Here is a 72,089-nt window from a genome sequence, read left to right on the forward strand (position 1 = left end):
GGTACGGCGATGACAGCACTACTGATCTTAAATACCAAATTAGTTTTGGACCAGGAATAGTATTGCATCATAAGCCAATGTTACACAGTACAGCAAAATGATAATCCCGACCCACCTCCCAGAAGGGATAAACAGCACCACAGGGAATGCGTGCTGCAAGTGAGGATTTCTGTACTACAGCCGCGCACGAGATCAAATAAAACCATTGTGACCAGCAACGATAAATCTAATAAAATGAATTCTTACAACTACCTCATCTTAACAGACTCTGGTCAGGTCTGCTGTTATCTCAACCCTTTGTGCCTCACGCCGGGCACCAGAAAGGACTGTTGTGGTTTAACGCCAGATGGCAACGAAGCACCACGGAGCCGCTCGCTCAGTCCCCCGCAGTGGGAGGGGGAGACAATTGGGAAGGTAAAACCGAGAAGACTTGTGGGGTGAGATAAGAACAGTTTAATAATTGAAATAAAATTGAAGTAATAACAATAACAATAACGACGATGATGAAAAGGAAAACAACAGAAGAGAGAGCGAGAGGAACAAAACGCAGGAGAAACAAGTGATGCAACTGCCCACCACCTGTCGACAGATGCCCAGCCAGTCCCTGAGCGGCGACCGCTGCCCCTGGCCCCCTCCCCCAGCTTATATATATACTGAGCATGACATCATATGGTATGGAATATCCTTTGGCCAGCTGGGGTCAGCTGTCCTGGCTGTGCCCCCTCCCAGCTTCTTGTGCAGCTCCTGGCTGGCAGAGTACGGGAAGCTGAAAAGTCCATGACACAGTGTAAACACCGCTTAGCAACAACTAAACCATCAGCGTGTTATCGCATTATTCCCATGCCAGAGCTAGAACACAGCGCTATACCAGCTACTAGGAAGGAAATCTACTTTATCCCAGCTGAAACCAGGCCACAAGCAGAGGGCGTAAGGGAAAATAAAGTAATAAAAAAAAAATGCTTTCTTCTTAACCCGTTTTCTTGAAAAAGGAGCAAAACACAGAAAGGAGGGAGGAGGAAAAGTGCGGCGAGCGAGAAAGCAAGCGGCCAACTCAATGTGAGTGATAGAGCAAGCTTCAGCTTTATTTTTAAGGTCACAGCGCTTTTATATGCTCTTGTAAACAAGCTTCAACAATTACCTAATACAGGTTGCGACACCTTCTTAACAAACAGTCTATTTCTGTACTTCGTGCCTAATTCCTTGTTCTTGTTTATCGTTTGCTCTCAAGGCCGAGAGATATCCCTGCCTTTCTTCTTTGCTCTCAAGGCCGGGATATCTCTCGCCTTTCTCCCTCCTCCTGGTGACTTGCAGATTCTCTGTAGTTTTCCATCAGTGGGTCTGATCTCTGTAATTTTCCATCAGCGGGTCTGACGCCGGGTCTGTAGTCAAGCTAATTCCATCGCATACCTATAACTCTCCAGCCTGCTTTCTATCTCAAACAACTTATCATGAGACCCACATGCTGATTCAAACCTATAGTTTCCCACATATCCCCCTTTTTCTTTTGTTCCTTGAGAAAGGAACACGGCACTCATACTTCTTTCCATCATTCGTTGCATACATTGCGATATACAAGGGACACAGAGTAATATAATGATAAACAGTATAAATATTATTAATCACATCTGCAAAATACTCTTGATCCAATTGCCAATGCCCCATCCATGAAACAAGCTGTTAAACCAATGCCATGGATCATCCTCCCTAAGTTCTGAGACCCTTCTTCTTAAGCTCTCAATACTTGCATGTATAGATTCCGAGTGATCTGATAGATTCATGCAACACATCCCTTCAAATTCAGCACACCCATGTCCTTGGGCTAAAAGCAAAAAATCTATGGCTGCGCGGTTTTACAGCGTAGCGTGTCTTACAGAGTCTACATCTAGTAATAAGTCAGATAATGCCTTTGATGTGGCATTTGTTTGCTTAGCTAGCTAACATCCTAGCTTGTTTAATGTCGTGAGGCTTTGAGCAACACCAACTCCAGGAGCCAAGAAGGAAACAGCTATGATCTTTGTAGGATTCCAAAATTCAGCTGTAGAGTCACAGTTATCCTCAAACTTATGAGTGCTCCTTTTGCTTCTCATCTTTCTATGATGTTGATAAATCATTGAAGTGTTAGGGGTAAGAAACGTTAGGCGACCTATAGAGCAAGGCCCTCCCTTTATATGTGACGGGATGCCAGGCCAAGCCCGATCTCCACAAATTAAAAACAAACCTGCAGGTAGCGCAATAGGCATATTGTTAGAGCGTGATATATTTACAGAGGTATAGTTACACCAAGCAGTAGCATTTTTATATATACTTAGGGTAGCATTCACAGACCAAGAAGGAAACTGGTTCTTTCCCGTGTAATTAAAATATAAACAAGCATCCATTGACAAAGAACCCAATAGCTCAAGCTCTTGTGGCTCAAGATTAGTTTGAGGGTGATGGACTGCCCAACTGTCCCAATTATTCACACAATTCTGGGGAGTATCACAAAGGCTTCCTAAGTGTGGTGTATTTTGTGGTATCACTAGCGTCCAATTATCAACTGGCACTCCAACCAAACAGGTGGAGAAGGGATTTCCTGGTGATGACAATGATAGGCAGATGGAATCTTGGCCTGTTAGATTTGCCAGGGTAACCCATACATTCTGTTTGGGCTGGGGCGGTATGTATATGCCCTCGGTGATTCTTATCACGATACTTATGATGACTAATGGGAGTACTCTCGTGTACATTTTTTCTTTGTCTTTTCCCAGTGCCTTGGTGTTACTTCCCATATTTCAGGTGTATCATCTAGAACCCTCTACCTTGTGGCCTGTGATGATTAAAACCTTATGTGTCTGTAAGTGGTGATAGTAGCAACTGTCACACCACCTCCTAGCTCGATGGGTTTTTACCCACCTGCGCTATTGACAGTTATGACACTCTCTTAGTACCCAGGGTCGGCACTTATCGCATTGGGGACACTATCCGTATCCTGTCTACCTCTACCGGTGTAGTCATACGTCTTCACCGTCTACTTCGCAGATTTCGTTCTTCTGTTCACTAGGCATAGCCTTTACCCACCTACTGGGTATCCACCTTGGACCTGTGGGGGTAAGCACACACATGTAACCTCGACCAAAATACTTGACTTCTACGGGCCCTTGCCATAGACCAGTGGAAGGGTCTCGATACTTCACCATTACTGCCTGTCTTGACTCTTTCCTATCGTCATTTCCATGCACCCACGCAGGAGGGTTATCGTGTTCTGCAAATATGCATAGGTGATTTAATACAAACAAAACTTTTGCACAAACAAAACTTTTGCCATTCCAACACCCTTATCTTCTCCCCCTTTTTCTTTTTGCACTGAGTAAGTGCACCCAAAATGTGAGTAGAACCATGGAGTATGGTGAGATCGATGGGGAGATCGGGGTCCAGGCGGTCTACTGCTCTCTGGACGATCTCGGAGCTAAGACGTTGTATCATAGTGTGTTGTTCAGCAGTCGGTCGGACCGGCGCGGCAGGGTCAGTGCCCTTTAACATTGGGCGAAGAATTGAGAGTCACTGATGCGCCACCCAAGGTATTTCCATACCGGTGAACGTTGAACCTTCTCTGCTGCTATTACTAGGTCGTGTAGCTGGAGCTGTTGCTGTAAATATAATTCTTGCTGTGCTGAGAAAGGTTGTACTTGCGCAAACAAGATGTCATCCATGTAATGGTAAATTATAGTGTCCGGCCATTGCTGCCTCACTTCTTTCAATGCAGCATCTACGAAGAGTTGACACAGAGTAGGGCTATTCTTCATGCCTTGTGGCAATACTGTCCATTCAAAGCGTAAGTCAGGACCCTCTCTGTTGATTGCCGGTAATGTAAATGCAAACCGCTGGGTATCCTGAGGATGCAGCTTTGTAGTAAAAAAGCAGTCCTTTAAGTCGATAATTAGTAAATGCCAGCCAGTTGGTAGCATGGCTGGATTTGGAAGGCCAGGCTGTAAAGCCCCCATCGCTTGCATTTGCTGATTTACTGCCCGTAGATCATGTAACAGCCTGTATTTCCCTGACTTTTTCTTGATAACAAAAATAGGGGTGTTCCAGGGGCTTGTTGAAGGTCGGAGATGTCCTTGATCTAATTGTTCTTTTATTAATATATGGGCTTGTTGTAGACTTTCCCGTTTGAGCAGCCACTGCCCAACCCATACTGGCTCTTCTGTGAGCCATGTCAGTGGGATTGGGAAAGTCCATGCGGCAGTGACCGCGCCCGAAAAGGGGCGCCAGCTGATGCAGGGGAATCAGTGGTAAGTATCACGCCTAATTGATCCAGCACGTCTCGCCCAATCAAAGCATGGACTCCTGCTGGCAACGGCATGACTGTGATGTATAAAGAGGCGACTCGGCCGTCGAGAGTTACTTTAACTCGTTGCTGGCTGCGTTGAACTGGTGCCGTGCCTCCCACCCCTGCTACTCCGTCGACTGCACTCCTGAGTGGCCATTGAGGAGGCCACTGGTTTCGTGCAACAATGGTGATGTCAGCCCCTGTGTCCAGCAGGGCAGAAAGCCTTTGGCTCTCATTACGATGGGTGATCACTACACTGACGAGGGGTCTTTCATTCAGAGACGGAGTCAATAAGGCAAGCCCCCCAGTGGAGCCAAAGCCTCCTGTTCCTCTGGCGCTGGTATCACCTGAAACTAACGGTCGTGCCAGCTGTTGTATCGGTACAAGTTGTGCAAGTTTGCTGCCTTTTGGTATACATATAGGGGGAAAGGCAGTCTGCGCCACGATACAAATCTCTCCTTCATAATCACAGTCGATAACTCCAGGCAGAACAAACAGTCCTTGCAAGCCGCTCGATGACCGTCCAAATAATAATGCTCCGCACGCTTGCCCATCGATTATCAATGGGCCCTTTATTCCCGTCCTGATCTTCCGTGGACGAGTGTCTATCAAAGTGACATCTATAGCTGTTGCCAAGTCCAAGCCGAGGCTTCCTCGGGTGGCGGGTCACAAATTGGAAGCTGGCTGGAGTTGCTCGGCAGGACTGGTGGCGCGGTGCCGGAGCGCGGATGAGTCACTGGAGCCGCTATTGGTGTCTGCGCGCTGCGACCCCGGGCGCTCAGCTTCCCGTTTCCCGAACGCCGGCAGGCAACTGTATTGTGGGTTTGAGCGTGACAGTGTTTGCACCATAAGTTAGCTTCGGTGCACTGTCTCTTCATGTGTCCTGCTTTTCCGCAGCGGAAGCATCTAAAAGTAGCTGACCCTCTTTGGTTAGTGTTAGGGTTTTTGGCTGGACCCAATGGGGCGAGAGCGGCACAAACTTGCTGCTGAACTTGTACCATTCCCTGCCCAACTTCCCTCAACGCTTCAACTAACATAGCTTGGGGGCCGGTAGGTACTCGACTCATGCGTTCAAGCATCACCTCAATGCCTGCGTCTAGGGGAAGTGTATTTAAAATGCTTTTAGTAGCATGGTTGGAGTTTTCCATAACACATTGACGCAGCAATGGGCCCTTCATAAAATCAGGTAAGTCGGCACGATCTAACGCGTCTGTAACTCGGTCGACAAATGTGGCAAAAGGCTCTTCCTGCCCTTGTTTAATCGACATGTAAGAAGGGGTAACTGGCCCTGTTTTGACACGCTGTAAGGCGTCCCTTGCTAGCTTCATCGATTCTCTCAATACATCAGGACCCGTCTGCATTTGCATGTCTAGGGACGAGAAGGCTCCCATTCCCATAAGTTGTTCTACTATTACTCCCGCTAGCGGATCGTTTTGCTGGCGCTGGGTGTTTGCCGATCTATCACATAGGGCGTGCCAGTGAGCCTGCCATAAAAGCTGCTGCGACTGCGTCAATATGAACTTCATAATGTTCTTAATATCCTCGGGACAAAGCAGGTTGCTTCCCCAAATGTAATTTAGCATCTGCCTGGTCGGTTCACTGTGTATACCCGACTCGCTGACAGTAGTTCTTAACTGGCTCAAGATCTTCCAATCAAGAGGACTATGGTGTGCGAATAAATTTTGATTGTTAGCAGGGTCCGGTTGATAGATGACAGGGAAAGCCTGAGCTAACAAATCGGCGGTCTCTAGGTCCCCGTTCTGTAATGCCTCTAACCCGATTTTCCGCCAGTCAACCTGGCTGGCAGCAGCCACAGAACGGTGACTAGACGGCGTGCTCGGCTTATTTTCCTCCACCGGAGAGACTACATCACATAAATTTTCAATATCTTCACCTCCCTTTCCCAAGCTTATTCCTCCTCCGCTAGGTTCTACAGACGTAGATTTATCAGGGGCGGGAGGGGGGGGAATAAGGGGTTTTCGAGGTACGACAACTGGGATCCCCGAGAAGGGAGGTGAGAGATTGTCTAAGCCAATTCCAATCCTCCCAGCATTGGGGTCACAGTTGTCTAGCCGATCAGAGGCGGCTGTTGCTAATCTTTTTTCAGTTTTATATTTTTTCATACAGTTAATCACTTCCCGCCAAGGTTTCATTAACTTTTTCGCTGTCTTATCGTCATCTATCACCAAATCCCACAAACAATCACCATAGGCTCTCCACTCCTCTACTTCAAAAATCGACTCCGGTTCTTTAAAAAACCCTTTCGCTTTACCCACTGCAACTAATCCTGACAAGTCTTTTAACTGACTTACTCCCCGCTTTTCTAAAAAGCGCTTTAATAATTCGAAAGCTACCTCGACCTCCATCGCCCGATGTGAGGAAAATCAGCGTCTTTGTACGGCTCTCGCTCCCGGGTTAGCTTCAACTGCGGAAAGCGGATCCCCTCTTGAATCCCGAGGTTGGATCCAGGCCGGAGGGTCAGGACGTATCAGAAATGATGCATAAATCGACTCCTTTTTGCCCCCTGGCCGCCGTCTGCCAGTGCGTCTCCGTCTCTCGCTGCCGTATCCGAAATAATCCTTTTCAGGTCCCTGTTCGGGCGCCGGTTGCGGCGAGCGAGGAAAGCAAGCGGCCAACTCAATGTGAGTGATAGAGCAAGCTTCAGCTTTATTTTTAAGTCACAGCGCTTTTATATGCTCTTGTAAACAAGCTTCAACAATTACCTAATACAGGTTGCGACACCTTCTTAACAAACAGTCTATTTCTGTACTTCGTGCCTAATTCCTTGTTCTTGTTTATCGTTTGCTCTCAAGGCCGAGAGATATCCCTGCCTTTCTTCTTTGCTCTCAAGGCCGGGATATCTCTCGCCTTTCTCCCTCCTCCTGGTGACTTGCAGATTCTCTGTAGTTTTCCATCAGTGGGTCTGATCTCTGTAATTTTCCATCAGCGGGTCTGACGCCGGGTCTGTAGTCAAGCTAATTCCATCGCAAACCTATAACTCTCCAGCCTGCTTTCTATCTCAAACAACTTATCATGAGACCCACATGCTGATTCAAACCTATAGTTTCCCACAGAAAAGTACCATGGGATGAAACAGCTTGGCCAGTGCTATGGCAGAGCAGCGGGGGGGCTGAAGCAGCAAAAAGTTGCCATCATGGCCAGACAGCACCCACACACTCCAGCCAGCGTGCCCAGAAGGGTCATGTTAAGAGAGCACAAAGGGTGATTTTCATATTTAAATAAGCAAAAAAAGGAATAAACTTACATAGAAGAAACTAAGAGTTGTTAATACTGAAACAAAGCGAGCTCATTACCTGTTTGGTAGAAATTTCCAGTGTACTGAATATCATCTGTGACGACAAGAAGTAAGCGGGAGGTAAAAAGCGTTTGAAGACACCTCACACACATAACGGAGTGTCATGGCCTTGTAAAAACAAGGCAGGTTGCATGGATCAAACTTCCCTTCATCCCAAACTCTTACATAAGCTTCATTCACGCAGTTATTCATCAGAGCTGTACTGTTTCGTCACAACTCTAAGCATCAGCAACCGAAGCCAGGTCACACATGACAGGGGGGCCCGCGTGCCTGCGGTGTCAGCGAGCGGGGCGGCGAGGGTCTCAGTGCCGGCAGCTGGACTGGGGACCACAGCCATAGGCTCCAGGTGTCCAGGGTGCCACCAAGGGGAGGGAGCAGGGTGGCTGTGTTTTCCCCTAGCCATCTATGTGCACGTGTCAATCGCTAGCACGCCTCAGGGAGGGCCAGCCAGCGAGTAGGAGGAAAGCCCCTCTCTGGAAAGACTTGCTGTGTCAGCCAGAGGTGAGGCGGGGGGCCCAGGGTCCGGGCGCAGGCGATAGCTGAGCTTGAGGCTGTGCTGACCTCCTGGGGCTCTGCAACGTGGGTGCGCGTGGGCACCTCCAGAGTGACAGCGCACCTCTGGTGTCACTCCTCAGCTTAAACCGCAACAAGCGCGAGAGGAGGCTTTCGGAGAGTTGCACTAGCGCTCGATGCGGGGTGTTGAAGGCACGGCCCCGTCTCCGGCAGCCTGCGCAGCCAGCCACGCTGCTCTCCTGCACGCGCGTGGTGCACGCTCAGCCTCGCTCCTGGCCAGACCTGCACAGGGGAAAGCGGCAGGCACAGCTGCCGTTCTGGGTCGCGGACACCCCCAGGGCTGGGGTGCGCCGGGCCGGGCTCTGCGGCCAGGAAGGAGGAAGCTCTGCGTTAGCAGCGTTCCAACGCCCCTTCACGACTCGGCAGGCGCTGGCATCAAACGCCGAGCTTCGCAATAATAAAGCCACTAACTTCAAAAAGAAATCTCTTCCGTAACAGTACGGCTACAGTTACGAAGGAAAAGTAAAACTAGAGAGCCACGACATGACTTTCGCCTCTGGACAAGCAACAGGAACTGCCCACAATAGGAGTAACTCGGCTTCAAACAGGGTTTTTGCATTCCCACCTTGCTATTGCAGGCAGGATGGGAAGGAAGGAGTTTCCACCGTTGTGATTATCACAGGGGCGCACAGCGGCTGATCTCAAAGGCAAACAGAACCTGGTCACAAATGGCGCCCCTGCGTCAGCCGCGGAGTAAGCGACCTGAACCAACGGACACAGCGGCAACCGTCACTTGCCTTTTTCCCTCTACCTCCCGTATCGGCCATCCACAGAGCCCAGTGCTTTGGAAAATGCTTTTTATTTTAGGAACGGCTCTAATTCAAGAGGAACCACAGTACATGTATCTCCAAGCATATCAAAGAGACTCATCATCTTGGCAACCTTGGTGAAAAAAGCATTCCTGGGATCGAAACCTGGGAGCTTTGCACAGAAGACAAAAGTACCGACACGTAAGGAACAAACGCTATCCTATTACTTGAAATTCTGTCCTTTCCCAGTATTTTTAGACTGGCTTAGACGAAGAGGTTACAAGCATTGCCTAACAACTGACGAGAAACTATGGATTGCCTTCAGCCTATAGCTTGCTTCTACCCACCAGAAATCAACAACTAGGCTATTTATGGCTGGTTACATGGGAAGTGATGAAATTGCAGCAAATAAATTTATTGCGCTGACAACCCTGAGCATAATCTTCCATGAGAGGAAGCGCTGATGGAGGGTGCAACCGCTTTGTTATCTGCGGCCTTATTTGCGCACTGGGCACGTACACATATTAAGGCAAAGAAACGAAGTCAATGTGAATTATTTAACGCCTGAAGCATCAAGCGGCTATCAAAAGTAAAATGGATTTGCTTTAATTCTCCTTCATGTTATAACCCGGAATGAATACTTTCAGCAACCATAGCTTCTAAACATCTGAAGAAAGAGAGTCTTACAAATATTTTTAACTCTCTGACTCAGGGAGCCACTTCTACGAAAACATTTCTTTTCTTGACAAATTCCCTTCTAACAACAGCCCTTAAGCTTATTGATATTCATTCTTCCTTCATCAGTATCTCCTACTAGGGGTTTCCTGGAAATAAAATCTGCCATGACACCTATTTTTATTCTTTCTGAAAGGGGAGAGTCTACTACCCCAAGAGAGTCAGCCTTCCAATGGGATTTTCTCAGGGGTTACAGCCCCAAAGGTGTACCTTTGCGCAATTTAGCTCCAGCTTTTAGCCATCTGCCATTAGGTCAAAGCAAATGCATCAAAACACTCTTGAGAAACCCCAGCTCTTCTTTAAGGGGAGAAAAACAACCAACCAACCCTCCAACAATTCAATGTCCTATAGAAAAGCTTCAGAATTGCTGTGCTTGGTGATGAACGGGACTGAGTAGCTCCTGGGAAGTTCTCACGTTGCTCGCAAGAGCATTTCTGCTCTACGCCCCTAGAGCTTTCTGCATGCAGCCACGACCATGACGCATCACCCCTTTTCCTTACACAGGCCCCTCACGCCCTCCTTTGGCACCAGGAATATTATCTTCCCCTCAGATGCAGGTGCAAACACCTGCAGGTAGGTCTCTGTTAAGACTCCTAGCCTGCTCAGCCACTCGCCCCCAAGCCATTGTAATCTTCTAAAAGGCCGTCGTCTCCTTCCCAATTCATCCTCACCGTTCAGAAGCGCTGCTCATGCGCTGGATCTCTCTTACCCTTGATGACATGATCTTGTCCACTCTATCCTTTACATACTTGCAGCAAGCCTACACAGAAACCTCAAGTAAAACCTCTTTTCTCCACTTCATCGTAAACCCACCTTTGAGCTGCCATCGTGACGCAGTTCGCTAGCTTCTTTTCCTTTTCTCAGGCTCTAAATAAATATTCTCGGTGCCTCTTTTGGCTTCTCTCTCCTTCTCTGTCCCTTAACTTTCTGAAATCCCATTCCTTGTTAGGCGTTATGCTTACACTCCTCTATTCTTTTTAAACTGCTCCTTGGGGAAACTGGTCAGCACCCGAGAAACACGCACTGAATCTAAGTAGCTGAAGAAAAAAATGGAGGAAAACATTTTAACCTATAACTGGATTAAAATGCATTTAGTGTAAAAAACTGCTAGACTATCACAAACCTTTAAGTTATTAAATCTCAAGCCAATTTTCGTGTAATTACTATTGCTTTCTTTTTTTCCTCCAAAGCACTGCCCAATGAGGATACTTCAGCTAAGCTGGTTATAAAATAAAGGGGCTAAAAATTACTACGGATTATCAATAAGGTTAGCTAGTATCATGTTTTCATCTGTTCTCATTTATTTTAATACAAAAAATATACTGTCAGTATAAATGACAGAAACACGTTAAAATCCTATTAAGCAATCTTCACTGGCATTTCATAGGTCAATTCTACTTGATCAGGAATTGGAGCATTTCGTAAATACTCTTGTGTGTGGGAGAGCCTAGCCCGGGAATGGCTAGCAGAAAGAGGGCATTGAAGTAGAAAAGCAGGCTCAGAGTTAGAGCAACCTTGGGCCCAGCTGTTGGTCAACAGAAGAATGTGAGGCCAGCTGGTGTTTTACAAGGGAGTGTGAGCCCAGCTGCTGTTGACCGGTAAAGGAGTGTGAGAAACAAGTAACTGCTAATTGCAAGGCTGAACACAAGAGATAAGCATGGGAGGAGTTGGCATCTACCTCCCAGCCAAGGATGAGCTATGCTTTTGCAAATAGCTATGAGCTAATTTACGAACGGTATAAAAGATATTTGCTAATTGCCAATAAACGAGACTTGATGATCATCATCGGATGGTGCCTGTCTCCCGCTGGTTTTCCGTCACTTGTGCACTACACAACACCTCTATTCAGATTTGACATCCATTTTCTTTTCCGGTTTTGAAACTTTGATCGTTTGTCCCATTTTCTAAGCTCTTCACTGCATTTTTTTGTTCAATGCCAATTAAGAAAACCAATATTGCTAGAACTTCCCCCCCCCGCCGCCCCTTTCCTCTTTGACCCAATTTGTATTGTAGTTCAAGTGCAAAATATTGAGAGTAATAATTCCTAACCTGACTGAAAGGTCTCACTCAAAGGGCCACTTTGACACTGTCAACATTTGGCGCTTTTTAAGCTTTCATTCAGTCACCAGCACTCCCAAGGAGAAAACTACCCAAGTGCATGCAACTGCTTCTCTAGAATGACCTGTTCTGAGACAGAAGAACCATGGCCCCAGAAGAAACTTCTTCTACAAGCTTAATCCGTAACTTATACATTCATCCATTAAGTACAGGATATTAGTTAAGCAATAAATTATTTCTTAGAGTAACTCTAGTAGTTTTTACTAATTGAAAAGTTTAATGTCAGGTTCCACCATTCTGTAGTCTGCAAAGTTGCATCCATATATAAATTAACATACATAAAAATAATCCATTGTCTAAAAGACTGCCCATCAAAATAGTACTTCCGTGTCTGCTTTTAAAAGAATAGGGTTTTTAAAATTTATTTTTACAAATGGAAGCTTTATAGGGACATTTACTCCAGAACCCAAGATTATTCATGAAACAATTATCCAAAAATATGGTTTGTGACTAAGAATTCTGTACATTTTGTACCTTTTCCAGACTGTTGTGTTAGCTTTACCTCAGGTTTTCAGCGCTGTGACATGCAGCCTTCAAATATTGCAAGATATGTTGACAGAAAATAACAATTTCCGTTACAGTAGCATTCCTATGAACCTTATGAAAAGAATTGTGGCTCAAATGTCAAAGCATGTGGGCAGTATCCCTTTAAATTTGATATGCTATTGTAACCATCACGCCCTCTGCACAGTTAATTTTTTGCTGACAACAAATGGTAAAAAGCAGTGAAACATCTGAGGTGTGACGTAGTTTTACGAACTAAAGAGCAGCTTTGCCAAAGTTTCAGACAGACAGGTACAAAAAAAATATTGCACAACTTAAAATACAACTGTTTACATTCTGACTTCGATACAGTACAACGTAACCGTGAATGTAAGGAGTTACCAGTTTGTAGTGTGAGGCCGATTATTTGAGCCAGACGGTCAAACACCATTTATAGAATTCCAACTAGTACGTTTCAAGTGTTGTTACAGGAGTTCTAAGCAAACTTTTAAAAAGCTTGAGAAGCTTTTGGCCTCACTTCTCAGGGTCAGCAACTCTTGCAAACCAACAGTAACATTTCTGAGCGATACAGGCCATTCAAGCCACTATTGCCTCAAAAAGCTATCAGACAGTGAGCGTATTGTGAAGTATACATTTTTATTCAACATTCCTAAAATAAGCTGTATTTACAGATCATATAAATGTATGAAGTCTTAATATAAAATAGAAAACTGCATTGGCTGAAGGAATCCCACTCCGTATGGAGTTACTTATTGAAGACCATTTGTTTATGAAATTTTACACTAATTTATATAAATTATCTCTTCCAAATTAGATGAGTTTTTCTTTTTACTAATGGACACAATTCTGATGACTTTACAAAGAGTGGTGTACGTTAGAAAGCTAAAAAACTGTTACAGCATCTTCCGGCGCACAACTGGCTTTGGGAAATTTGACAGTCTTTTTTTGGTCTTTCGTACAGTCCTCTCCGCCGCCTCTGCGGTTTCTTTCTGTTTGCTTTTTGTTCCATCCACTGGACTTCCTAAAGGAGAGATGACTTTTATTTCCACTGGTGGAGGTGACCAAGAACCTTCCAGTCGTGGGGTTCTGAAAAGAAACAGAAGTATCAAACTGATTTTTTTATTACTGGCGGTATTTAGTAGAGGGGGGAATAAACCCGTGGAACTATAAAGTCAATGCCAAAGAATCATCTGTCGGTTTCTTTGCAAACAGGACCAAGGCAGAAAAGGTACCTAAGTAAGCTTCCTTTCGCATTCATTCCTCACCAGACCTTCCCAAGCATTCTCAGTCACATTCATATGAGCTTTTAGAGCCCCGCCACCTCAGCTTTTGAGAGGCAAATGCCTCAAACAGTTTCCCAGAAGGAACCAGAAAACATGTCCGGAAACAAAAGGTTCTCTTTACTCATTTTCTGACCCCCTCCTACCTTGTGTGGGGAACTAAAGACCACAAGAGCGCGGTTTCACGTGACAGAATAAGACAATATAAGAGCCCGCCGTCGCTGCAAAAAGTAGTATCCACTTGCCCTTTCCCACCCGCTCCCTCTTCTGCTTCCGTTAGAAAACTAAACCATTAAGCGGGGGAAAAGGTGCCTTAGGCCAGCGAGCTGGAAAGGCTTGTAAAGTCAGAGCGGAATTGCACAGCCGAGTGAGGAAGAGGAAGTCAGGTGGCTAACAGCTGAATCAGCACCGCAATAAAGGAACGCGAGGAAGCGTTCAAATAGAATTTCATACTTGCTGGCTTTCTTCATTTTTGATTTTGCAGTTCTACCTCTCTTCAATTTTTGCTTTCCCACAGGCTCTATGGATTTCGTATCCTCTTCCTCTTTAGTTGGAAGCTCCTGGGTTAAGGAAACAAAAACGTTGCTCATGCACAAGTTCTTACACTTCTACAGAATACAAATGAACGTTTCTTTTATGAAGTCCTGACAAAGTTACTTCCAAAAGCATTACAAGTTCTCTCCGCAAAAACAAACCTTCCGTCTCAAATTATTGCACCATCCTAAAAGTTCAGGTTCGGAAATTAGCAGATAACACACCAAGTAAGTTTAAAGCAAGCCACTGTGCCTTCTGTAAAAGGCAAAGCAATGCTTAGTCATTCTTGACTTAGATTCAGAACTGATTTTTGCAGCTAGTTTTCAGGAAGGAAAGGACAAATTGTTGACTTGATGAATTTAAAGCTCTTGAGATCTAAAGCTTTTTAGATACGCTTTCAAAGAAAACGGCAAGGCATTGCAAAGTATGACTTGAAGAAGCAGCACAGAGCAAAAAATCAAGGACATGAGACAACTAGAGCTTTTACTTACAGCTTCTTTCACACTTTGGGAAGTGCCAGACACATTTTTTCTCCTTGACCTCAAAAGAGGGGGTGAAAAGACAAATTCAGAAGACAAGTCCGGGTCTAAATCCTTCAACTGCACAGGATGGTCTGCTTTTCCAGCTAAAATGACAATGTGTTGTTAACATGCACATACGTTACACAGAAAGGACAGTGACATTAAATTATAGCTGATAATCAAGAGCACAATATCTTCCTGAAAGAAAAGGTCCAGTCAGGTTTATAAAAACACTCCATGTGGAGATACTTTTCCCCTAATAACTGCCTCTTGGAATCCCTTCTTCTACAGGAGGTTGTGCAACAAAAATGAGCCAGTGCAGTGATTTCACCTGCACTTACATAATCAAAGATATTATGCTCAAGAGGCATCAACTGTCCTTACACATCTCAAAAACAATCACAGCCTAATAAAAGTAAAGCTATGTGCAGAAACTTCACTAAGTATATGCTCACAAAAGAACAATCACATAATTAAAGAGCTGTAGCGTTTGTTGTGAGATGCAGCTCCTTTTAAGTTAAAAACTGAACAGAATTTGGAAGCAGGTCTCCTTTACTTCTCCTGTAGTGGGGGAAAGGGATGGCTATCAGGTATTAACAGATACCCTCCAGTTTTTGAAACTGACAGAAATTAATCTCATATGCAAAGAATTCAGATTAAATTTCATTTCACTCTACTTAGACCAGCCTCCTCCTCTGTTTCCACCACAACTAGTCAGCCAGTCACGTAGAGTTCAGAGAAAAGATGAATTTCCTCTTTCCAAATTTTTAAATTTTGCATGCTTACATTCTTCACAATACTTAAAGCCATCCTTGCAGTCTGTTTTATGTAGTTTACAAGAAAGCCATATGCCCTATTTTGTGCACGACCACAAGGCACCTACCTTTAAATTTCTGCGTCAGCTTTGTCAGGGGAGGAGAGAAAACAAAGGACTCCTGTTCCTCAAGAGAGGGCTTCTGATGCGTGGCAGTTTTGCGGGATGTGGTTCTTGTAACACGGTCTGTCCAAGTTCTTGATCTTTCATCGTGTCCTGATGGGTTTATGTCTTCAAGCAGCAGAGGCGTGCCATCAGGTCCTGGGCGAAAGGCCTCCTCCCCTGTGCTCTGCTCCAGTATCAATTGTCTCTTCCTGCCCCGACGCCCCGTCCTCGCTGTACTCCTGGGTGTGGCTGATCCCTCGTTGGGCTGTGCAGGCGTTTGCTCATGAGTATCCATTTTTCCTGGTTTAGCCTGTGGAACTCTTCTTGTTCTTCTCTTAGGAGTATCAAGGACTTCCCCTTTCCCACCCGCGTGTACGTCTTCCTGAGCAGAGGTAGATTCTGTGTTTGCCAAGAGACTTTGTGTCCCCCTCCTAGCACTTCTTCTAGGAGTGAGAGGAAGTTTGAATTCTGTTTGAGGAAGCAATGATTTAGACAGATCAAGGTCAGAAGTTTCAGAAACTTCTGACAAACTTCTCTTTCTTCTTCTGCCTCTTGTAGTTGGCACGGGTAAAAGGAGTTGGTCATGAGGCTGCACCTCCTGATCCTTGACAGTATTCTCAGTAAGTTGTAAATTCACGCTTTTCAGTTTTCTTGCACTTCTGCTGGGGCTGACTGCTGTTTTTATCCTATGATGAGTGTCAGCCTGGCCAGTTTCTTCATCTCCTGCTGAGCTTTTTCCTCCTCTAGACCTTCTGGAAGTAGCAGAACCAGTAACGCTACCTTCAGCAGGAGAAGTTCCCTCAGTAGCCTCTTCCAAGAGTTCAGATGCAGCTTCCTTTGCTCTCCTTAATCCTCTTCTTGGAGGAACGGCTATGGACTGCGCGCTGACGGGCAATCTTTGCCCATCGGATTGGCTACTTTCTACTTTTACTAAATTAGCCACTTTAGGCTTCCTCCCTCTCCTGGGAGTAGCAGGGGTCACAGGCAGTTGCCCCTCTTGAGCATTTCCTTCTCTCTGAAGACTAGAAGTCTCAGGCGCTTCCTTTGTTCGCCTGGTACTTCTCCGAGGAGACAGTCCAAACAAAACTGGTTTGTCTGTCTTCCGTAGCTGCTGATCGCCCGCCAATGGAATACTTAGACTTCGACTCAGTTGACCCCTTGTGCGCGTTCGAGGAGTGGTGACATACTCTACTTGATGTATGCCGGGTTCCTCTTCCACTCCTTCTGGCACAGTTGTTAAGGGGGCTTTTGCCTTCTGGAATCTGGAATCTGGAATCTGGAATCTGGAATCTGGAACTACCTTTTTACCTATGGTTTCATGAATTGATTGTTCTACAAGCTCAGATGTAAACTCTTTACTTCTTGTGTCTTTGATTACATCCAGTAAGTTCTCAGCAATAGCTACCTTAATGGGTTCAGGCACATACGGGAGCGACTCGGCGATGTTTTGAGACTCCTGGTCACTAGTTACAGTGGACACTGAGTTGGTAGCGTGTTCTTCCTTTCCTAAATCGTCCACAGGTTTTTCCTCTGCTGTCGTGCCAGCCGGCTTAGAGGCATCTACTAAGGAAGGGTCTCCTATCTCCGCTTCACCTTCTTCTCCTTCCAAGACTAAAGTAAAGTTACTCTGAGATATGAAAAGCTCTCCATCTCCCTCAGCTGCATCACACTCGCTCTCTCTACTGTCAGGCAAATCACACGCAAAACGTTGCTCTATAGTATCGTAGCTGTATCGAAGAATGCCTGATGGATGTAGTTCACTAAAGGGTGATGTTTCAGGTGCTTCCTCGGAGCTTTGTGCCTTAACCGCACCATCTTGAATAACCTAAAGTTAAAAAATGTCTGTTAATGCACTATTAATTACCAAGCAGACTAACCTGAAACTGAGCTCCATGGTGAAATGTTGCTCCTCCTTTCAGATCACCGCTGAATGTCAACTTAGAAACATACAGCATACTCCCTTCTACAGATAAAAGCTTATGCGCGTAAGGGACAGAGAACAGAGCATTCCGTGTATGCAATCGCATGCTCCGTCTGTGAGGTTTCTGATCATGGCTAACGACTGGCCACCACCCGCGAACACACTGAGCGTTTCACAATACAAGCTGTATACACACCTGGCTGTAATCGTCTCCCTGCAGTGCTGACTACAAACCCACACAGGGTGCCTGACTCGGCATCTAAGAGCATCTAACAGGGCAAAACACAGTTATGCCCCCAAAGCTTAAAGTTTCAGCCATGACAGTTGTGACCGCAACACTTGGTCGCGCTGGCCAGGCGTCACATCCGACAACTCAACGCTGCGCCTTAAGCAATCGCTTGGATTGCAGCAGACAACACGTGCATTCTAAATACCTCCATCCCAGGTTTTGTAGTTCCCTGTACTGAGCAATTCTTCTGCCCTGCTAGATCCACGTGACAGTCTCAGGCTTTTTTGTTGAGAACAAAAGTAGTATCTGTTACTCATTTCAAGTGACCCAGGTGGCCAAGACAATTTATTCCGTGTGTAAAGACCTGCGCCCAACCCTCTAAGTTGTAGCGCTAGCCAACGACGGCAGAAGGAAGAAGCCACTCAACAGGAGCCTCCATACAATCGGCTTATTTGCTTGCCTGCTGCCTTGCCAGAAGTTGCTAACGCATCCCATCGTAGCAACGGGCCGTGCTTCAAAACTAAATTCAAGAGATACTAGTCTGCATAAACTCTCCTTTTGTGCTTACAAATCTGCAAACAAGAAAGCAGTGGTACTTTGTCCTAAACTCAGTGAAGGCAGGCGAGCCAAACACACACGTTCACATGTAAATCAGTAAGGACCAGGTGTATCAGAAGCAGAAACACTGAGACATTTCTGTGTGCCTTCTGACTGTCGGTACGGCAGGACCGTCCTCAATTTGCAACGTGTCTCCTATTTTGTAGAAAATGGGAAAATAGTTTACTTACATTAAAGTCATCAGTTTTAGGAAGATTGTTGGAAACAGTTCTTTCTTCCTGTGGAAAAGCAACATTTTCTTCAGCTTCAGCTGCTTCTAGGTTATGTTCTTTAGGTAAATCCACACACTTGCCCTCCAGGTGATTTTCTGAAGGAGTACTGACCACATCCTCACTCTCAAGGATGCTTATCACACCTGCAAGAGATTTAGATCGTTTTAACCTAACTGCTATGAAGAGGACACAGGTAGTAAGAGAGGGAGCAGGGGCCAACAATACAGCTCTCCATCCTGCCACGCCTATTGGGCTTTCTCCAAAACTAGAAGCCAGAACTACCACCTATCTGGTAGTGGAGGCAGCCCCACAATAAATTTACAACAGGAAGGGGAAAATCAGCTGGCAAGTCCATGGAGAGAAACAACAGCAGAGCAAAGGGCGGCTGGAAGGGCACACTGATAGCTAGTTATTCTTCACAGCCTGAATACCAAGCACGCATCCCCTTTTAAGGTAGTAACTCAAGCAGCAGATCCCATAGCTCACAGATTACTAGTGGTGCACAACACTAAAACAAACACTGATGTCTCCTTCTAATATTGGAAAATCTACCAGTTTTCTCAATAGCTTTATCAAGAGGAGGAACATTCACTATGCATTCCTCTACAGGGACTTTCTTTGAGTTTAATTACAGTTAGCAGAAACACGCTAGTACTACTTCCATCGGAGAGACCTGTAGCGGTACGGCAAACTACACATTGTACTTCAGGACTTTAATTACTCGGCTGCCTCAGCTCACGTAACATCTCCAACATACTGTACATACATTGGCTGTCTGCCTCCGGGGACTCAGAACGCTGCGGATTTGTTACAGCTGGTGTGGCTGCTTCTTCTGGTGCAGAGGACATTTTCCACTCCTGGCCGTTTGTTTCACTTCATGGATAGAAAGAGAGAAATTCGTCATCATTGAAGAGCTTCACAGATCACTTTCTCACTGTAAAGTCTTCAAGTTCCAAAACAGAAACAATGAAGAAAAGTCAGGAATTCCTCTACCAACCTAGCTACAGTCATTTTTATGCAATGAATTCAGTACTTGCCATTCTTCCCAGCTGTCTAACACTAGATAATAACCTAACAACAGAGTCGTATTAAAGAATGCTGTGTCATTTGGCTTCTGTAGGAAGAGTGCAACTGCTATATTGGAGGTTTAGGACAAACCAAACAGAAGTTTGTACCAGTTTGTATCAGCTACCCCTGGAAATTAAGGGTTATGTTCTCTCTTTAGCACTCAGCATTTGCAGCTTCTAAAGTATCTGGTGAGAAAACTGCTTCTCTTCCCAGAAACAAAGAGAAGCTAGTCGAGCACACACAGCACATAGAAAGTAAGTGGACAAAATGCTGCCAGGAAGTATCCAAACCCCCAGATGAACCCGCTAACGTTAGGGGAATCTCAGGTGTGACGTTTAGCTACACCATTTTCAGACAAAAGCAGGGCCTATGTTCACAGTATCTGCCCTGAGGAATAACCCTCAAACTGTAAAAAGGTTTGTATAGCCTGTTCAATGAAGAAATCTTTATCACCATGCTTTATCACCATGCTCTGGGGTCTGCAATGGTTTGAGGAAAAAACAGGCTCAAACTGGCAGCGGGTCCGTCCGACTTATAGTCAAGCCAAATTAGTTCTGTTCGCAGACAGAAATGAAGAGAAAAGCTGTTCTATGGAAGAACACAGGAAAGAACCAAGACCAGGTCAAAATCAGAGTTTTCAAACACAGGAAAGCCAGCACTTGCATGTCGCGTGAGCCCAGAGATGTACCTGTGCTATAAGCTTACCTTTCACTCGCAGTCCCAAAAGTAGCAGCCTCAGCAGCTTCGAATGCCAAGTGACCATCCTCAGGAAGGGGGAGGCAGTCGGCATTTGAGTCTTCCACAAAGCCTACAAAAACAGACAGAGGGAACACTTCCCTGTTGCACTTGGCTTCATTTCTTTTAAAATGCTCACATGACTTTGAAGCGAGCCTTTACGCATTTCATCTAGGACAGTCACCTAACTAAAGAACGAACGCTACCAAGGCTGCAAACGCACCGGAGGTCTGAAGTCTTCTTCCCAACAAAACAAGAAGTGTGATGTGTCATTTCAGTCAAGAAGACAGTGACCACTGATACTCCGTCCACAAACTAAACTTGATATGTTACTCTCCCAATACTTCAGAAAACACCCCTCCTTCCTACAACTGGGAAGTAGGTTTTCTTATTTCTCTTTGGACATTCATCTCATTCCAGCAACACTTCCTTCCTTTCTTGGCTCCATTTCCCCTTTTGTACAAGAATGCATCTAAGGTCTTGTCTTGTTCTTTTCTCTAGTGACTGACCGGTGCTGTTGAAACCCAACTACTTGCTAACCTGTTTTTATCTCAACAGGTTCAAGTTTAGAAACATCCTCCTTTTCTTCTTTGTTTCTACTGCCTACCTTCCTCCAGAGCCAGCGACTACCTTTGCACACAGTGTGCGGGGCTGGGATAATACCGCGAGCTGAGGCCAAACAAGAGCTATACAGACCGCCCTCTAATCCTTCCAGAGTACTGAAATTGTACACAGCTCTCTGTGCCACCAATGACAAAGTTTCTTCAAAAAGTTATTCTTTAATGATTAGTCCCTTATGATTATTTTTCATGAAAAGCACCTTTGATTTCTTGTCCAAATACAGGATGTCTGAAACAGGGCAGGCAGATGTTCTGGCCCGTCTTACTGGAAACGCTCAGAACTGGAGAATCCCTTTACCATTGTACATGGAGTCTGTATCTGGGCACTTCTGTTACTTAAAAAGAAAAGGAGCTGCGGAACTCCAGCAGCAACAATCATTCTCTCCAGGGTCCTCCAGAATCACCTCAGACTTAGGCCTAAATCAGGCTGCGTATGATGCACTCATACTGCAGTTTACACTCAATGCTACAAACTGCCTCTTCTGATCTGCCAGTAACCTGCTCATATGAGCACACCCTCAGCAGCCGGACTGGCTTGAGTGAGCTGAACTGAGCTGAATTCCCAAAGACCAACTGAAATGGGTTTGGAAAAGGCTGCATTTGAGGTAGGAGATGAGCAAGCATAGGTGTCATGAGAAGCAGATACACAAGCAGACCCACTTCCAGAAGAGAACATGCGGCCTACAGCAGTACGCCTAAAACATAACCAGAAGCCTAAGGTTTCAGCTCGTCTCCCTCCCAAAAATTCCCACTAATCACTGCTGCCTCTCAGCTGCAGTTACACACCAGAAACTCCAGCCAAAAGCAGGATATGTTCATAATGTCCATGATACCTAAAAAAGGACTCAAACACACCGTGGCAATTTTAAAAGCCTAGGACAAGGACATGGCCGGGACACTTGTGAACGCTCATCATTAACTGTTGCCCTCATCAGTAATTTAAGCTTTTGAAGACACTTGAAAAATTCAGAAACTCAGGGTATCATAGGACGAAACACACCAGCTTCTTCTCTCAGGTCTGGTGAATCTGGTTGCTCCATCTGGAAAGGTTTCTCTTCAACCATTTCACTGTCTTCTTCCTTCCCCAGCTCTTGAAAATCGGCAGTTTCTTCAGTGGAAGAGTTAGCTGGTTTGGCAGCTATGAAGATGACATCGTCTTCAAAACCGCCAGGTGACTTTGCATCGTGATACTCCAAGGTTGTTTGGTCTGACCTGGCAGAGACGTTACTATTTTCTTCGCTGGCATCCATTATCTCCAAACCATCTCCAGGTATGCTTTCTGAAGACTCTTCCATTTCAGCACCATCATCCTCAGGATTGCTCAGAGTAAACAGAGTTGCTTGAGCTCTACTTTCAGACCAAGCATCCTCCGTCACTCCACGATGATGCTCGCATGAAGCTCCAGGTAGTGCTTTGTCATCTTCTGTTGCCTTTTCCTTTTTAAGAAGAAAAAATATCATGATCAGTAACATGCATTTGCTTTCTGTGGAAGCAAGGAAAAAAGAAAAAGCAAACATATACCGATATCTGTCAATGTTACAAGTATCAGCTCAAGCAAGGCGCTACAGAATTAACTCTCATTCTAGCACCCTCTTCGCTTTTAAAGACAAGTGTAAAAATTAATCACGCTTTTGACCGCTTGTTGAGGTTCCACGACCTTGGAGAATTGAGATGAAGTGGGTCTTGTAAGGGCTTGCTTATCCTGTCACCTCAAGGCTGTTCACTTACAGGGTTCGCTACTGTGTTTTCAACAAGAGGGAGCTTTGCATACCTAAAATGATAACTCAAGGCTTCTCGTCTTTTATGCTTGCCTCTTCAACTTGTGTGCACTACACTACTAAAACATTTTAGTGTTCACTATGCCTGTAGCACGGAACAAGTACATTACTCCGGCCACACTGCGCGATTCGCAACAACTTCAAAGAGGAGGGAGCGCCGTTTGTTACGGTTGAGCCGCTCTTTGTAACAGGCAATAAATGTGTAATAAAAACAGAGTCTGAGAATTTGCTAGAACGTGTACGGCAAGCCCATACACGTAGATAGTAGCACGTGCCCCCGTTCTGCCCCTGATTTTGGTACGTCACTTGGGCAACTGCATGAGGAGCTGAATGAGGGAATCCAACTGACAGAGCAAGAGGAGGAGTAGAAGGGGGCAACTTTCAGATGGACCAACTTCATTTGACAGCTCTACGAGTGCGAGCCCTGGTGCAAGGCAAGAAAGAAAACGGAGAACTTTAGGGATGGAGAACAGACAACAGTACAGTTCTCTTCAGCAGGAGTCTATTCTTGCCACAATTTAAGCAAACACGGCCTTGTGAGAAGAGAGACTGAAATAAATGCAGCTCAGGGCTTCTGTTGCTTTCAGAGGTGTTTCATTCACAAAGCTTAGCAAACCCAGACAAGTGGCTCAGTCTATATTCCTTACCTTCCTGCCATAGCACCACCTGAAAGGTGCAGTGGGAAGATGACCTAGCAATCTGGAACAATCCCAGCTCCTAACAACGCCTGAGTGAAAACCGCCAAGGGCACCGGCGTTTATTATGAGGATGTTCCTGCAGGCACGTGATGCTACAGAAGGTCTAACAGAACCTTTTTTGGACCAAATTCAGGTCTGCCGTCCTGATCTGCAGTTCCAGTTCTCAACAGAACAGAAGGAGTTTTGGCAAATGTGAAAAAAATCTAAGTCAAATCACAGCCTATAAAGCCTTTCACTCCCAAAATCACTAACTAAGCCCAGCTTACCCCAACAGTCCATTTTGCAGTCAGGTTCTCTTCCCTGAAAGATACTCTTCGTTTCCTTGCTCGTAGCGGAGGAGTAACTGATCGCCCTGGAGATGCAGAGGGAGTTGCTAGGGGTGTGGTGCGAAGGCTGGATTTGGAGAATGGACTGAGGAGTAAACCCAGCAAACCCAGAAGCAGATGTGGCCAAAAGTTTAGCTCTCTATCAAAAGAAACGAAGATATTTAATGTAAAGCCAGCTAAATCCTCAAGAAGAAGAATTCACTTGTTAAAAGTATTAGTTTAAATTACAAACTGAGTTTGTAGCAGCAGGGAGGACAAAGTTTAGCCTCCGCGCTGCTCTTTTTCCAAAGGTACGAAAATCTTCATGATGAAAACCCACGGTTTTTAGGTTTCTTTTGGCTTTGGTTTAGGTTGGGTTTTTTGTTTTGGGTTTTTTGGGTGGCTTTTTTTAAAAAATGCCAACATAAAATGTCATTTTTCAGACTAATTTCCTGAGAAAACAAGGATACGGCATCTTGTCGCCTGCAACCTTATCTCCCGGCCCAGTACCTTTTGCAATTTCTACACTGTTCTTCTACAAGGCATACAACCTCAAAGGTTACCCCGGATAGGGTCACTGGAAACACTGCCATGCAAAATGGCCTGCAGCAAACCAATAGCGGACAGCTTATTTTATCACTAATCATTCAAGCCGCGCACTAGACTAGATTAAGTGGCGCTGCCGTAAAAATACCTACACATCTTCATCTAGGAGCATTCATGGTCTTCTTACCTCAGCTCAACAAAGATTTTTCCACAACTGAAAGGGTTTAAAAGGAGCATAAGGAAACTACCTGAATGACATGGACAATATTTAATGAGAAGCAAAAGGTTACGGTTCAGAGAGGTCACGGCTATGTCGCTCACAGGTAGGCAAAGGCACAAAGATCAGCACCACAAAGATAGGCTGGGTGTTATTTCCTTGCCGGGTGCAGAGTTTGATGCAGTGAATGGAAACACAGTTTAACACAAACCATTAATAACTAAAATCACTGCAAAAAGCCATCACTGAATTGGACAGAGGCTGACATCACTCCCTTGTCATTCACCTCACGGCATTAAGAAACTGAAGCATGGGCATTCTTCCTGGTAGGTATCCAAGTCAAACTACACAGAGCTACCCAGCGCTTGCTTGAGTAACGAGATGGTTCAGCTACAGATTGCACCTTCAGGTATCCAAGTATATTGGAAAGTCCAATTTTAACTCGCTTTCTTACACGCAATAAAAACAAGCGTATTTCACAAAGCTACGGGACAACGTGCATACTGCAATTACGTTAGAACTCAGATTTCCCTCTACAAGACAGTTCCCAACGTGCTGCTTCCAAAAGGACCGTATACACAATAACCACATGCTTACTGAAAATACTCCACCGCTTGAACCCAACAGCGTTTGTGTTAAATACTTTGGCGGTTTCGTTTAAGCAAAGTTCACAGGCTTTTGGTTTGGTTGCTTGTTACTGGGTTTTTTAAATACAGACCTTGACCACAAGAGGAGTCCTTAGTAAATTCAGCTCTGATGCCGCTGAACAGTTCTTTTGTGAGATGGAACCGTGCGTATTTGAATTCAATGGGCTGGATGCCATGAATGAAGCAGGAGCTGTGCATGGTGACTGCCAGAGACCGCCCTGTGCTGCAGAACAGGAAGGAACAGGACGAACCACCAAATCCAGCAATCTGTTAAGATACACAATTTAGGATATGAATAAAGAAAACAAAAAAACCATGCTGACTTCAAGAAAGCTGGGGTGATACAAAACAAAAACATTCAGTGAACAGGAAACACAGGGGAACCCTCGCTGTTGGCGTGAGGTACCAGGCCCGTGAACGAGTTACAGGCATTTTCTTTCTTTTTAATTGTTTCTTTACATTTTGTACTTTGCTTCCTAAATCACTGCTTCTGAGGCAAGAGCAATCCAAGTTTAAGTTGCACAAGTGATGTAGTGCTCATGTCAGAAGAAAATGCGTCTACATTCCAATGCTGGCACCACTTGAGAGTCTCCACTGAGCTGTATCCCTAAGTCGACCTTTTCTTTAACAGAGACAAGCCTACGTGCAAACAGAACACTTTGCAGCAAACACAGAAAATACACACACACAGACACATACGCTTATGTATACGTGAGGAGCAACACCTTGCTGAAATATTCGTTCTGTACATCTACTATACCTGGAACATTTCTGCGAGAATTTTGTGACTGGTGTCCCAACAAACGCATCGCGCAACTCTGCCTCAGGGAGAGGATGTGTTATGGCTGGTGGTTCTGTAACTCTAGGACTAGAAGTAAAAGGAAAATGTAACTGACCTTCATTCCCCTGGAGACCAAATATACCAGAATTCACAAGAACTCACCTTTATTTGACCACACCACCTGTCGGAAAACCATCTGACAACTAACAGCCTCTTTCCTGCTCCTGCTAATTCTGCCTGGTTTTAAGTAAAAGAGGCAGAAACGAAGCAGAAACTGGGCAGGAAGTGGGAAAAGATTACGATTTGGTCACACGCCCAAGCCTATCAAGATCTGTCCACCAGCGCCTTGATGGTAATCATAGTTTTAGCTGCAGCTGTCTTACATTGTGTAAACACATTTACCGTGATGTAGAGAGATGTATTTGCAACACAAAGACTGTCATGGCAGAAAAACTCTCTCTCCAAATGTTACGCTAAGACGCATTGATTCCTGAATGGTGCGTTTTGTTTGGCTTTTTTGCACTTCCACCGCTTTAGTCAGGTGCACCTCCCCTCCAAAACACTAACAGAATTCTAAGGGATTTTTCTCTCTCTCTTTCTCTCCAAGCACGTAGCTCAAGACTAAACCTCGTTCAAAGGCTGCTTACCTATCGTACTGTGAGCAACTGGGTTTCTGCTCATTTCCTACCCACACGTCGCCAATTTTCGACAATATGTTACTGATGAAAGTTGCTCTTGTCTGCACATTTCCTGCACGAGCTTGTTTCGTTACTGTCGATAATGGCTTTGGTCTTGCGACTGTAAAGCAAGAGGGGACAAAATTAGCAGCCTGTGTAATCCAAGCAATGGTTAGTTGTCCATTCTATTTCCCCCCCAAAAAAATTACCTGCTCTTAAGACCGATGAAGGCAAATGGTAAGGCTTGGCTCTCTCTACAGCCAGCTTCCTCTGAATTCTAGGAAGGATCTTCCCATATTGGCCTAATATGGAATTTCTGGCAAGCGCTCTCTCTCTCAAGCGAGGATCATGATCATTCTGATGAATGAAAAACCCAAAGCAAAAAGTTCACTGATTACAAGGGATTCATCGCACAGAACTCTCGCTGCTATTGCTAATTAGCGAATACGTTTCCTCTACAGATGTAGTAAGACACATCCACTGCACAGAACAGCAGCAAGCTCAACCCGTCAGCACACACCAGTTTCACCCAGTATTTTTAGCAGAGCGGAAGGAAGACTAGAATAATAACAGGACCTACGACTTTAAGTAAAACAGTTCTGGCACCCAGCACAGCCGTATTCTGATACACTTGATAGCACCTGCAATTGTTAAATGGCTGACAACATAGCAGGCTTTCCCTTGTTTTTCCTGAAACGCCGCTGACCGAGACAACTGAATACAGAGGGCAGCGGCCCATTACGTTGGACAAAAGGAAGCCGGTATTGGAACGACGAAGAGAAAGCTACCTACACGCACCTTCCGGCTGGATCAAAGTTTTCAAGTGCACAAACTAAAACTTCCAAAACCACCCCATAGCTTTGCTTCGCTGGAAAACTATGCTTCCGGAAAAGAGCAAATATGTCACGGATCCACAACGGAAGTTCACCTAACACAAAATTTGATCTGGCTATTTTGAGATACAGAAGTTGGATACGAATTTCTGTCCTAAAAGTGGTAAAATGAACGTTGTGGAATTGCAGAGCTCACGCTATGACTTGGGGAAATAAACAAGAAACACCCCAAACAACCCACAACGCCAATTTTACCCATGGATTGGCATCCAGGCTGCTCTCAGCTAGAGAAATCTAGTTGCATGCAAGACACAGGAGATGACGTACAACGTACTCGTCATTCCGCAGCAAGGAGCGACACAAACTACTTTCAGTGATCTAAACCATACATGGCATACGTCTCCGAATAACTGAATGGTAAGATTGGCTGACAGGAAAGATAGAGATAGAGATATAGATATATATTTATTCCTCAGATGCAAACAAACTCTTTTAGTGGAGTCAGCAAGGGTCTGTATCATTTGATTTACAACGTCACAGAGTACCTCTGGAGTAGTGAAAGATCTTGGTCAACTTTTACATTCAGCTGTAACGTAAGGTGTAGAAACCCATTCCTAGTATTTCAAAAAACGGTGCGAAAAACAAAGCAGGATTTTTACTGAGTACTACCAAAACCGGTTAGTAACACCTAACAGGAACTCGCACGCTTGACAGCACTTTTACCCTTACCATAAGATTAGCCTTCATTGACTGGTTCAACTGTAGTGCTGCGATATAGTTGGCACGCTGCAGATGGTGGACTAAAAGAATTTCTTGATTCTGAACACCAGCATTGGTCTGCAAAAACTTCTCCAAACACTTCTGTGAGAAACAGCACATTTCAAAAAATGTATTACGATTCTGCCTCTTCTCTTTCCAAAGAGACGATGAAGATTTGCTTCTGTCCACACTTACTTGTTCAGTGTCTGTGAAAGGCAGCTTCAGTAATTCTTCCATGAGTCCCATCTCCTGACAGACTTCATACATGTGCTTTAATAGCTCCTCTACGTTCACCTTAGTGGTGTGCTGCTGCAACAGAGCCCAAGCCTCCACCATGCACCTGTGATTATTTTTTTTATTGAGACGTAAAGCAACATGAGTAGTATAACCAGAAAGATGCCCCACAATTAGTCTATTGCAAGTTTAAAGGAAATTTAAGGGATCGTGATTTCTATCACTTGTTCTCCACCTTTCACAATATCTGAATGCAAAAGGGTGGGAGAGCTATTTCTTTACCTATTGGACAACAGCACAGTGAGGAAAAGCCGCACTTCACTATTGCTTGAGATTGATGGCTTCATCATCTGCATGTATCTGAGGGCTTGCCTCTGCTCTCCTTGGCACATGAGGGACTGAATAATTCTCACATGTTGCCACGACACAGTTTTGATTGTGGCTGGATGAAAGAGCAGGGCCAGGGAATTCTGTAGAAGTTAGAGACCAGGTTTATTAAGATACATACATACACACACGCACCCAACAACAGTATTCAAAAGTTTCTTAAGTCAGGGTGGAGGTCTGTTAAACAAACCTGGATGATGACTAAACAACGAAATCCTTGCTACAGGACAGGTAGATAGAAATTCTTAAGTATTTGCGGAAGAAAATTCAGTTAACCGTACAGAACAAAGTCAGTCCTTTAAAGGGAGTAATGCACCCTTTTCTAGGTTAACCAAATCTCTGTATGCAACCATCGCTCCTTATAAACACAAGTTATTCTCCCAGGCAAACATGTTTGATTAACGTCGTGACAGGCAAAGAACAACCCTCAGCATCAGAAAGGACATGGTTTAGGCTGAAAAGTCACTTTTGCAGTCTTCTGTCTCAGATCGCAAAGCTAGGATCATAGTTTTAATCCTTCAAGTACCCAAACCACTCTTTTTGAGAAAGCGCTCAACTGCTCTGGTGAAAACAACCTAAACGGGCAGCTTCGACAAGTCACATATCGAGCATCAGTAAAGCTGATTTCTTCATTGTCTTAATCAATTTCCTGTCAAAGTAATTACAACTAAATTTCAAATCGTCGTTTTTTTGCTGAAGATGCCACAGCAGTATCACAGAAAGCGCTTCTAACGTTTTATCACCTGTTGTTAGCTAGGCACCCATTTTTGAAAATCACTGTATAAATCACAGCTTTGCACTGCAATGGATGCCTACCCAACCTGTAACGTACTTACTTCATAATCGTTGTGATCCAGAAGCCAAAAGCCTTGAATAAGCTTCACAAGACCCCAGGGGATAGCAAAGGCAGTTGGGAAGGAGTCAATTGAAGTTTCCCTTTTATTCGGAAGGGAATGCATGATATCCAGCAGCAAGTAAATTGTCTGATACCAAGCATCTAATTAAGGCTAATAAATTTGCCAGACCAACAATTTATCACATTACCTTTAGAAAGACAAGGAAATGAGACTATAGAAGCCATGGCAAGCAGAAAATACTCATGAATTAGCCTTGCCGGTTTATGCCAGCATTACCTGAAGAGAGTCAGGTCCTAACAAGAAAATTGCACTCTCAATAAATAACCAGAAAGGAAGACTCTCTGATTTCTGCAAGGCATTCAAAAAGGTTACCTTTAGATATCTAAATGCTTCCGTTCAAAACTCAGGCTCCCTCCTTGAGCATGGGAACGCCCAACGCTTAATTATTAAAGCAAACAAATTCTACACTTGTTTTTTTCCCTCGTTTCCAGCGTATATAAACCAATGCAAATTAGGGCGTCCTTACAACACAACTTTGCTCGGAATGATCAAAACGGGATTTAAAGCAGTATGTGGATCGCTCCGTGGTAGTGCCATTTCCTCTTTCTGACACCCGTTTTTAGGGACTGTTCTAATAAGACAGCTCCGGGGCACAGCAGTTTTTAAACCCCTTGCTCTCTAGTCTTCCCTCTCGGGTCAGGCAACGAACAACAAAAGCCATTCTGTACATTTCAGCAGCTTAAAAATTAAGGTTCTGCCCAATGACTTGTCTCTCCCTCTCTGTTGGTTATCCTGCGTGCCTGCACTCTTCACAGAACAAAAGCAAGCCCTGTTAGCTGGGCTGGAAAATGGATGATTTTGGCAAAAACCAGGTCCCGGTAAACCACTGTTAGAAATCCTTTTGCTCTGAAACGCCACGCTTTAGTGCATCGTTCGAGGAAGCAGCCATTTGCTACAGGCATGGGTGCCTTGAAAAATCAGAAACTGCGTTTAAAGTTTGAGAAGAGCTAAGGGAGATTTCCATCCTTAACATTCTTTAGGAAACCTGTTTCCTCATATCAGAAAAGACCTTGCAACAAAACATTAAAACAAAAATAATCCTAAAAGATCCACAGTACAAAGAAAGGAAACAATGCAACTTAATTCTAAACAAAATGTTTTCACTGGCATTGTGTTTGAAGCATCGTTTAGAAAACGTATTAAACACGTAGGTGGCAACCATTTCAGAGCACCGATGTGCATATCACGAGGGTGTAACAGAAATAACTCGAAAAGGATACAATGGCATGCTTGTAGCTTTCTTCAACACTTTCGAGCAAATAGAGATCCAGCAGTGCCTGAAATGAAGAGTTAGAAGTTTTTTAGAAACTCCTCTCTTTGATAAATCATTGGCTTTTGGGGAGGGGTGGCCTGGGGGGAGGCGGGGTGGCGGTGGTTCTTTTCAGTGAACGTAACACTCACATGTAAACTAGCAGGTGGATATTTCCCAGTTCCTCCTCCATCTCTCTGCCACAACTTCTCAACTTGGTCTCCTAACTGGGAAACCATTCCATCGATCATCAAGCAGTCAGAATCCCATTTTCCTCTGCAACAAAAGGTAGCAAGGATTTGGACAGAGTAAAACACTAATTCCACCCTCTCAGTGTAACAGATTGCCTCCAGTCAAAACCAAACAAACCAGATGGGTCCGTACACGCACCGTTCCAATTACAGAGGGCTGCCCTTTCAAACATTACATTCTTCAGAACCCCATCACACTCTCCTGCTGACTGCCACGCTACCCTGTAACTTCCCAATGACAAAAAGCAGAAGCAGCACACCAGACGCCGTGTGCTTCTAAGGAACGCACGAGCCCGTATGTAAGTTACCTGAGAAGTAAGCTAAGTAAGGTGAACTTCAAAGCCAATACCTAACACGGTGCAGCTTCCACCTTAACTCATCTTGCAGCGCCTTGTTCGCAGTGCCACAGCCTAAGCTTCTTTAGGTCCTCGGTCAGTTTTCAGCACAAGTGCCAAAGGAAAATCTAGTCTCACCTAATACAAGGCATATCACCTAGATGCTAGGAAGCTCGTCCAGGAAACAGGGTTCACTTTAGGAAGTGACTTCTATCCAAGAGCCAGCAGAGCGCTTGGTGTGCCAGCTACACGTAACTCTGACCATCTGCTTAAATTACACAGATGTACAAAAGCCCTCCACTTCCACTTGTGAACGTGTAGCGGAAGCCTCTTTGAATTTCCCTCTAAGTCTTACCTTGATAAACGCTCAAGTTTCTGTCGACGACCAGCGTAGTAGCTCTGAATCAGAGGGTAATTGTAGAAAGGTCTAGACAAATGCATATCCTCATCTACAGGCAATACAGTAAAAGCAAGTTGAAGTAGTAGTATCACCTTTTTAAGCTGAAATTTTTGACTAAGACGACAGAAGATCACACAAGCTAAGCATCAAGAAGCACAGGCAAGGCTCTGCCTTTGAAAGAAGCCAATCCTCTTTCTGCCTTTGCTGAAAGACACATAAGGCAGAGGACTAGTTATTTCGTTAAAATCCCAAGCATTTCAAGCTCTGGGCGTAAGCAGCTCCTTGAATCGGAGGCTTATCGCTATTGCTAAGAAACCTCCCGGAAAGAAACTGCTTGATGCTTGGACTTGATGATCTTAGAGGTCTTTTCCAACCTGAATGATTCTACGATTCCATGCTTGCATTATTCTACACTATCGAGTTGAAAAAATACCAGTCAAATCTCAACTTCAGCAACAGAACTTCAGCATACGCTGTCACCGAAGCAACACGACTTCTTACTGACAAACATTTACAAAAACATGGCTAAGCACGTGTTCGTAGGAACCACTTACTGGGTCGTCCCCTTGTGACAAATGTAGTACAGTTTAGGCTTACCTAAACCCTCTGGCAGGAGACTCGATCGACAGAACCAGAGGACCACTTGTGCGTACAGAGAGATGAGGCTGGTCACCACCTGCTTATTCGTCAAGTCTGCAAAACCTGAAAAAAGGCATAAGAAGATTTTTGCTATGCAATTCCTTTCATTTTTACAAAACTCCCTTCATCACACTACAGAGAATGGAGAAAAATATCATGGTAGACGTCTTTCCCTTTGCATTTTTCACTCGGTATCACTTCCTTATTTGCAGAAAGAACCCACAATCACCACCAAAACAAAAAGCAACCCCCACAAAGAAGCAGAGTCACTAAAGGTTAAAGAAAAAAAGGAAAGCCTGAACTATTAAAGCCTCTCATGAAGAAGACACCTCTTCTTCACGTAGCAGAGACTTTCACCATCACAAAGGGATATTCTCTCTTTCCCTCCATATGCCAAGAGCAATTTGTCATACAAAAAGCTATAGACTCGCAAGCAACTTACTTTACCTGTTACTCAGTCATGCTTCCTGTATATTTTTAGTCATGTGCAATACAAGAGTTGCATGCAATCATAAATTGCTAACTAAGAATCACAGAGAGACATTTCCAGCATTACAACATTCAGCGCCTGTAATTTCAACCCAGTTGCTTACACAGCTTCTTGCTGAATGTAGCCTCCCCTGCCCACGTGCACAAACTCCACAACACACTATTTCCCTCTTCTCCAGGCGTATTGAGTGGCAGTCCCAGCTCCTCCGATTTAGGCCCCTTCTCCCAGCTACGTTTGACTGCCTTCCAATCATCAAACACAACAACTAAAGCTCATGTTTCCACAGTTACAGCCCAAGCATAATTCCGAGCCTTAGGAAAACGTACCCGAGATTTAGAAATACCGTTACAAACCTTTCTCCGTGAGCTCTTGTGCTTCTGTGAGAAAACAGTTTAAGACTGTGCTAAGGTTGCTGAAAAGCAACTGGCAGTGCTGAAGAGACTGTAACGTCTGTGGGTCAATGAAGTTGCAGGAGCCATCAAACAGCGGAACACCTTTTCAAGAAGAAGCATTAAATTGTGAGCCTACAGAGCAATTTCAGAGTTTCAAAGTACACTTCAAGACCCGCGGCCAACATCCTATACCAGCAGACTACTGAATAAGCTCAACCAGAAAGAATGATTTTACCTTTGCAGAATGACTACACTAGTACTCACATATTTGGTCCAGTTCGTCTTTTGTATAGACCACTTTGTTCCACGTCCACTCAAGAACAAACCGTAAATTAGCAGCAGAACTTGGCTGCTCTTTAAGGAAAAAAAAAAAGAGAACAAACCAGAAATGAATCAACAGTTTCAAACTAAAAACCATGCAACATAAACAGACGTAACAAGTATTACCTTCAGATGTCCAGTGCTTAATGCATCCGGTCAGAAGTTCTAAAGAACCTGTCTGGACAGCAGCTGACAAGACCGCTTCTAGCTGCTCCTCCTAAATGCAACAGACAAAATAAGGAGAATCCTACCCCCTTTCAACATCCAAACCAGCAACGGGAAATGTCTGTTTCTAGCCGTGCACTCATTCAGACATCACAGTCAATTAGTACACGTACAAGTAATTCCACGCTCCTTCTCTTAATTCTAGCCACGGCCTGGACTACTTGTTGGTCTGAGGAACACAGGAAACTTTTCCTCTGACATGTCAGCTTCCTGCAGGCTAATTCTAATCTTTATTCGCATGCCTCGGCATTACAGTCTCAATTTACTGAGTTCCAATTAACTCTTCCCAGTACCATCCCCTGCTAATACCCATTACGTGTGTCGTGCATATAAGTTTGCCGTCAGGAATGCACGAAGGGGACAGAACAAACAGAACTCTGCAATGTTTGCATGGAAGCAGTGAAGCCAAGGTCAAGCAGCTTCCTAGACTATGAAGATCTGAAACAGCTCCCACACCCAAAACAGTTATATAACTTATATATCATACATATGTATGTTCTAGAACGAGAGAAAAGAAGTGAAACATCTAAATTCTAAGAGGTTTCAATTTTAAGCTCTTCAAGCACTCTATTTTAAGGTAGTGGGAGTCCTTCAGAAGGGCAACACACAGATCTGCACAGACGCGCGCTACTAAGTAGTAGCTTATTGCAGCTGGTGTCTTGATACTTTTTTCAGGTGAAGGGATCCCCCATAAAATTGGTTTTGGTTTGTTTGCTTGCTTGTTCTTTTTAAACACATCCACAAATACCTTTCCCTTCTAGGTAAAATCTTCCCATTCAAAGCCATCTCTACACATTAGGATAGATATGTGAGCTTTCCATCTTTTTCTGAAAACCGGTTTCAGACAATGCAACACACCGACTACTACTTACGGTGGCAAACAAAAGCCAGACTAGGTTCTAGAGTCTAATTCTGAAATTTGCCCTACTAACATTCAAAAGAAAACCCTGCTAAAATGCCTAACAAGTCTTTGGACAAGGTAGTCACAATTCAGCAAAGGTTATGAAAAAAATGTCTTCCTTTCTCAAGTTATTTCCAAACTGGAGTTGACATCAGATCATCCAATTTGACTGTAATAGTCTACATCAGGCTTGCAAAATGAACAGTCTAGGGGCTAGGTCGACTTGCCAAGAAATTCATTTTAGCCACCACCCTGTGCAGAGGTGCTCTTTGCCCTAACACACGTCCACAAATCCGGTGAAGAATCCAGCAGAGGGGAAGATGAGAGTAGTTGAAACACTACTCTCCCCTTCCGACTAATTGCTCCACTGTCTGATGACTACCTAGCCAGTCATTTAGCTTTGATCCTGCCTGGGTGAAGGTGGCTGGTTCATCCCAAAGGCTCCATCCCTCAGGAAAATCCTTCAGATGAGAGAGAAAGGTTGGTGCACTGCAAAGGGAAATCCTATGAAGGAGGGGAGTGAAGTCACTACGGCGGCACAAAGTAGATAGAAGACACACGGGTGTCTTGAGATAAAGGTGTTTGAGCTGTTGCAGCAACAAGAGGGCAGCTTAAGAGGAGTAAATAGGGTGACTGTAGCACAAGGCAAAGGCAACAGAGCTGGAGATCTGCTTTGAGAGGCTGCGGAAAAGCCTACTGATGAAGGGAAAATGAGGGGAAGCGGTGACGCAAGCGTCACATAGAGCTGCCAACAGTTAATTGTTTGCTGCAGCCCACTTCCTTGGAAGCAAATGATCACGTACAGTGCAGCAAGTGGAGGTTTGCGATAGCTCGCATCCGAGCGAGACACCCCCTTCGTCAGCTCCGGCACTGAACCTAACGCTCCAAGAAACTGACAGGGATGAAGCTTGTTCTGAGGGAAGGATGCTTTCTGTTGGACATGACCAGCAGCGACTGCGCGCTTCCTTGTCCGTACCTGTGGCACAGAATTAATAGATGGACCCTGAAAGACAGATCTATTAGGGCTGTTCCCTACCAAACGCAGGAGTTTGGATCGAAGAATACTATCGCTTCTGCTAACTAAAGTTAACACCTGCATTTCAACGCAGCCTGCAAATAATATGAAAAGCAGACTTTTTTTCACATCTTGTAGCTTCTACAGCCCCGTCAGACAAGAGGGATGTATTTCCCCCTTGACTCCCTGATACGCACTCACCTGACTCAAACTGGATGGCTGGACATCAACTAGTCTCGGAGACAGCAAGCCAGCTACAAGGCACCTATTGTAGCTATCATGGATGGCTTCCCTTATTGAAGGACCAGACTTCTTTAAAAAATTCAAGGTCTGAAACATCAATCAAAAACTTCAGATTAAGACAACGTTATTAATCAATCCCTAAGGTTCTGGATGACCACCAGGAGAAATAATAGGAACGTTCCCTTCAACTGTCACAAAGCCTGCATCAGTAACACGCTCTAGGTTAGCAATCTGAGTAAGCATTACTATGCAGAGCCTTAAAGACGGCAGCCAAACTAACGGTTCCAGCTTATAAAAACAAAAAAAAAATCCTGCAAAACCAAAACATCAGCCCTTGCAATGCTTAATTACATATTTTCTAGCTCCTCTGCCAATCCACAGGCCTCTCTTCTTCCCTGAACGCTGACACAAAATACATTCCGTTGAAGGTAAAACTAACACACGACTTTAAATCGCACCTCGGAAGACCCTTGCTATGCTTGTTCGTGCAGAACCTGATTTATGTTGGAAATATTTAGTGAGCTGAAACTTAATTCAAAATTATCTGATACAATCTGTGCTGTGGCTCTCAAGGTAGGATTTGGCTGAGTTTGGGAGAAAAACAATTCATTTCTTCCTAGAAACTCTTCCACAATTTTTCCTCTCCTCCATTCTGTCCTCCTGTTGCAAGTTAATCAGGGATCAAAACCCTAACTCAAGACTACGCAGGCAGTTGGGCTCATGGGTAATCAAGAAGTAACAGCTTTCCCCAACTCGCACAATACTTTTGATCTTGCTCCTCCAGCAACACTCTGTTCCTTGCTAGACATTCAATCCCTGATGCCGCTTCAACAGGAGACAGTGGTAGTTTTACAATCCCAAGAGTGGACCTGAAGCATTGCCATTTGCATAAAACTGGCAGGATACAGTCACAGTTACGCGTGTGGATGGGCAGGAGGAGCGTAAAATGGTCTCTGACTCTGAAAGCAGTGCAATAGAAAACTTAGAAAAGGTACACCTCTTGACTTTCTCAGTAAAGATACAATAAAGGATCACCTCCTTCTGGAAGCCGGTGCAAGTCATGTGAACAACTCCAGAGTTCAGCAAGCACGTACCATCTGCAGAGACAACAAAGGTTTGACAGCGTTCCATACTCTCTCAGTTAGGGTATCGCCAGTCTACGTTGTTTTAATAGCAACATCTGGAACGATAGAACTGAGTACCCATTTTCTTCATCAGACCGCTTACAACCTTTTTTAAAAAACATATTTACTCAGTGTAGAAATTTTAGCTCCAGTGCTATCAAGGTGCTGTGCTTTGAGCTTCAGTTCAAAGGCGTTTCATTTTATAGCCACCACCGCTTCACAGGCTCCGTTACAAAAGCACCAAAGCCCAGCACTCAGCAGACCCTCCGATCTGTTTCACAATAGTTAATAATTTGTCAGAACAACGTAATCAGAGTTGGGCTGGGGGGTGTTGGGGTTTCTTGCTTTGGCTTGGTTTTCACGGGACAAATAACAAACAAGAGAACCAATAATGGCATTTGACCTCACTTTAAGCTTTTCGCTAATCAATGCAGCAAAACACCTACCGAAATTATAGGTGCTTGGATTAAAGAACTGCTCAGGTGGTGGGTAAGAAGGAGGAACTCCTCGACTTAGGCTCCGCTCATGTACCACAATATCCAGAATGAGGTTTGGAGAAGTCATGCTTACTACAGTATCCAGTGACCACAACGCAAAATAGGGGCAATCATGAAGGAATTCTTCTGGCCTGAAAGAAAACAAGTGCATAAGCTAAACGCCAACTTCCAGGTGAATTATTTGGAGGGATATTGAAAACAACTTAATCAAAATCTACCTTAGTGAATCTGGCATTTGAGCATGATACCAGCGATTAATGTCAAATACACCCAAATAAGTAGATGGTTTTCCCTGACCATATGTGTTCACTTGCCATCCAAAGATTGATACACTGGTGTCAGGAGATATTACTGCAAAAGACAAGACATTGTTTCTTATTGTTAGAAAATACCGTAAACCTCCTGCTTTCAAAACACCACTTTCTAGGTTTGCTTCGTTCTGCCACAGCACTCATGAAACACAACACGTAGTAAGAATGCTAAGACTACTAGGAATAATAAAAAAATTTACGCCCCAGAGCAAACATCTCTGTGATAGGTTTCAGTCATACTGACCCTTTTTCTTGTTCAAATGCTATCAGTCCTAAGCCAAATCAAGTACACAATTATTAGCTAATCAAGGGTTCCATACAGTAAGAGTGGATCAAGACATTTAGCTGGATGAATAGTTTAGCAAAAAAAAACCCAAAAATAACGCTAGGACCATACATTGCTACTTTTAGAAAGCACACAAATAACTCTCATATACACGTGTATCACTCAGCTGGCAGTATTCATTGCCACATTTGACTCAATTACAAGCATTAAGAATAGCTCCTTTCCAGCATATTCAGAATGAACGGACACAATCAGCAGACAACAGAAATACAAAACCCCCAAAGCCAACAAACAGGAAATTGGAATAAAGATTCTAACATGAAACATCGGCAAGGCCATACTCCAGTTCTCTCAAGAAGTGGGATGCTCTGTCTTCTCTGGGGAGAATGCGTTCTCTAGACGTAAGCAAAGTATGCGGTACATCATCTGCCCTCACTGAGCATGGAACAAGAAAACAGTTCGTTTGGCAAAATGTGCCTCTCTTCTCTGTTAAATTCACCATTACTGCTTAGAGAGCCTCACACATTTGACTATATTTCGTTGAGAACTTCTGTGCTATCTCAGTTGTGTTACACGCTGAAACTGCCTTTGAAGGTATCAACTCTTTTCATATTTCAGAAGCCAGCTTCATTGCTAAACTCAATCCACCTCCAACAGAAGCTCATGTGTGCCTAGAACTTAAACAGATTCTGAATAAAAGCTAACTAGAAACCAGCAGAAAAATTACAGCTATTTCTCCATGCTTCATACTTTGTAAAATGGAGACAGAAAGGGGCTTTTTTGTTGTTTAGTTTGGGTTTTGGTTGCGGTTGGTGGGGTTTGTTTTTTTTTCTGTTTTGTTTGTTTGTTTGTTTGTTTGTTTTTATGTGCTTGTTTGTTTTTTTTTTTATTTTGCAGGTGGGGAAAATCCAAAGGTGTTTTTATTAGATTCTAACACACTGCTCCCTCAGCCACTCCTCATAAGCCTCATGCTCCAGATTCTTCACCAGCTTTGTTGCCCTTCTCTGGACACGCTCCAGCACTTGAACGTCCCTCTCGTACTGAGGGGCCCATAACAGAACACAGTACTCAAGGTGCGGCCTCACCAGCGCCAAGTACAGGGGAACAATCTAGTTCTGCTGGCCACACTACCAGCCAGGATGCTGTTGGCCTTCTTGGCCACCTGGGCACGCTGCTGGCTCATGTTCAGCCAGCTCTCGACCAACACCCCCAGGTCCTTCTCCACTGGGCAGCTTTCCAGCCACTCTTACCCCAGCCTGTAGCGTTGCATGGGGTTGTTGTGACCCAAGGGCAGGACCTGGCACTTGGCCTTGTTGAAACTCACCCAATTGGCCTCAGCCCAGCGATCCAGCCTGTCCAGATCCCTCTGCAGAGCCTTCCGACCCTCGAGCAGACCAACACACCCGCCCAGCTTGCTGTCGTCTACAAACCTACTGAGGGTGCACTCGGCCCCCTTGTCCACATCACTGATAAAGACATTAAAGAGAACTGGCCCCAGTGCTGAGCCCTGGGGAACACCGCTTGTGACCGGCCACCAACTGGATGCAGATGCACACATAGGTTTGAACAGGGGAAAAAAGGAAATTCAGGTAACATTCCTAGCAATGGAGGGGATGATCTCACTGTTCAAAGGAGACAGCTGGAGGAATAGAACGACCGACAAGCACTGTCCACATGACCTCACCACACATCACTGCAGCATGTCAGCAAGCATAAAATGAAACGTATTTTTTCCTTTAAAGAAGTCCCACATCACTTAAACACCCAGTTTTTCTTTTTAGGTAAGCCCAAGCTTACCCAAGGTAGTCCAACAAGCTAGTCTATACAGATATTTAAGATTTGCAGACTCTGGGTACAGAACAGCATTCATTGCTTAGATTCCAGAACCATTTACTTTAGAACAGCCCAGCACAGACATCAGAACAAACCTTCATTTACGCTATCTTCTCTGTCAACGTGGTTGCGAAATTTTTCTACAGTCTGACAGCTGAGTAATTTGGTATTGCTGGTCTGCCCTCTCAATGGAAAGACTCCACCTGGGAGATCTAAACTGTACCTTTCGTCACAGTATTCCAAGCCCTGGGGAAAAAATAAAAGAAGAAAGAAAAGGACATTTTGAGATAAAACCAGACATCGTACCCAAGTAGGAAAGAATGTATATATTTAACATAAATACGCATATTGTACCGTATATCTCCCATGCGCTTCTTTCTGATGGCAAAGAGAAACTACATCTGACATGCAGGAGAACTAAGTGTCAAATCATAACAGGTACGTTTGGCTGTAAAAGCTTTGCCCATTTTCAAAATTTAGCATTTCCCTAACTTGATTCAGTCCTACAGGTGTTGTGCGGAATTCCTTGCAACACCGAGGTTTCTTTACCAGCCTAACTATTTATCTACATAGAGATACCTGAAATAACGCAGTACATACGCATGCATGCAAAGCTCTTTGCTCCGTGACTTGATTACTGAGCTGATGCAGTTAGAGAAGTCACGGCACTACAGCACCTAAAGCTCTCTTGAGAGGTATTACCTACAGGCACACCACTAGAGTCAAAACACCTCCCTCTGTAGTAGCTGAGAGAGCTTCTTACTGATTAACAATCTTCTCCCAAACCACGTAAGCGCCTACCGTCTCCTCCTCTAATCCTGTAAAGACCAATGGGTGAAATATCCCTCCGCTCCTTCACCAAGCACAGCCAGCCAACAGTAAAAGGGGAAAACAGGGAGGATGTGGGATGCACATGGGCAATGCATTTAGGATCATGATTACTACAGAGTCAGCAAACTACTTTGAGATATACGGAAGCATCAGCAGAATTGCGTTGAACCTCTAACACCACCATTTTCTAAGGAAGCATTAACTGAAATACTGTCTTTCCAAATACAGCATTCGGTCAAACGGCCTACCACACAATACATGGACGTGTGGATTGCGGACAACCTCTGCAGCTCTACAATTAAAAAGAAAAAAGAATAAACCCAAACAGGAAAAAAAAAAACCAACACAAAACTCAAAAAAACCCCAAAAGAAAAACAAAATTTTTAATTTTTACAGCTAGAAATATCACGCTTAATTCACATATGAAGAGCCAGTCTCTCACAAAGCTGGGGCAGAGTTCAGGAAGGGGAGAATAATATCAAACAAGACAACCCCTGAAGCAAACTAGCCTATTTTAAATTTTCCACACCGGGCCAAGCAAATCTAAAATAAGATCTGCCATACAGTGCAGTTCCTTAAGTAATGACTTTATTGACCCATAAAATATGAAGACACATTTCAAATGAGATGCGCTGCTCAGGCTCGGATATGGAAGGAGAGACTGTACACTCTGTCCAGCCGCAAGCATTGTGTAGGACACAGGTAAACATGTGCTCCATGACCACGATGGGATGCACTGGTTTAGCAACTGCTGAGATGGTATCAAAAAAGACCTTTGAAAGCATAGCTCAAACGCACTGGCAGATTAATTACTTGAACACAGGCTTGAACTAGCCTTGAATGCAATGGAAGCACAAGCTCGGTGCTCATTTATAAAAAGACAGTGCCACATGATCCAGAAGTCCTATTTGTGATTCTTGCTACGATACAAAGTCAAAGGTGCGCTGTTTCATAGCCTCAAGCCTGATTCCTGGAAAGGAAAGCACTGCTGTAGGAGACAAGTCTTTCAAGCCCCTGTGAACTCTATTCAGTGAACAAGGATCAACAGTAGATTGCTCCTTGTTTGCTCAAACTCGGCCTGGCAAATGGGAACAACTCCTAAATTTTCTGCCATGGACAAGAAACTTGATTCAGCCACGTCACGTAGGCAGGCAGCCATGTAGTACTGACCAGTCTGTGACTCCAGGGAAGTATTCTGAGACTAAAAGTGTCCACTGTAGAGCACAGAACCTGCCCTAATACGCCTTTGGGGGTTTGGGGGGCATTTGGGAGTTGTCTGGGGTTTAGTTTTTTTCCAGCAGTAGGTATTATCCAGTCGTGGTACGAAGCTACATTGGCGAGTGGCTCATCTGGAAGCTAGCTGAAGAAGCTGCCTTTTCTCCCCAGGGGGCACAGCTGCTCAGTTCTCTCTTCAACCTGTGATACTCACTCCGATAACTTTGGGTATTAAGCCCCCTGAGTTGGGTATTCAGCCTCCTGAGCTGGACGGCAGGGACAGATCGCAGAATGAACCCCCCATAATCCAGCAGGAAGCAGATTACCATCTGCTGAGCCACCTGGACACTCCCAAGTCTGTGAGGTCAGATGGGATCCACCCGAGAGTACCGAGGGAGCTGCGGAGGAGCTCGCCAAGTCACACTCCATCATTTGATCAGCAGTCCTGGTGAACAGGCGACGTCCCAGACTATTGGAGACTTGCCAGTCTGATGCCCATCTGCAAGAAGGGCCAAGAGGAGGATCCAGGGAACTACAGGCCTGTCAGCCTGACCTCGGTAGTGGGGAAAATTATGAAGCGGTTCATCTTGAGTGAGCTCACCAAGCATGTGCAGGACAACCAGGGGATCAGGCCCAGTCAGCATGGCTTCATGAAAGGCAGGTCCTGCCCAACCAACCTGATCTCCTTCTAGGACAGGGTGACCCACCTAGTGGATGAGGGAAAGGCTGTGGGTGTTGTCTACCTGGACTTTAGCAAAGCCTTTGACACTGTCTCCCACAGCATCAACCTAGAGAAGCTGGTGGCTCATGGCTTGGACGGGTGTACTCTTCGCTGGGTAAAAAGCTGGCTGGACGGCCGAGCCCAGAGAGTTGTGGCAAACAGAGCAAAATCCAGCTGGCGACCAGACACAAGTGCTGTTCACCAGGGCTCAGTATTGGGGCCAGTCGTCTTCAATATCTTTATCAATGATCCCAGCGGAGGATTGGGTGCACCCTCAGTAAGTTTGTAGATGACAGCAAGCTGGGCGGGAGTGTTGATCTGCTTGAGGGTCGGAAGGCTCTGCAGAGGGATCTGGACAGGCTGGATCGCTGGGCTGAGGCCAATTAGATGATGTTTACACAAGGCCAAGGGCCGGGTCCTGCCCTTGGGTCACAACAACCCCATGCAACGCTACAGGCTGGGGTAAGAGTGGCTGGAAAGCTGCCCAGTGGAGAAGGACCTGGGGGTGTCGGTCGAGAGCTGGCTGAACATGAGCCAGCAGCGTGCCCAGGTGGCCAAGAAGGGCAACAGCATCCTGGCTTGTATCAGGAATAGTGTGGCCAGCAATCGTGCCCCTGTACTTGGCACTGGTGAGGCTGCACCTTGAGTGCTGGGCAGATGAGGAAGGGCAAAGGTCAAAATTTAAGCTCATTCAACAAAATCAAAACCCACAGTCCCTATAAAAACAGAGTACCACGGTACAAGAATCACCCCTCTTCCATTCCATACCTGTTGAGCATATGCAAAAGTATCCAAACAGGAGGAAAGAATTGCTCTGAATTAGGATTACTTTCCCTCAAAAAGATTTTGCAAGGGCTTCAACCATACTGCTGAACAGAAGTGTATATTCTACAGATGCGTCTTAGATCTGTTACATATCTGAGATGTAATGATAGTTCCAACAAACTTTAAACACATCATCTTTGGAGCCACTTCTAAAAATTTACGCACACTCTTTTGACCAAAACGTACCACTGTTTACTCTATTTACGTATTCCACTGGCTTGAAGAGTAGATTTCATAGGTAACCCAGCCAACAAGTAGAGAGAGTTATCTTTATAGCGACTAACTTGCAGGACCAACACTTAAGAGACCCTCTAGGTACATTTCATTGAAAGTCCTGCTGACAGAGCTCAAAAGAAAACAAAAAGAGAAACCCGGAGATCAGAAAAGAATAAAGCCATGCGACCGTACTCTAAGGAAGGGAATCCGACAGAAGCTTATTCAAGTCTACAGTTTGGTTAAACAAAGCTATTCAAAGCCCCGTCTTCTCTTCCTACGTGCCATTAATTTGGTGTTTAAATGAAGAATAGTTTTATTTTTAAAAGCAGCGTCCTCTTCAGGAATTGAATTTGCACGAGCTCCTGGCAGGTGAGTGTAGTTGGAACAGGTGACACTGCAGTATAAAACGGTAGGACTTGTTTTCAAAAAGCACGGGCAAAGGCCATGCCCAAGGCGACTCAGCAAAAGGTCATTTTTAGTCGTCTCTGAATTTTCACGGTAAATATTACCCCTGCCAACTTAACTGATACTCACTTGAGAGAAAATTACTCTTTTCATCCTCTCACATACGTGCGCCTCTTACCTCATACATGACTTGTCCTGATGCCAAGCGTTTTCTGTCACCAAATGCTAACTGCAACAGGTGTAAACTCACAACATCACCTTCACTGAAAAAGGTATAAATCATGAAATTTGGTTACAAGGCTGCTCTATAGTCCTCATTATCGTTTCACTAGGTCTAGATGGAAGTTTTCTTAATAGCACGCTCTTGCTCAAAAGAAAAACACCACCTCCCAAAACATGCTGATGAGCCGCATTTAGCTGCTAAAACACAAAGGAGGACATCTGGACACCAACAGCTTCTGGGGCAAAGGCTAACCCTACAATTTGAAAGCTTTCATACGTTGTACGATTGCCACTCTAGGAACAGCTGAGCTGCCAGGTGAGCTGGACGGGCTCATGAAGGCTAAAGCTGGCACAAGGTAACCGGCCATACTGTCACCTCCTGCTTTAGGGGCAGCAGGCTGTTGTACCACCACGTTTACTGTTCCTCATCTGCAGCCTCAACTACTTTTGTGGGTCTTTTAAGACCGTTGTATGACTATCAAGCAAATCATGAAGCAGTCGTCAAGAAACAAAGGAAATCATTTCAGAATGCAAGCCCAAAGAGCCACTGTTGTTTTGCCTCCTTTCAGCAGGTAGGAACTAGTAGGTGCCTCTTCGTGACTGTTAAATCCTGTCAAAACTGCACCGGAAGCTCAACAGCTTCTGTACCTGAGAGACTCTCCTGCACGGCCAAATAAAGCAAATATACGTGTGTCCACTGTATGTGAAAATATACATTAAAAAAAGAATTCCGTGGCTTAAAGCAAGTTTTTCTTCACCTTTCTTGAGTAGACTGAACAGCCCACAAGTAGCAACAATTGCGAGGGTCGTTCTCAGGCTCTTGAAAAGTAACCGCATAGACAGGAATCCTTCCTCCTTCAAGCTGAGAGTGGTGCCTACAGGTTTAAACAAAAAAAGTAAGAAAGACAGAAAAAAAAGAAAAAGAAAAAGAAAGAAGGTGAGCCTACTGGCCCCGACTGTTTGTACAAGGGTAGAAGCATCCTCTGAGAAAAGAGCACCTTCCATGCTTAGCCTCAAAGTACAGAAGGTCATACTCCCACCTCAAACAAGTGAGTCAAGAAGCAACTACTTTTTATGCAGCAGTCAAGAGGCAAGGAAATTACTCTCCAGTGAGTGCAATGGCCTGGGTTTATCTCCTCCTCTGCCTGAGGGGGACGAGGAACAGCAAAGATTACTTCAGCTGCCAGGCAAAAGACTCTTCCTACTGTTGTAGCCTGCTTCCACATTGAACTGAAAATGCAGCACATCTTCTGAACAAGTTTAAAGCAGCGCCAAACAGAAGTCGTTTCTCATTTCTTTACTTGGGCTACCTAAAGCATTTTTCTTCCAGACTTCAGAACCTTATTTGTACCTTTGCAATCTATTCTTGCCACCTAACTATTCCTCCACCGTCTATTTAGGCACCCAACAGTTTCCCAGGACTCACTGCAGATTGGCTTCGGTGAATGCCTATTGGAATCTGGTCAAATATTTCAAGCGAGGTTGCTCTTTGGAAGATTTAAAATAATCTAACTTTTCTCTTGCTTATAAACTAACATGACCCTTATTCTCATCTCCAAGTGTTCCAAGCAGACTGTCATTCACACGCATCGCTGCCTTGCAATGCGTTAATCCCCTCGTTCGGTCAAGGCTGACACGTAGGGAAGAATGTGTTTTCAGGCACAGATCAGCGCTTGATCTTTCACGTCTCAGTAGGCTCAGCCTGGACACTTTAAAGAATATCATCATCAAAATCACGTTATTAACATACTTGAGCCTTTCAATGTATGCCCTAATTGCAGGAACCGGTTCTGAAAAACAACTTTAAAATCTGTTTCATCAAAATACACACATTTCCCGCTTTCACTGAATACTACTGACAGAACAAACTGCCTTAGGGAAACCGCTTCTATCACTTCCTAGCTGCTTAACATAACCCAAAGCAGCATGCTTTCCACAATTCCTCAACCAACAGGCACATTAAGGAAAACAATCCTAGCCCACTGGGGAGACAGCAGGCCACCGAACCCACGTATGACTGAATCGTTATTTCAGAGGAGGATTTCTAAGCATTCCAAGATTACGCTCAGCATTTCCATCCCTGAGAAAGCTCCTTTTCAATTAACGCACTTCCTCCTTAAGCAAAGCATTGAGACCCCTGCACCTCCAGGCATCACCAAGTGCAAAGACCTACTTACTCCCTCTTCAAAGTTTTCATATTCCAGAGTGACAGGTAGCCATCTGAAAAACCCGCAACAAGCTGATTGCTTCTGCTGATGTAGCACAGGGTTGATATGGCTGTTCCTGAAGGGTTTTGGAGTTGAAAACAGAGATGTCTCCCTTCTCTGGTCACAGTTTCTCTTCTCTGCGGAACTTCAGCCAGAATTCTAGTGACAACTTCTAGATCTACGCACACAAAACCACGCAATAAATTAATGTGTTATGCCACTTAGGTTGCATTTTAAGCACTGACGTGACATCGTGTACGACCTAATTCTACTGGCCCAGGCAAAATACCCATTAATGCAACACACTGCTTGCTGCTTCCCTTTTGTAGATATTCAAAGAACATCAGAACTCTCCGACTGGACAGGTATTCTCGCCCGTATTTCAAAACCAGGTAAAAGTGTAACCTTCATGGACAAATTATTCCTGGACTCTGCAGATCAGGAGTTTCGGCCTCATGAGGAAACTACCGAAGCCACTGTTGTAACAGACAAAACAGCGCATGCAATCGGATCACAAATTAGGAGCTGTCATTCAACCAAATGCATGGTTTTCGATAAGTCAGGTTCGGTTTCAAGAACAAGCCTAAAATTTGCCCCAAGTCAATTAACAGAAGCAGAAGAACGTTCCCAAGAAAGAGGGCACGTCCCACACAACTTCCGATCAGGCGGCTGCGCTGACTCGGATGGTAAAATTCTTACACTTCACTGGCAAGAATCGTAGTGACATGGGGATCCTGGGGGAAGGGGAGGAATTTTTAACACTAGAAGGAGTATTAAGCCACTCCCATTTTTAATCCGTTCAGGACTATACGATGTCAAACTACCATCTGTAATCAGCAGTCATAAATGTCTGCACGCCACTATCCTCAAAGTGGGAGGCATACTCTTTGTCTAAAGACACGAGTTTTCTTACTTTTACATTCAAGTTGACAAACTGCAAGCTTACCTGAGGCTTCTACTTCATTCTGACTGCAAGACAGATCATCCAAACAAAGGTCAACCATGAGCAGATGACCGACATCCGTAGCCACTGCTGCCACTCCAAAGAGCCATCGCAGAGTCTGATGGAGGTGCTGAGTGCTCACACTGGCTCCGCCGTGATTCGTTATGGGCTCTATAGCTGTTACCTACAGGAAAACTACAAGTTAATATTTCAGCTCTTTGACAAGCTAAACAGAAATCACTCAAAAGGGAAGCCAGAATTAGCCCATCAGAAACAAGAAAGTCAATACAGGATCGTAAGACTTCAAAACAAAGCATTGTTTCCAATTCTATCACAACAAAAAAAAAAAAAAAGAGAAAAAAAAAGCCCTGTACAAAAATCCGTTCCTGCCTACCGTTTACTAGATTTCTTACAGTTATTTAACTGAGTTAACTTCAACTTCAGTGGTGCACTCTATTATTGCAGCTTACCAACTTCCATTTCCTACTTAGAAACCATTAACTCTAAGAAAACACAGAAAATCAGGTACATGCACAAAACTCTAGCATATTTAAGGGACTTAAGTAAGAAAGGCTAAATCTCGTCTCCCACTGCTCGCAGCCCATCAGCACCGGGATACAGTCTATGCCTTCTTTGCCAAGCAGGGATCAGGGTAAATCATGGCCCTAACTCAGACGAGGCAGCGGTCGAGTTGCACAGCAGACACCCCATTTCCAAGGGAAGGAAATATTTTTAGAAAGCGTTGATGGGAGACACCAGCTTAGCAAAACTTACGCCGGCCCTCGGGTAGAATGAAAAGAGCAACCAGGTAAAGCAAAAGAGTTGTAAATGCACACCAGGACTTTCACAAATGTGAACACAAATTTTAAAAGCCAACCGAGAACAGCAGCAAAAAGAACAGCAGCTTGTTCGGTGAAACGCTAACTCCAACTGAGCAGAAGCGCACGCTACCCTTTAACATGCAAAGCAGTCTGCATGCAGCTTTATTACAAGGTCTTTAGTAAAACAGACCTTTCAGCACCTGCAGCACCTCCCAGGACAACACTGGCTGCTATAGCAGAGATACAAGCCCACAAAGCCTCCTGCACTAAAGCTAGTCAACAAAAGAACACAGGCTATCCTTTAGCCTTCTTGCAAAACACAACACAAACAGGAAGCTTTACATCAACCACAAAGCTTTACATGAAAATAAAACAGAGAAGTGAGCATCACAAGGTATCCATTTTTTATATATATATTGGTTTTTCCCCCCAGAGGTGGGGGAAAATAGCTAAACCCCTAAGCCCCCAGGTTTTCTCCTCTCCCGCATCAAGCACTTGCGATGACTACCCTGCCTGGCAGCCTACTCCAGAATTTACCTTTCATCTTGGCTACAAGAATCCTAATCTTAGAAGTGCCCAGAGGAATCCAGGCAACTTCATTTTGTTTCAGATCTCCTATAAATCAAATTACATTTCCCATCTTCTCTGCTACTCAAAGGACTACCAAAAGCGCTCTCATTGGTTGAATCCTTGCTGCTCCAAGTCTTGACGATGGTTATGAGGAAAACAGAAATTCTGCACGTGTCTTGCTGCAGATTTAGCCAGAATTTACCCCGTTCTAACACTTCAATCTTCCACGTAGAATCTCCTGAAACTGCATATTTTTCCATTGCGCTATGCACTGGCTTTGCGTATTCTCCTAGACTACTGCCAGCTCATTCTGGGCATGAACAAAGACACCTTGTCTCAGCTCGCTGAATCTGAATGCTACCCTTCTGCCCCATACAAACCAGGGAAATTGGGGAAAATACCGTCCCATAGTTCTGAAGCATACAACCATTACCAACCAATTTAATAGAATTAATGCTTTCAATTCAGATTTGCTTTTACGAGAAGCCAATTCAAATAATACTCCACTAACATTTTCAGTTTCCTGATGCATTTCACATGTATATCCAGAGGACAGTTAGAGATGCTCCCACAAAAAAAGTCAACCAAACAACAAACACCCCCCGCCCCACCCCAAAACATTCCTTCTAAGCTTGTGAGTTGGGTTTGTTTAATCTCGTTCCTTTACTCTCTGAATGACTACACATCTACTCTTACACTGACAGGCAGTCATACAGTCACTATAAATGCCCCCTATTGATCCACCAAGGGCTTGACACCTTGCACCAGAATTACTCTAAGTTGGTGTTAACCTGTCCACAGCGTTAGCTCCCCACAGAAGATATACCCACATGGAAAAGACTCCAGAAATCAAGGTGCTCATTAAAGCCTTAACGCACTAACGACAAGAACTGCAGAAAGTGATGTTAAGGCTACACCTGCATTTTACTCTTAAAAATAATCAGCAGGAAAATCAGAGAAACATTCAGGCAGATTCAAAACCCGTGTTACGTGATGCGTCTATTTGGAAGGATGAGATACAGGATACCTTCAAAACATACGGACAGTGGCCAAGTGCCAGGTTTATCTGCTTGGCTTTGCTTACCCTTACTGCCACTGACAACTTGGAAGTTAACAATCCAACGAGCAATAGCTGTCTCCTGTCGATGCTGATCTAACTAACCTAACAGCAAAAAGATAGGGAGCCAAATGAAAGCAACAGGCCAAGCGTGCCTGTACTCAAGGGCATTCATCAGGGCATAAGAGCAAAAATTCAGACAAGCTTTGGTTTTCTTCCAAAGTTCATAGCCTTTAGCCCACAACAGCCCACCTTTCCCCGCAAGGCTCCTTCCTATTTTCTCCTGAACCACTTTTTTCTGGTCTAGAAAAACTCCCTAAGACAACTGAGAGTTATAACTACATTCTATTTCAAACCCCTTCGGTAGGCACGGATTCAAGATGTGACATGGTCCCTCTTCACCCTTCCTTCTCCTCTTCCCAGATTACTTAGATTTCTTGCCATTTTCCACAAACATAATTTACTTACGGATTGTACGCTCGTGTCAGCACGCAGCTTGCCTTTCCACCTAAAACTCTAACGTTCACCAAGAGGATCGTCAAACCAACAGAGCAGAGCACCAGCCCAGCTCATCTCTCCAGAAATCGCCACCATACAAATGTTTAATACCAGTAATCATGCCGTAGCATTGCAAACAAGCAAAACTCCACCTGTATGCTAGCAAGTCAAACCAAATCACCTCATGGAAGGCTGAGTAATAAGGAAGTATTTATTTGTTGCAGATTCTAAGGTGATAAAAATAGGGGGAATCTTGATGTTCCATTAACTTACACTGATTCTTGCCTACATGCAGATAATGAGCCTGGGGGGGCATGACATCAGCTGAGTTTATGGGCTACAGAAGACAGGAAAAAGTAGTAACTTTACACCAGTGTATCCCAACTACACTAACACAATAGTCAATAGGCAGAGTTTCAAGGATTTCAGGCTGAAAGTCGACCTCCTAACCATCGGTCAGGTAACTCACTAAAGGCTCTTTTTCCCTATCCTAAGTCAACAGAAAAATGTGTTCTGCTCTGAAGTCACCTGCTACCTAGTCTGAGACTCACGAGAACGTGTCAGTCACTTACAGCACAACTATGGAAGCCTGAGGTATTTTAGAGACCGTATTTCTGACATAAATTAACCTTTTAGGACACGTGTGCTGCAGACACCTGAAAGGGAGGGGCTGGGGGGGGATAGGGGTCTTTTTCACTCAGGCCAAAAAAAAAGATAGCTTTCAAGGCCTTTTTGGGGAACCGGAGAATTAGGTAACTCTGTGCTTTACCATAAAACCAGAAAACTTGTTTTACTGTTGGTAAACTCAAAAGATCATGGTACCGTTAAGCCCACGATTTTACACCAAGGCGCTCTCGACTGCGCACTCTGAAGCGACAGCAGTATGCTGACGCAATATAGCAAAAATACCTCCTAACAAAGAGACGCTCCAAAGCTCTTCCTGAAACAGCATTATGCAGCGCCGAACGACAGAAAGGCTTCGTTTCTCCCGTTAAACAAACACCTACCCGCCCTGGAAGAACAACCGCTTTAACCACTCTTGATATTCCAAGGTCGTACAGGCAGAGAACACTTCCCTCTGCTTCTTCCAAGCCCACCAGCAGTCCAGTTCTCTTCTGCCAGGAGAACTCCTTTACCACACGAACGGTGGGAGGCTGTTCATTTACTCCGCTGAAACAGTACGCAGAGAGACGCTCTCCTGTCACAGAGTTCACTACCTCAAGCTGAGGACCACACGCCAACCACGCCAGGCCATTTCTCCCTGGAAGAGGAAACAAAGCGGACTAAAGTAAATGCCCAGCTAAACACTGAAAACAACGGGAAAAGCACAGTCGCTGCCCCTTCTCTTATTGCAATAAAAGTACCTAACAGATTTACCTAATTCTCGTCAACTACTGGAAGTCACCCACTGAAATCTTCAAGCGATACATCTTAACATTAACCACCTTATTGTTTTGCATTTGTACTTGTCGTTCCTGCACTGAAGAATCCTCATTGTTAGGGATAAAGATTGCAGTACATTGATCTGTACTCTTTATACCATATTCGGCTTGGGTTTGCTAGAAATCATCTCAATACATACGGGAATCCAAGCCTCCAAGCACACTTCAGAAATAACAAATCTAAGCCAATTCATTCCTAGGTTATTAATTTTGCTTGACACATGCCTGCTTTGGGCAGGGATTTGGACTTCCACAAGGAATCTTCTTCAAACGGGCACTGCAGGAGTCAAACTGAACTTTCACACATGCTGATTACAGACAGAATTTAACACGTTTTGTTTCACTGAACTACTGCCAACCCAAAGGAAGTAGTAACTCCATTGCTGCACTTGCAGTCAGGTAGAGAGACCCTACATGGTCCCAACCGAAGCCTGGACACCCAGACAGGCACCCAGCTCTACATTCAGATCACCTAGAGAGTCAGCTACCTAATCTGCTTAGCCACTTTCAGCAACTCTCTCTGGATACTCATCTGCATCCTATGAAACGCTTTGGAAATCTGGCTGCAGCGCTTAACGCTGCTATCTATCCTCTCCCTTCTGCTTCTGTTCCATCTAGAAAAGAAAAAGCAGCGGGGTTTACCTCTCTCACACTGTAGAAGAACCATTTCTGCCTGTGATGTTACGATGGTGCAACTAAATACGGCCCAAAACAACACTACTACTTTTTGGGAAACTGCCTCTTATTGAATTAGGAATTGAGGAGGGCTCACTGGCTCAGCATGCTTAGGGGAATTATTTTCATAGCACACGACTGGCACAGGCTGCTCTAGTTTCAAAGTTTAACCACACTGATGTTTCAATATGAGCATTTTTCATAGTTAAAACATCCTTCCTGCTCTCTTGAAACCTGATGCACCTGAACAGCACCAACCACACACAGCTGATACTATGACCCTACCATACTTCAGGTAACCTCCAGGCAACAACACCTCGATACCAAAACCAAGTGTAAAGGAAAATGCTCACCTCCAGAAATCTTCCCACACAGCACAGAATCGAGAGTTCTCTCATCTTCCCCAAGCGCCTGAATAGTGACCTCTGGAAACCGCAGCAGGCTGCTCGTTACCTGAGCTGTTAGGTCTTGCATTCTTCACTGTAAATAAAGAAAATAATGCAAAAATAGGCGCAAGTCAGCCATCAGCATTTTTCGGATTGACAGAAGTTTCATCAGGAGGCAGCGAATAATCTCCTCTCCATCTCCTGTAGCTCTTTTCCTTAAAGAAACGCCACTCAGGACAGTTTTGGATCTCAGAGCAGAGCAGAAGGAGACTCCTTTGCTTTTCTGATGCCAATGAGATCACCAACAAAAAGTGGCACGGCGGTGTTGACAGGATAAAGGGCAGGAACCACCCCCCCCAATACTCTGAGTTCACGCCTACTCACATAGGTGAGCAAGAGGCGATCTGAGAAAAATCGTACTTTAAAAAGCTTCTCAGTAACAGGCATACATTTCCACCTGCCCTTTCCCTTGATTTTATCCTTTATTCCTCCTTGTCCTTTGTCTCCTAGTAGATTTCATGCCCCATTTATGCCTAGTTCACTTCTTGCATGTTTAGTTTGAACACGAAGGAATACGATGTTCTTGACTACCTTCATTCTCAAACTCTTCCACAAAATGTACTGTTGATATTTTCACATCACAAGCAATACAGACCTTCATAGCTCATCAATTAGACGGTAGTTCTCCATACACTTACGATGTCACCCTGAAAGAGCACTTTAAACATTGATGGCTTTCTACACTTAAAGCCTCTCTCGTATTCCTTACTCCAGTCCTCTCCTTCCTATTGCCTGTCCTTATCACATCTCTGCAGTAGCTTGCAAAAATTTCTGGCCCTTGCAGACAGCTCCCGCACTTCTGGAGGTGCTCCAGAAGCGGGAGCCTAAATAGAGATATTCCATGCACATGGAAATACAAACTACTTCCAGTAACTCTGTTTTGCAAGTTCTGAAATGGTTAGTGGGAAAGCCTCTGGAAGGCAAGGCAGATTTAGTTAATTACCTTGTTCAAATAGCACTGCTTTCTTCATGAAATCTCAAAAGGAAGTTATTAAACGTAGTTCACTACGCCTGGCTGTTACACACGCTGACCAACTCAGGCGTCACGCAGAACTCTTACCCCGTGCTACAAAGCAGTACAGCCAGCCACTTAAACGCGCACGCAAAGCAGGTTGTGTTACCTGTACCGTACACGTTCTCCTGCAAAGGTTTATGATTGCTTCTTCCAGAGTGCAGCAATAACCTATTTTCCTTACAGCACAGGAGGTTACAGCTAGCTCTGAAGACTAGACTCTGGGAGCAATACAAAGTTATTAAAGGGACAAGCTTAGAAATACACGCAATTTATACAAATTGTACTTCTGCGCAGAAGGACTGTGCTCAAAACGCCGGGCACTGGAATCTACTATACTTCAAGTCACACACACTGCAACTATTTGAGAATACGGTCCAGTATCTTCTGCCAGCACGAAAACGACGAGCGCGTGAAACACAGGACGTGGAGTCAGGGTCCCGCACGAGGCACACATCACACACACATTTTGATGCAAGTACTTCATGATCGCTGACAGCATCTATTACTCTAGTAGCAAGACAGTTTTAAGAAAACGAGTGAACAAGTATCTTCCAGTAGGGCAGGTAAGAGCATTCAGGAAAACTCCTCAACTGCATGCTCTCCCTGGGTCGCCCCGAGTCACCCTGCCTTTGCCACTGCCTGCGCGGACAGGCCAAGAGCACAGAACTTTGCGTGGACAAACTGGAAGGCAAATTTTAAGGTACCCTAGACTGGGGAGGTTTGAGTTTGAAAACAAACCACTCACCGCCCCAAACTCCCCACCAAATCAGAAATTCTTCTTCTCTGGTGGAAAGCCCACACCTTGACGCAGTTGTAGTCCTGTCCACAGCACACATCAAATGTGCTTACCAGACCAATACCACCAATAAGAACCACCAAATAAGTAACCCTCTGACACCTGGACCGTTCATGTGACCTTAAATTTAACCACAATGCAGTTATTAACTGCGTATAAAAGCATGGGAAAATGCCGGCGCATCAGGCATGCCCTGGTATCCTGGAGTAAGCCAAGGGGCATTTCAGACATTTTATTTTCTAGGCATCTGCCTTGGCAATATGGAACTAGGAAGATAAAAGCCATAATAAATTACAAACAATATAGATACTGATCTGCTTATTAGTTTGTTGTACTTGCATCATTCTGCTAAGTTAAACCAAGGATTACTGGGAAATCAGAACAGTGGGAAGACAGATAGAGATAGGTTAAAGGCACGAGGCCTCTCCTTTAACGGGTATATCCAACACTAACTGCATTTCTGCTCTCCTTCAAAACAGTGACTGCAACCACATTCATATTTCTCTCTGTTAGAAACCAGATGAGTGTAAAACACCACAGGCTTATTCCATGTTCAGGAGTAAACCAGAATCCAACCTCCCAGCTGTAGCCTATACCAAAGTGGTCTGGGAACAAGTTGCCAAAATTACCATTCTTCTTCACCCTAGCTACTCAGGACTTCCAAACATCTTGAACTATTTCCAAAGAAAGGAACATGCCACGAGTCAGAGACTGACGAGAGATTTGGGGGTTAAAAAGCTCCAGAAAATTTTCAAAAATGAGAAATTACATGTCCAACCAGACTCACATACGGCCAAGTCCACATCCTGGGATGTCACTTTTGACTGACAGGGAAGTACATGAAAGTCCGTTTCAAAGGCCATCAATGTTACGGCCTCACTGAAGAAGCAGCTAAAATTATGGTCAGTCGCAGCTGACGATATCATGTCACAAAACATGTTGACTTCACGGCCACCAAAAGAGAGGCCTTGCTGCCCACTCCCGTCTCTCCATCCGCTCCTTCGTTCTACCCCTGTATTCCTGCGGCTTCCCTTGCGCTCACCTGAACACGGTTTGGAGCGCTTTACGAGCCACCTTCACTCCCTAAGCAGGCACAAAACTAACCCAGAAAAGCAGATACTTTCCCACCAGGTCAGAGAGCTAAACTGGCTTGCAGAGAGAAGTAGCAAGCGTAAAAGTTGGCACAAGGAAGGAGGCTGGACGATGCACTGGGGAGAAGGAGAGGCAATTTGTCCGTCTCCCTTCTGTGGCAGCAGGCTGTTATGCTAGCTCGTACGCGTGTGAAACTACACGCTCAGTTTGCAAGGAGAGCTAAAACCCCTTTACTTTTAGCAAGGGCAGCACCCAAGACACACTCAGTCAACTTTTAACTCTCTCTCGCACATAGAGACTCACTACCTCACTGAGAAAGTCTGCAGCTGACAGGTGTCATTCTTTCAGATGTGGAAGCTAAAGTGAATCCAGGGGAGCATTACTTGGTGACCAGAGAACGGACAGCATGGCGTAACACTGCTCTATTCACATTTTCTGAGGGAACTGGACAAAGAGTAGGAAGAACCCAAAGAAGAAGAAATGGAAGTAAAACTGCGCTCTGGAGAAAAACAGCATCTACTTGGTTGAATAGCAGGTAAAGATGACAATTATCAGTTTTCAAATTAGTTTTAATGACTGGTTCAATCACATTTTCCCCACAAAAATACGAAGCAACTCACAGGCATTGGATGGAAAAGACACTTTCAGCACCTTAGCAGTCAGGTTCAGCAAACTTGCACTTTTCCATATTTCACTCCTGAAGAAAGAGGATTTAGTGAGCGAGTCAGCAGGTGAGGTAGGGAGTCCCACTTGGCCATTTCTTTCCCACTTCGGCAGAAAACCTCCCCACAATGGTTTAGGCAAAGACCCTACATCCAGTCCAAAACCTACGCTTTTGTCTAAAAAGCCACTAGCATACCGGAGACCGTCTGTATCGGAATTCTACAGTCATTCAGGCTTATTGCACTCAAGTGTCACCTTCTGACAGCAGAAGGTGAGAAGAGGAAAGAATTTCAGCTCTCTATCTCAACAGCCCCAATCCATACCTGATGCAGTCCATAGGTTTGATTTCCCTTGAAATGGAAAACAAACAAAGCCAACACACATCAGAATTTGACACTGGAGCCAGTTTACCCAGCTACCTCCTGTGGTTATTCTCAAACACGACTACTCTTGCATGCAAGAGTTGCAGTCCCTGTCCAACGTGGCTAAGCTAGCAAAAGTTCCTAACATCGTTTCTGAAATTATGCCCTTTTTTACATTGCTTGGCATACCTGGGCAGGCAGGCAGAGGCGCTGAGTGTCGCAGTACAGAACGCACGCACAGCCTTCCTAATAGAGGGAGACAGTAGTTAAGACAGCATTCCCAGCACACCCCAACACTGCTCGCCCCTCCCCGCACAAATTCCAGACTCACAAAGGAGAGAAAGGCCTTCCAGAATCCCTGGAGGTCCTCTGCTCCAACCCCCCTGCTCAGGCAGGGCCACCTAGAGCGGGCTGCCCAGGGCCATATCCAGATGGCTTCTGAACAGCTAATTCTGAAACGTAATTTTTAGTAACAGCAACCTGACAAGGTGAACTGCAAAAATGTTTTCAACACATGCAACAGGCCCAGGTTTTTGGTGACTCCTACCAATTTAAGTATTCTCTCCACCATGTAAGTAAAACAATACCACACCAGCAAAGGCTTATCACCATTCTTTCTCTAAAACCATATCCAACATCTTACCAGATAGAAGACACGAAGTTAACAGAAGCCTGATTAAGGTCATTTCACTGTCTTAAAAAAAGCAAACCCTAAGGTAAATCAATGCAGGAAAACAAGCTGAGGCAGGAAGTGGATGAGGAGCTGTCCTCAGCAGAACAGGACACGGTGCTGTGTGTCCAAACGCATGTGACAGCTGCCAGCCAAGACTGATACAATCAATCAGACCGATGGGCCTAAGGTGGCACTTGAACTGCCACCTGTAGCTATGTTCCCAATCGGGGTTCAGCATTCCCGACAAAAGTGAGTCCTTACGTTTTCCAGAATTTTACCAAACATGACCAGGAACCAATTATTAGATCTGAAAGACCAACACTGCACTTCTATTAGCAGAAGCTCCAGACCGGGTGTCACGGTTTATTAAGGAAGAAATCAAGCGCTTTTAAGTCAGAAGCTTTGCTGCGTGATGCATGCTTTATGCAAAAATCAAGAGACCCCCACAAAACGCGCTGGATTCCTCTAAAGCTGAGCTCTCCCCATTAAACCCAGCCCTCTTCCCGCGATCGCCGCTCTGAACAGCGAATTTCCCGCCTCCTCCTGGCAAACCACACCGAAACGGGGGGGGGGGGGGGGAATATCAAAATGGAAGTACAACCCTCCAAAAAGTGACCGAAGGAGGGAGAGGCGGGGACGTGCGGCGGGCGGCCGAGTGAGGAAAAGCCCCCGCCGGCAGCCACCCCGTCTCCCACGCCCCCCGCTTCTGGCCGCCGCCTCCCGGCCGCGGAGCCTCGCATGCCGCCGCCGCCTCCATGTGCGCTGCCCAAGCCCCGCCGCCGGCCGCCCCGGCCCGCCCCCGCCGGGCCTGCCGTGGACGCAGCCCCGGGGGTCACTTATATAAGGGGCCGGGGGATGACGGCCCGGGCCGCCCAGGGCCCCCGCCGCGCCAGCGGCCTCGGCGCCGGCCTAGCCGCCTCAAGAGCGCCCGGCGCCCGCTGGTGCGGGGGGCTGAAGAAAGGAAGGAGGGAGGGCGGACCGCCATCGCCGCCGCTGCCGTCGCCTTCACCCCGCGCCGCTTCCTCCTGCCCGCCCACCCCGCCACCCCACCCCGCTTTTCCCCCATACGTGCCGTTGATGGCGGCAGCATCTCCCGCAGTGGTTACAGCGGCCTCGGCCTCCGCCTGCGCCGGGCCGGCCGGCCGGCCAGCCTGCCTGCCCACCCACCCTCGCGCCCCTCCGCTCAGCTCCGCTCCCCTCCCCTGCCCCCGCCCGCGGCACCCACCTCGCTCGCTCACCCGCCGCGCGGGGGGCGGGGCGGCATGGGGCGGGCAGGGGGGCGGAGTTCTCGCGAGAGCTGCCGCCGTCACCGCGGGAATGTTCAAACTGGCGGGAGCGGGCCTCGGGCAGCGGCCGCCTCCAGACTCCGACTCCGCGTCCGGACCCCGCGTTCCGGCACCCCGCCCCGCCCGCCAGCCGCTTCCGGCCCACCTGCCTTCCGGCGCCGCGCGGGGCCCGCCGGGAAATGTAGTTCCCGGTCTGCTACAGCGCATGTGTTGTTATCGGGGTGTGGGCGAGGCACCATTTCGCCTCCGGTACCGGCGTAGGCCACGGCAGCCTACGGGGAGTGTTGGAGGGTGGCGCTTCTAGAGCCCGCGGGGAGTTCTCCCACCCACGGCAAACCTACACGCCCTGCAGAGCCCGCTCTTGGCCTGCAGCACCTCACCTTGTGGGGCTGGGCCTGCCCCCCTCACTCACCAAGAGGGAACCCACCATGGTGGGGAGGGGAGCTGCTCGGGCCAGCCCTGCCAGTGTTCGTCCCTCTCATCACGGGGGCCGCCTGCCCTCCTTGTGCCAGCCCTACGTACGCATGTCCCTCTGATTGCAGGGGCTTCCCATCCTCCTTGGGGCGCTTGGTTGCTGCTGAAAATGGGTTTCAGAGGAGCAAGGCCCTGCTGGCAGGGCAGCATCCCTCACTGCTGGGATCTGCTCCCAGCAAGCTTAGCCTAGAAATCAAACTCCTCACTTAGTTTGCAGTAGTTTGCAGGCTTGGTTTGTGATTTTTTGCCCCTCATTACAAGCTCTTGCCAGCACAGCTGTTTCAGCAACAACTAAAATTTTGGCTGCGTCAGTGAAAACTCAGAAGACACAACCACATTTCAGTAAAGCTTAAGCCTGGTACCAGCGTGTGAGGTGTCTGTGGAGGCAGTGGTTCTGTATTAACATCTTTCAGCCGTCCAAATGGGGTTTATGACAGGAGTATTTGCTTGTAAACTATGTGAAGTGCCAATGAGAAGAGGACTTTGTACGTTTTGTAAACAAACAGGTTTCTAGGCATGCTTGATTCCTGGTCTCTAATTTATTGCAGTTGTTCCTATTTGACTGCAAAGGTCTAAACAGCAATAAAGCAGAACCATGGCTGGACTTTAAAGAAATAATACTGGCAATTAGAAGTACTTAAAATAGATTTGCTCTAGACATTAGATAAAATTTTAGACTAAAAAAATACCCATATGGCAGCATAAATAAGCATTTCTTTGCAAATAGAGGCCGTGGCTATGGCATGCATTTACTGCTGAAGAGAGGGGAGCTGGAGGTACTTACCTGTCCAAGACTATTCTTTGCAACTGTCATGATGGTAGTTCTTTGTGTCACCTTGGCGAGCTGAGTTGTGACCTTCTTTCCATTTACTGTTCAACACAAGGTACATGTCACCAGCACCTTGGCAAGATACTTACCAAGGATTTTGCCTCTTGGAGGTAGAACATCAGCAATGTTAGGAGACAGAAGCATCACTGTACGTGTGAATTACTGTTTGTTGAATCGTAGTTCATGACTTCTAGTATCCTGGATGTTGTTTCAGTTGAGGGTGATAATAGACTGATGTATCTCTTGTGCAACACTATGTACAAAGAATGAGCAAAGTCCCACTTTCTTGTCCTGAGCAAGAAATAGATGACAGAAGATATTTCCAACCCCCTTTCTACCTAACAATTGCCACTAGGACCTCATCTTTTTCTCCAGGTAGCCAAGAGCTAGACATTTTGTTCTTTTTTATCATGTGTATTCAAATCTCCCATCAACATGCAGAAGACAATTTTTAATCAATCTGCACACACCTTTTCAGAATATGGTACTCCTTTTATTTTGTCTACCAAAAGAGCTAAATTTCTTTTATACTTGTATTAAATAACAGAAATACATTAGCCCTCCCAGCTTCAACGGAGCATAATGCAGTCACTAACACACTCAAATGCCAGCCACCTAATTTCTTTTACATGTTTTGCTGTTGTCACAAGTTAAGTAAAGCTCACTGCACTTAGAGTAGTGCCTGCAGCATAATTTCTTTTTACCTCTCGGTTTATACTGAGGGACTAAGTCTCCTGTTTTCAACTTTGAAAACAAAAGCAGAGAATTTTGGTCTTCGGCATTCTAACAGAATTTTCACTTTCATGCTATTCTTTCTCCAACTCACATAGTATTCTTCACAAGGCAATTTAATGCACATCACATTCAAGGTAATTTTCATTACAATTTACAAATTGTCCAGAAAATACCAGAGCTATTAAGTGTCACTCCAGCAGTTTAATACCTACCTTTTCTCTCACACTCCCACATGTATGTCCTAAAATACCCTACAAACAGTAAGAGTGGAAATCAGAATACAAGCCAGTTCTTGCATTCCAGACCTCTTTAGCACATCCGTAATGAGTTTAATTGATTTTGGAACACAGCAGCTAAACTTTGAGATGAATGTTTAAACCCACAACACAGTAATACATGCTCAAAAAGGTTTACTGGGAAAAAAAAACCACAAACCACGTAATAACACTAAATGGTCCTACCTGAGACTCCTGTACACTGTTTCAGAACAATAGCTCTTGTAAGTAAGGGCTAATCTGTTTCCCATCACAGCAAGGACTCCCTGTTAGACTCAGAGTTTCTTTAAGGACACAGATTTACTCAATGCAAAACTCAGAAGGAAAAACCCTCAATATAAAACATTTCCACTGAACACTGTAGAATATAGTCTACACAAACCACCTAAGACATGTGATTCAAAGATGACTAGCAGACACCCACCTCTTTCTTCACCTCCTCTTTCCCAGAAGAGAAAGCCCCTGCCATTATCCCAAACTTGTCTCATAACTTCTTCCCCCTGGCTCAGTCCCTATGGATTTTTAGAGGGGTGTGCTAGGTAGTTGCAGTTTTCATCTTTTTTTTAATAAGAAAGCATATGTAAAAAACCAACAGGGCTAAAATAAAATTAAGGTTACACCGTTAGTCACTGAAGGGAGAGAAGTATGCCGTGAAAAGTGCAAGTCTAATGCTACCCTTTTGAGTGTATATATTGTAACATGGTCAAAACACTCTGACTTTAAAAATTACATCTTCAAATATTAGTAAACAAACCTGCAATGCTTCTAAGAAGTGACAGAACCATCAAAGGAGTGACAAATATGTTCAATTTCTCCCAGCAGTATTAACAGCATACATTATTTCTAAATTACAGCTGTGCCTCTTAAGGTTAAGTCTACCATTCTTTATAGTATTATGCAAATGTCGATCGTGACTCGGTGACAGTTGTCACCTTTTTAGGTCTATTAATTTGTAGCATATAAGACCACTGGTCATGGACAAGGAGCCTACCATGTCAGGCAACTGAGTCACATGGGACAGCCCGGCTCCTGACCTAACAGGGGCAGTTGTGCACACAGCCACAAGGCATTGGTGAAACAGTATTTGCCTGCACAAAAAGGAAGCCTAACCGTTGTCAACTGTTTCTTGCAAGGAAAAGGGGAATTTTGAAGGTGTGTTAATTTTGCACCTGTGTGCAGGCAGCTCCTCCCAGACAAGCTGGGCAGCATGACACCTGCGGGGCTGCATATGAGCGGGTGATACCACCAGCTGATGGGTGATGGTAGGGCTGAGTCTGTTATATGTGAGAGGCTGTGCCTGAGACAGGAAGAGCTGGGGTGGACCACAGAAGATCTCAAAAGTGAGGAGAGGTGGCTCTTATCTGATGTGACAGAGTAGGGAGCTAAGGGAGAAATGCAAAGATAGGTATGGCAGCACCGCAGGACCAGCTAGAGCCATATCCTTTGCGGAGACATTTAGAGTGACTATGAGCAGGGCAGGGCTCCATTTGTTAAGGACGGGACAAGCACTTTGGCATTAAGCACGGTTCAAAGTGTCAACAGCTTGGATGAAAGCCTTAGCTGTATGGATGGAGACAGAAAGGCTTCATGTCAGGAACTATTTTTAGAACAAACCTTGCAAGCCTCAGACATGGCCTGAATAAGGACACAGGGAGAGGTCTGGACCAAATACGTTCCCTTAGTTTTAGGCATACATGAACATTGGCCTAAACAGCAACAGAGGAGCAGCATGATGAAGTGGTCTGGTTTAGCCAAGCTTGAGCTTGAACTGACAGTGACGTTTAGCTGAGCAGGCATCAGAGAGGTGGGCAAGGCTGTGTTTGGAAAGAAGGTCTGCAATTCATCTTGCCTCGTTTTAAGCACCTACAGTGCAGTCATCAGCATCAGAGCCACTCAGCTGGGCTCCCTTTCTAGGTAGGGGAGGGAAACGGCTTTTTCCTGGGTGCTATTGATCTGACCTGCTTCAGATACTTCCTATCGGTTTAGCTGTAAAGGGAGTCTAGACAGCATTGCAGGTGGAGACATCTACGCTGTAAACGTTTTATTTTTGGTCAGGTTGATCTCACCTTGAGACACTCATCTGAATAGAGCACTGGATCTTTAAGTTACTCAGCAGCTGAATTTATGTTTGCGGTTGGAATTACCCAGAGATAAGGCATAGAAGAGAAAGAGGCCAAGGAGACGACTTTATACCACCCGTGCTGGAGTCTGGCGAGTGAGATAAAGAGGAACGTCTAAAAGCCATGCTGGTTGAGTGAGGGAAGGGAAATGGGAGCGTAGAGCTGTGAAAGACAGAGGGAATAACCTCTCAGGGAGAGAAGCTCAGTTGATTTGTGACAAGTGCCTGGCAGGTGAACAAAGATGTAGGGGAGAGCTGGAGCTGCCTAAGAGGAGGCCATCCAAGGCTGCTGGAAAAGCAGTGCTGACTGAATGCGGGGGCAGAGGCCAGGCAAGGGACAAGGAGCCATGGGAGGAGGCTCCAGGCTTTCACTGAGCTTACAAAGCAGAGAACTGAGGTGCATATCTGTATTGGGTTTGCAAGGCAAGGTTTTGGTAGTGGAGGGGCTACAGAGGTGGCTTCTGTGAGAAACTGCTAGAAGCTTCCCCTGTGTCCAACAGAGCCAGTGCCAGCCGGCTCCAAGACAGACCCACCGGTGGCCAAGGCTGAGCCCATCAGTGATGGTGGTAGCGCCTCTGGGACAACATATTTGAGAAGGGGAAAAAAACCTTGTGCAACTGCAGCCAGAGAGAGGAGTGGGAAGCCCCTGCTGGAGCAGGCTCCTGGCAGGACCTGTGGACCCGTGGACAGAAGAGCCCACGCTGGAGCAGGTTTGCTGGCAGAACTTGTGACCCTGCAGGGCACCCACGCTGGAGCAGCCTGTTCCTGAAGGACTGCGCCCTGTGGGAGGAACCCATGCCAGAGCGGTTGATGAAGAACTGTAGCCCATGGGGAGGACCCACATTGGAGAAGTTCATGGAGGACTGTCTGCCATGGGAGGGACCCCACGCTGGAGCAGAGAAAGAGTGTGAGGAGTCCTCCCCCTGAGGAGGAAGGAGCGGCAGAAACAACGTGTGATGGACTGACCCCAACCCCCATTCCCTGTCCTCCTGGGCCGTTGGAGGTAGAGAAATCAGGAGTGAAGTTGAGCCTGGGAAGAAGGGAGGGGTGGATGGAAGGTGTTTTAAGATTTAGTTTTTATTTCTCATTATCCTGCTCTGGTTTGATTGGTAATAAATTCATTTTCCACAAGTTGAGTCTGTTTTGCCCATGACAGTAATTGGTGAGTGATCTCTCCATGCCCTTATCTTCGACCCATGAGCCTTTCGTTATATTTTCTATCCCCTGCCCAGCTGAGGGGAGTGATAGAGCAGCTTTGGCGGGTGCTTGGCATCCAACCAGGGTCAACCACCACAACATTTTTTAAAGGAAAGAGAAATGTGTAAAGAGTTTTTAGCAGGGAGTGGGGAGCGGGGAAGTGGGTTGTTTGTAAACAAAAAGAGGATTAACAGATGCACTTATTGAAATGATGAAGAGCAAGAAAAGGATGATCAATTAAAGAGATAAAATGCGAGTGAGGCAATTAAGGAGAGGAGAGAAAGTGGAACCAGGAGCAAGCAGAGGAGCAAGAGGGCAAAAACAAAGGACAGATCTCTGTGTCTGTGGCACCAAAGAGTTGCAGAGAGATAAGTGGAAGTGGTCGTGAGGCAGGGTGAGGAGCTTCCAAGTCAAAACACTGGACGAAAGCAGTGAGATCCTGTGCAAATAAGGAAGGAAGGAAGGAAGATGCAGTGAAGAGGGGAAATGCTGCAACTGAAATTGTATACAAATTGTGTGCAAACTGAGAATGTTCAGCTAAGCTGGAAGAATGAGGCTGCTTGGCATACAAGATGTCATCAGGTTTCATGCAGTTAAGATTCTTGAAAACCTAGTGGACAAACTACATTTGAAAGCTAACATTCTTATTTAGTGTCCCTTCAAGGAAGATGCTAAATGTCACCCAGGAAAGTAGACCACCACGGAGAGAGGTATCCAGTATCTGAAGAAAATTAACTCTACCCCAGCCAAACCCAGCATATTCTCCTAAGTTAACAATTACCAAATCTAATTGTAAGGGCTGGATAAGAAACAAGTAAGTTACAGCTGCAGCAGCACAGCGGCTCTGAAATAGGGTCCCCAAGACCTAGGCACTAACTCAGCCGGTCACCGCTCGCTGCTGTACCACTACCAGCTGTGGGTGCCTGGGTGCTGGATGCTGATGCGCTCCACGGGGTTACTTGGCCCTGGTGATACCGCCTCTCCAGAGGACATGGGCAGCCTGGGGCACAGCACTAGGTTTGGGATAGGGCTCCAGCACCGTTGCCTTCCTCACTGAGGCAGACCCTACTCTCTGGGAGAGCTGCAGGGAGAGCCCAAAGGCAGTTTTTGAATTACAGGGAGCCAGAGGTGGGGCTCAGACTCCCCAGTGACGTCCTGGGCAGCACAAGCTTCTTTCCAAGTCAATAAGTCAATACCTAATTACGGTTAGACTCGCTAGCATGGTCTGCTGCTTTGTGCAGCCCTGGCACTGCGGTGTGGCCGTCAGCCGGTGTAACCAGTCAGCATCCACTTTTGCCTTTGTGTTGCATTCAAGTAACTGCGAATCTGCCTCAAAAAGTTAAAATGGAAAGTAATGCATTTTTGATAATTTTTTCAAATCATTGTGAAGACCATACAGTAGCATCCTCTACAAGAACTTCTTGGTTAGTGCTCACTGTCTGAAATTTTCAGTAAGCTGTACCAAAATTAAGCAAATCCTCAGATGAAGAAAGCCCTGTGCTAAAATGAGGTTCAGACTGTAAGCATATATCAGGGACGTAAAGGTGAAACAAAAAGGAAAAGGCTGCAGTGGTATAGTAACTATTTTCAAGCACAGGATTTTTTATAAACATAGAATGCTCAGAGATGTGGTTATACTTATCCAAATATGTAATTACAAGGATACAACTTTAAAAACAAGAATTAAATTCTGCCTTTCAGTAAATACATAGGAGGAATTGGTTTGGAAAACATATTCCCTGTCTTTAAAGCCAAATACTAAAAAACCTTAGACACAACAGTCAGGGCTGTTTGAGAGGTTCCACTGTGAATTGTTTCAATTGAGAATTTTTATATTTAGTCTGTTTTGTGATTTTCAAAAGACTAATCTTAATTTAATTTTCTGGATTCAGAATGCCCAGTTATGAGATACTAGCAATTAGTTCTATATATTTTGTACACTTAAGTAATTTATAAATATTTTCAGCCTTTAATTCTACTATATATTTCATTGGGAATAAATATTTTCTATTTTTCCTGTAGAATTATATTAGTTCATTTGTAAAGCATCACTAATATTACACATTAAAAGCATTAATTAGTGCTTTTCAATATCAAAACCAAAGTAATTAGAAACTTAATGAACCAAAAATAGCATAGTGGGATCTCTTCTATTCTCCAGTAGAGTGGCAATAATTTAATATAAAGAGAAGCACTCCAGAATTTCCCAGAGAAAATTAAATGGTGACTGGAACTACAGTTACTAAAGAGTCATGCAGCCATTAAAAAAAGAGAGAGAGAAGGAAGTGTCCGTGCTTCAGTTCAAGCAGAAAAAGGGACCTTTAGGAGACCTTGAAAACTGCTTTCTTGGGCAGCACACTGTGCATTGGTCATATCTTGGTTTCATCTGTAAAAAATATTACAGCTTGATTGTCAGGCTGACTCCCAGCTGCATTTGATGCATTACAAAGTTATATATTACGAAGTTTGGTTTGTTTTTTTTTCCATTGGGGGCAATTGTTTAAATTCTAGACATCTTCCTCTTGCTGATTTAAAATGTGTCTTTTCTCTCCTTAAATCAAGTTGGGACAGGAAGGTGCTTTCTGGATCTAATCCTCTGTCACCCATCTGCTGTGTGTGGCAATTGGGGAAGTACTGTAGTTAGCAGGTTTGGTTTGAGCCGTGGAGCTGAAAAGACCGGTCTTGGCTCTAACATTTAGTTTGCATACATGTGTTCCTAACTGACCCACAAAGAGAAGACAAATGCTGTAAGGTCTGGCTTCAGGGTGGGTGGGAACCTTTGAGTAATATTAGTAACTTGACTAATGCCATTCAGGCTTTTAATTTCATGATTTATGGGCACCAAGTCATCTACTTTAAATCTGCAAAAAGCAGTCAATTAGATGTGAGGAAATGGGGGATTTCAAATATTTTACATTGCCCACATAAGCAATTTTTTCCTCCTCGAGTACATGCATTTCTTCACGATGCAATAACCTTCATGTTAATATTGTTCTGTCAACACCAAGGCTGAGAAGGAATGCATATGTACCTTCAAGGGAGATGATTGCTTCCAGAAACAAACTGGTCATTATGACAGGATTTATCTTGTCTAACTTTAGCTGTATGAAAGAGGAGTATCTAGTTTAAGTGTGCCCGAAAGACTGTTTTTCTTCAGCTATGCTGACTGAAGTCAGATTCCCCTCGCTTACAACTCTGCAGTGCCCTGGACCTTGCAGCCTCCCACCTACAGCATCACTGCCAATACATTAAAGAAGCCATCTGGACTCCTCCCTCTTGTAGCTGGAGGAAAGGCTATGCACTTCAGGAGACACTGTCCCGTTGCAGGATAGGCAGCTGGGTGGGTCAGCATCAGTGTCCCTCTGGGGTGGCTGGGTCTCGCTCTAACATTAGAGGGAACCTAGACAAATTGCAGGGAAGGGTGCTTCACGTTTAGATAGCTACTGATGACTGGGTCCCTCTGTTCATCAAGGGCTGGGAAGCTGTGGCTGCTATACCTTGTTTAGTGCATGGCCAGCTAAATCTCCTTAAAGCAGGCTTCTCCCGTATGTTATGCTTGTTAAACTGCTCCAAGACCTTCCAATTATCCATACTGATCGTGAAATGAAAGGCAAAATAAAACTGTCCAGATGCAGGAGTCCGTAATTATATATCGCAGTTCTTTATAGGGAAGTCCATGGCCCACATTTGTTTACCCTTCCTTTTATGTTTCTTTTTTAGGTTCTTGCAGGCAAAGGTAGGTTGTTGCTTCAATGTGTCTAAAATGGCCAACATATCAAAACAAACTAAGGGTAGAGCTGTGTTAACGAGGATATACCTTACACCAGTTAATTCAGAGCAGGCAGTTTCTTTCTTTTCAGCTTTTTATTAGGTGACCACACAAGAAATTCCTGAGTTCTCCAGCAGCGTTTTACTTGCCCAGTCTTTTTGATAACCGATGTCCCTCATTGTGCAACACGAAGGTCACAAAACAAAAGTAGCCACCAGTCAACACAAGTAAGACATTCACATGCTGGTAGTAGCACTTGGTTTGCATTACACATCTTGAGAAAAATGGGGTTTATACTTGATGGTGTGAACAGCAAATACTCCTTTACGTAGGAAAGGAATAGAAATTCCTGCGTAGCACGTGTGCAATGTGGCTGAATTAATTGCACTGTTCAAGCAGAATCGTTTTTATGCCTACAGTTTTGCTGATAAATTTCGATGGTCATTAGTCCAAAATCAACCTTTTCCCATGAAATAAAAAAGATAATTTATTCAGATCTGAGGTTGCATTTTTGATCTCTCTTCTGGCTCTGACAAACCCCCATCACCTTTCATGTTGAAACAAAGGAATAATGAGCTTGCACATGTGGAAAAAAAACAAATTAATCCTAAAGAGTAAGGTCTTTAAATCTAACTTGAAAATATAGTTTCCCCATGATTGCTGGTACAGAGGGATTTCTTAACTCAGTTTATGCAGCACAGTAGCGACAGGAAGTGCACGGGAACTGACAAGTGGGTTGCTATGCTGAGGTGCTGCAAACTAGCCTGCACATGCTTTCTGAGGTTGTCACAGAATAAGATTTTTTATACGGTTTTGGTCTAGTAGCAATTTAGGATTTATTAATAGTTTTGAGATAGATCACAAAGTTAGGTTGTATAATTTTTAACTATCGGCCAATTTAACAGAGTGGTTCAATTAAATTTTTTACATTCAAAATAGCGACTTAGTTAAAGATTCATGAATGGCAAGGGTCACCCGAAACTTACAGCAGGGTTATGTGCACAGATGGGGTTTCAATCAAATCACAGACATACACAGACAGATTGACAAACAGCTCTAAATCAAATTGCACGTGTACGCACAGACAGCAGATAAACAGTTTAAATCAAATTGCACACACATACACACAGAGGGTAACCTGTGATTCAAATTTCTCTTTTTGTGAGTTTCATGAATTACTCACTATTATGTGTCGGCATTCGTCAATGGATGGTCGGTGAACCTCGCAAAATTGCCGATGGACGATCCTTAAATCCTCGTGAAATCAACCCTAAGAGCTGTCCCAGCCCAGGGGGAGATACAGGTCGCACAGCCCGCTGTGGTCCCAGAGAGCTCAAAAGGTCTCACTTTTGCATCACTAGTTACTGGATCTCGAGATGACTGGCTTTGGTCAGTATTTCCCATTCTGGCCACAACTGGTGCTGAGTCCTTCTGGTATACAGTTCAGGCAGCAGATGGCCCAGGGGTGGCCAGGGGGTGCCTGGCACCCAAGTCACTGCACCTGTGACTAAACTAACAGCACAACAGGACTTACCCTGAGATTTCGGAGTGGCCTGGGTGGGGAGGCTGCAGTACCACAGAGGTCTGAAATAAAAACACTCTAATAATTAAGAGGGTGATTGTTTCATTGGCACCAAAATCACTCTGCTGACTACCAGTTCCTTATTACTGTGCAAATACTTGCATGTATAACGTGGTTTATACCATGTTCAAATTTGAGTGCCCTAATTTAATACAACTTGAGCTGTGAAGGGAACAAGTTGAGATTGTTGGTATTAAGCATTTTCTTTGCTGGTTATAGTCTCTATGTGTGACCTTAGGTCAAAATACCAAAAGGTGTAAACGAGAAAACTTGGAGGCAATCAAATCCAAACTTTTGTAGTGAAAACCCAAATGCTGGAAAATATGATCTGAAAAATGAAAATAAATCAGACTGGCTTTTTTTTTTTTAAGCAATGCGGTCATATATGTTGAAACAACCCTCGAGTACAGATTTTTAAAAAGCATGCAGTATCTGGCAGTTCCTCTCTAAGCAGACAACGCAAATTATAGAATTTCCTTGTAGCCCTGTGCAGGAGAGTGCAGGATATCCATGTTTCGCCAAACCCTCTGCAGCAGGCTGGCTCTTGAAAATATTTGAGAGGACGAGTCATTTCCCAGTGCAGGTGTGGTTTAAAGTCAATGTGCCCAGCTGTGTGAGAAGCACTGCTGAGTGTAAGGGACTAATGCATTTGCCAGCACAGCAACTGTGATGTCTAATTTATTACTGTGTGGGCTGTCTGCATAGCTCAGCCCTGCAGTCTTTTATTCTGCCAGATGCTGATCACCTGCTGAGAGGTGCTAAGACACCTCATTTGTCAATGGGTGCTTGGCACTTTGCAGAAAGTGATCAGTGCCTTGTTGGGTTTGACCCACAAGTAGTGAAAAATAAAGGTTATCCATCCTCTTGAGTACAGAGACAGCTAACACAAAGCCGCTGCCCTTGAAAGAGCCACCGTGACCTCTGGTGTGAGCAATTTAGAGGACGAGAGATCACTCAGTCTGCTGAATCTGCTTATTAGCTGTTGGAACGAAGATTCACTGTGAATAAGTAGTCCCTTTATCTTCTCCTACTCCACCATTTTAAAGCTAGAAAATATTTTTCTGGAAGCAGTGTAATGGAAGTTAACTGAGTGCCACCAGCTTGAGGGTCTCCCTGGGCAGCCTCAGGCACGGGGCAGTGCCCAGCCAGGCTCCGAGAGAGGCTGTGGAGGTTAGACCCCATGCTTCACCCCCCTGCCTGGCTGCCCCTGCCTGCATGCAAAGGTTAGGATGTTCTGGGATCATGTCCCTGGCTCGGCTAGGGCCATTCCCATCACTGGCACTTAGCTGGCCTGCATCAGACTGCTTCTTTGCCTGGGGCTTTGTGGGGAGGGGTCTTTTCCCTGCCAGAGATCCCCAGCTTGTACGTAGCACCAACTCTGTTGAAACATATCACCTGAGGCAGGGATCAGCTGGACTGCATCTCCATCTCCACTAGGAGCTACACCAGCAGCTTGTGCCATGCTCATTAAACAAGTCAGTGCAGCTTTCAGGAACAAAACAGATGCTGATGTCCTACAGGAGCATTTAAAATGAGTTTGTTTGCCAACTTGCATTGCTGTTCCTTTGCTGATTGTAAGAAAATATTTCTAAGTGAGGAAACAAACAGGTGTACCTACTATTTTCTCCCTTCCACTGGCAAACATTTCTGCTGCAGGTTGTATGGCTTTCAGCATCAGGCAATGGTTCCCTGAAAAAATGCTGACAAAGAAGTAAATTATTTTCTTCTTTCTTTGCACTTTGCACTTCTCTCCTTGCACTTTAAGCCTCAAACAGTGGATGAATCTAGGAATTATTTCAATAGCTCAATAGGGACGCAGGGCAGGGTGCTGCCTCTCTGCTGCCAGTACCTCCAGCAAAGCCATCTCTTCCTCCTG

At 45.0% G+C, this 72,089-nt stretch overlaps 1 protein-coding gene across 1 annotated transcript; it reads right to left on the minus strand.

Moving 5' to 3' along the window:
• Positions 1–11,994: 11,994 nt before the first annotated feature.
• On the minus strand, positions 11,995–59,338 carry AHCTF1 (AT-hook containing transcription factor 1). Its single transcript, XM_064445831.1, is given in 37 exon segments — positions 11,995–13,390; positions 14,038–14,144; positions 14,610–14,743; positions 15,523–17,383; positions 18,497–18,681; positions 19,305–19,411; positions 20,312–20,414; positions 21,962–22,397; positions 23,704–23,838; positions 23,840–23,902; positions 25,224–25,419; positions 25,913–26,020; positions 26,581–26,731; positions 26,820–26,967; positions 28,173–28,304; positions 28,398–28,542; positions 28,719–28,906; positions 29,660–29,806; positions 30,961–31,017; positions 31,142–31,265; positions 31,931–32,024; positions 32,573–32,677; positions 33,458–33,598; positions 33,761–33,850; positions 33,944–34,034; positions 36,160–36,288; positions 37,237–37,298; positions 37,772–37,953; positions 38,041–38,173; positions 40,348–40,498; positions 44,644–44,728; positions 45,446–45,562; positions 46,865–47,072; positions 47,841–48,021; positions 51,791–52,044; positions 53,254–53,380; positions 59,173–59,338. Coding segments are annotated over 36 exon segments (6,864 nt in total). The 5' UTR covers positions 53,375–53,380; positions 59,173–59,338; the 3' UTR covers positions 11,995–13,197.
• Positions 59,339–72,089: the final 12,751 nt, after the last annotated feature.

The sequence above is a fragment of the Phalacrocorax carbo genome, chromosome 3 (assembly GCF_963921805.1).
Source record: "Phalacrocorax carbo chromosome 3, bPhaCar2.1, whole genome shotgun sequence".
NCBI lineage: Eukaryota > Metazoa > Chordata > Aves > Suliformes > Phalacrocoracidae > Phalacrocorax > Phalacrocorax carbo.